At 58.6% G+C, this 64,806-nt stretch overlaps 7 protein-coding genes, 1 long non-coding RNA gene and 1 other non-coding gene across 16 annotated transcripts in view; 7 read left to right on the top strand and 2 right to left on the bottom strand.

The window, feature by feature from the left end:
* EMD (emerin) overlaps window positions 1–1,279 on the top strand; it is a 2,349-nt gene extending 1,070 nt beyond the window's left edge. Inside the window, exons 5-6 of the mRNA XM_067724575.1 lie at window positions 419–465; window positions 548–1,279. Coding sequence (XP_067580676.1) covers window positions 419–465; window positions 548–848 — 348 coding nt within the window. The 3' untranslated portion in view covers window positions 849–1,279. The remainder of the gene's footprint in view (window positions 1–418; window positions 466–547) is intronic.
* Window positions 1,280–17,027: 15,748 nt separating this feature from the next.
* RPL10 (ribosomal protein L10) lies at window positions 17,028–19,684 on the top strand. 2 transcript variants are annotated; one of them, XM_067724576.1, is made up of 6 exons: window positions 17,029–17,207; window positions 18,055–18,113; window positions 18,201–18,308; window positions 18,530–18,668; window positions 19,223–19,385; window positions 19,470–19,684. In XM_067724576.1, the coding sequence occupies exons 1-6, from the start codon at window positions 17,185–17,187 to the stop codon at window positions 19,620–19,622; spliced, it is 645 nt and encodes a 214-aa protein (XP_067580677.1). In that variant the 5' UTR covers window positions 17,029–17,184; the 3' UTR covers window positions 19,623–19,684. The 2 variants fall into 2 exon arrangements, with proteins under 2 accessions (XP_067580678.1, XP_067580677.1); XM_067724577.1 differs by lacking the exon at window positions 19,470–19,684 and having other exon boundaries at window positions 17,028–17,207; window positions 19,234–19,372.
* LOC137217671 (small nucleolar RNA SNORA70) lies at window positions 19,044–19,178 on the top strand. Its single transcript, XR_010940176.1, has one exon. It is a non-coding gene; the product is annotated as a small nucleolar RNA SNORA70 (small nucleolar RNA).
* Window positions 19,685–20,945: 1,261 nt separating the features above from the next.
* On the bottom strand, window positions 20,946–28,004 carry DNASE1L1 (deoxyribonuclease 1 like 1). The gene is made up of 11 exons (XM_067723949.1): window positions 28,001–28,004; window positions 27,646–27,878; window positions 26,274–26,439; window positions 25,588–25,667; window positions 23,868–23,921; window positions 23,419–23,507; window positions 23,251–23,337; window positions 22,072–22,172; window positions 21,825–21,937; window positions 21,496–21,744; window positions 20,946–21,413 (listed from the first exon to the last, which is right to left on the bottom strand). The coding sequence occupies exons 1-11, from the start codon at window positions 28,002–28,004 to the stop codon at window positions 21,276–21,278; spliced, it is 1,314 nt and encodes a 437-aa protein (XP_067580050.1). The 3' UTR covers window positions 20,946–21,275.
* On the top strand, window positions 27,745–35,238 carry TAFAZZIN (tafazzin, phospholipid-lysophospholipid transacylase). 6 transcript variants are annotated; one of them, XM_067724572.1, is made up of 10 exons: window positions 27,745–28,223; window positions 28,391–28,519; window positions 29,543–29,588; window positions 29,833–29,918; window positions 33,146–33,226; window positions 33,337–33,378; window positions 33,573–33,635; window positions 33,781–33,833; window positions 34,169–34,288; window positions 34,410–34,657. In XM_067724572.1, exons 1-10 carry the CDS (start codon window positions 28,115–28,117, stop codon window positions 34,509–34,511), a joined length of 831 nt encoding a protein of 276 aa, XP_067580673.1. In that variant the 5' UTR covers window positions 27,745–28,114; the 3' UTR covers window positions 34,512–34,657. The 6 variants fall into 6 exon arrangements, with proteins under 6 accessions (XP_067580673.1, XP_067580675.1, XP_067580672.1 ...); XM_067724573.1 differs by having other exon boundaries at window positions 27,746–28,223; window positions 34,211–34,288; XM_067724574.1 differs by lacking the exon at window positions 34,169–34,288.
* Window positions 35,239–35,692: 454 nt separating this feature from the next.
* Window positions 35,693–42,633, bottom strand: LOC137217212 (uncharacterized). The gene is made up of 4 exons (XR_010940056.1): window positions 42,104–42,633; window positions 38,301–38,425; window positions 37,663–37,789; window positions 35,693–36,013 (listed from the first exon to the last, which is right to left on the bottom strand). It is a non-coding gene; the product is annotated as an uncharacterized lncRNA (long non-coding RNA).
* Window positions 42,634–42,655: 22 nt separating this feature from the next.
* ATP6AP1 (ATPase H+ transporting accessory protein 1) lies at window positions 42,656–50,073 on the top strand. The gene is made up of 10 exons (XM_067723821.1): window positions 42,656–42,862; window positions 43,110–43,236; window positions 45,618–45,692; window positions 45,962–46,155; window positions 46,584–46,624; window positions 47,424–47,509; window positions 47,913–48,154; window positions 48,640–48,687; window positions 48,769–49,000; window positions 49,219–50,073. The coding sequence occupies exons 1-10, from the start codon at window positions 42,708–42,710 to the stop codon at window positions 49,426–49,428; spliced, it is 1,410 nt and encodes a 469-aa protein (XP_067579922.1). The 5' UTR covers window positions 42,656–42,707; the 3' UTR covers window positions 49,429–50,073.
* A 622-nt stretch (window positions 50,074–50,695) lies between these two features.
* Window positions 50,696–56,611, top strand: GDI1 (GDP dissociation inhibitor 1). The gene is made up of 11 exons (XM_067723822.1): window positions 50,696–50,849; window positions 52,036–52,143; window positions 52,288–52,387; window positions 52,529–52,663; window positions 53,133–53,331; window positions 53,592–53,723; window positions 54,275–54,374; window positions 54,709–54,880; window positions 55,161–55,305; window positions 55,430–55,484; window positions 55,575–56,611. The coding sequence occupies exons 1-11, from the start codon at window positions 50,805–50,807 to the stop codon at window positions 55,725–55,727; spliced, it is 1,344 nt and encodes a 447-aa protein (XP_067579923.1). The 5' UTR covers window positions 50,696–50,804; the 3' UTR covers window positions 55,728–56,611.
* A 620-nt stretch (window positions 56,612–57,231) lies between these two features.
* FAM50A (family with sequence similarity 50 member A) lies at window positions 57,232–63,612 on the top strand. Of its 2 annotated transcripts, XM_067722205.1 has the most exons (13): window positions 57,233–57,451; window positions 58,655–58,739; window positions 58,838–58,937; window positions 59,209–59,354; window positions 61,411–61,487; window positions 61,598–61,664; window positions 61,820–61,881; window positions 62,105–62,181; window positions 62,409–62,463; window positions 62,638–62,686; window positions 62,779–62,849; window positions 62,944–63,054; window positions 63,165–63,612. In XM_067722205.1, the coding sequence occupies exons 1-13, from the start codon at window positions 57,341–57,343 to the stop codon at window positions 63,171–63,173; spliced, it is 1,020 nt and encodes a 339-aa protein (XP_067578306.1). In that variant the 5' UTR covers window positions 57,233–57,340; the 3' UTR covers window positions 63,174–63,612. The 2 variants fall into 2 exon arrangements, with proteins under 2 accessions (XP_067578307.1, XP_067578306.1); XM_067722206.1 differs by lacking the exon at window positions 63,165–63,612 and having other exon boundaries at window positions 57,232–57,451; window positions 62,944–63,060.
* Window positions 63,613–64,806: the final 1,194 nt, after the last annotated feature.

The raw sequence follows: 64,806 nt of genomic DNA, 5'->3' as shown, positions 1-64,806 counted from the left end.
TGTGGGGTTTGGATAAATCAGGGGGGCCACTGGGTGCAAATGGTGGCTCCGAGAGCCTCCAGGGAGAGGTGGGGTCAGCAGACACCTGCCAGGTCAGGGCCTTTCTGTGGGGGGCTGTCAGAACTGCTTGACTAGAGTGCCCGGTACGTGCCCTGCACCCTTGCCTGGGACCTAGGTTTGAGCTCTCTCTGAGAATCCTGGGGCAGAAAGTAGGGTGTAGGCAGCTGGCACAGTCACTTAGCAAGTGGCAAGGCCCCACGGACATAAGGCCGGGAACCAAGAAGGGTGCTGGAGGGTGGCGAGGCCCAGGCCTTGAAGCAGTGTTCAGAGTAGGCTGGCAGGGAAGTTGGGCTGAGGGGCATGACGGGGCCACGCTGCCCCTGCCAGCCAGTATCCTTACCCTGATTCACTTCTATAGGTTCACGATGACAATCTTTTCTCTTCTGAAGAGGAGGGCAAGGATAGGTGAGTAGTAGGGAGGGCCAGGGACTGGGGCTGATTCTGGGCGCAGGCCTTCCCGGCCTATCTGCTCCCCTCTTTGCCTCAGGGAACGCCCCGTGTATGGCCGGGACAGTGCCTACCAGAGCATCGCACACTACCGCCCTGTTTCCAACGTCTCCAGAAGCTCCCTGGGCCTGTCCTATTACCCCACCTCCTCCTCCACCTCTGCCGTGTCCTCGCCTTCATCTCCTCCTTCGTGGCTCGCCCGCCGTGCCATCCGGCCAGAAAAGCGGGCCCCTGGGGCTGCTCTGGGCCAGGACCACCAGGTCCCGCTCTGGGGCCAGATGCTCCTGTTTCTCATCTTTGCTGCCTTCCTGGTTTTTGTTTACCACTGCATGCAGGCCTAGGATAGCAACCCCTTCCGGGCGGAGCCCTAACGCTCTGGCCTTGTGGCTTGGGGCCAGCTGCTCTTGGAAGTCCTGGCTGACTGCCTTAGCAGTGTTTTCTGGGGGAGGGGGGTTGGGGCTTTTCTGCGTGTTCTAGCTTGGGGGTACTGGGACAGGGGCAGTGTTTGCTTCCCCTGCCTTGTCCTGTCGGGGAGGCAGCAGGCCTGGGCCTCTGCAGCATGGTGGGCCTGGACAGGTGTTCCTCTGGAGCCTCCTGGCCCCACTTGCCTCTGACCCTTAGGGCCTAGGAGGGCAAGAGCCTTCTCCTGGAGAGGAGAACATGGGTGTCATCATTGCATGCCTCCTGTTCATTGTCACCTCATTGGGGGGGATTGACCAAAGGACACCCTGACTTTGTTTTCGTGGACAATAAAAAGACCGTTTATTTTTAACGTGTGGGCTCTTCCCTTTAATGTGGGGAGGGGGTGGGCTGCCCCCTGCTAAGGCCCTCCAGGCCTTGGGCCTCCAGAATTGCCATCTGGCGTTGTTGGTTCTTCTTTTCTTCCTTTGCGCTTGGGGTAGGGATCACATGCTACCCATGGACATATTTGTGCTTTGCTTTTGGGGTCCACTCCCTGACTCGTTACCCAAAGCTCTTGTAACTACTCATAAAAATAACCGTCACACGGAGAACCCACTTGGAAATGCAGGCGAGGCTGCTTGCACGATGTCAGTTATGGGTGTTTAACTTTCCAGCAGAGGCCAATCTTGGTGTCCAAGGGTGGGGGGATGAAGAGGAAACGAGGCATCTGCTTGGTGAGCCATTTCTGCTGGAAAGCTGATTGTTTAATGCTACAGGAGAAGGCTCTTAGTACTCTGGAATGCTCCATCACCTTTCGGTAAACCAGTTCCTCACCTGGCTATATTCCTTCTTATTGCCAGGTTTTCTGCTGTGGGTATTTCATAATTTTCAGAGAAGGAAACCTAGGGTAGACTGCCACAAGAGGCCGTGCGTCCTGGCTCTGCACTGCCAGTAGAGGGCAGTAAAGCGTGGAGAGGCTGGCTCCGTGTAAACAGGCGGGAATCAGAGGCACCACAAGGGCTACCTCGTTGTGTGGGGGCCTAGCATCAGTCCCTCTCACCTCTGACCGGCTCCTTGCTACAGGTGGCAGGACTTGGCAGAGCCTGGCCTCTCACCTGCATGTACACCATGGGCTCCTGAGCCTTTCGGGGCCTCTTGGCTGTCTACGGCTGCATGGTGAGCTTTGGTCAGGGCTGGGACTGGAACCATCCTACCGAAGCTCCTGGACATTTCTTTTTGATGCATCCTAGTCTCCCCATTTTTTTTTCTTGGGCGGGTGTTTTCTTAAAAATAACACAGGGCTTCCCTGGTGGCGCAGTGGTTGAGAGTCCGCCTGCCGATGCAGGGGATGTGGGTTCGTGCCCCGGTCCGGGAAGATTCCACATGCCGCGGAGCGGCTGGGCCCGTGAGCCATGGCCGCTGAGCCTGCGTGTCCGGAGCGTGTGCTCCGCAACGGGAGAGGCCACAACAGTGAGAGGCCCGTGTACCGCAAAAAAAATAATAATACATACTTTTTTGTGCATTTAAAATAAACAAAAAAGAATGATGGGACTTCCCTGGTGGTCCAGTGGTGAAGAGTACACCTTCTGGGACTTCCCTGGTGGCGCAGTGGTTAAGAATCCGCCTGCCAATGCAGGGGACACGGGTTCGATTCCTGGTCCAGGAAGATCCCATATGCCGTGGAGCAACTAAGCCCATGCACCACAACTACTGAGCCTGCGCTCTAGAGCCTGCGAGCCACAACTACTGAGCCGGTGCGCCTAGAGCCCATGCTCCACAACAAGAGAAGCCACTGCAATGAGAAGCCCTTGCACCGCAACAAAAGAGTAGCCCCCACTCGCCACAACTAGAGAAAGCCCACATGCAGCAACGAAGACCCAACACAGCCAAAAATAAATAAATTTATTTTTTAAAAATCCACCTTTCAACGCAGGGGACACGGGTTCCATCCCTGCTGGGGGAACTAAGATCCCACATGTTGTGGGACAACTAAGCCCGCGTGCCACAGCTACTGAGCTTATGCGCCTCAACGAGACAGCCCACGCACCCTGGAGCCCACGCCACAACTAGAGAGAGAAAAACCCGCACGCCGCAATGAAGAGCCCGAACATCACAGTTAAAGATCTTCTGTACCGCAACTAAGACCTGACGCAGCCAAAATATATATATACTTTAAAAATATTTACAAAAAAGGATGAAAAAATTGCTTCTAATTTTCTTACCCCTCCCACAGGCTCAGCCTCCTTTGTTTGCTGCAAGCCCCTCCCACCTGGCTCCCCCAGCACCCAGCCAACTGTGGCATGGACTCCCCAGGTCTCCAGCTTCTGCCCCTTGCCGTCCCAGTGCAAGAGCTGAGACTTGTTTGCTTCATGGTGGGTGGTGGGCATGGGCAGGGGGTGCTGCCTTCTCATTGGTGACAATAAGGCCTGATGGTCAGATCAATGAGCCTGAATGGGGGTGGGGGTACAGAAGAGGTAGTCAGGTTGCCAGTGCACCAGAACTCCAGGGTGGCATGCTGAGACATCTTGCTTCAGCAACGGGTCCCACATCAAGTATGTTGGGAAGCGGGACCGAGCCTGTGAATACAGCTCCCCCACAGGCTCTCACTACCTGGCACTGCTGTTCAGCCGGAGCCCCACCAGGTCTTGGCGGAGAGGCAAGTGGAGCCTAGGGACGTGGTAAGGTTGACTCGCTGATACCCTGTGGAGTAGCTGGGGCGGAGGGGGACAGCATGGGAGCAAGGGGAGCTGGGCTTGGGCCCTCCCAAGGAAGGGGAGAGAGATGGCGTGGCCTCCGGGTGGAATGATCCTCTCCAGGCCTCAGGTCCTTGATCTGTTCCAGGAAAGAGGGGGAGGCTAGGTGTGCTTGGCAACCACTGTGGTGTCTGAGAGAAGAGAGGAAAGAGTCTCCACCCAGGTGACACAGTCTCCCTGTTCTCATTCATCATTCCCCAAGGGCAACCACATCCATTGATCACCATGCAGCAGAGGGAGGGTTTCTGCAGGCTCCTGAGTGGCTTCAAGCTTCCTGCCCCAGGGCTCTTAGACGCCCCCCTCCCAAAGAGTTGTAGCTCCCAAGGGCTCTGGACCGCCCCCAGCACTCCCCTTCAGGCTTGGCCCCACTTCCCAGGGCTCTGAGACTACCTCCCGCGAGGGCTCTGAGGGGCCCAGCTGCCTAAAAGTCCCCCGAGGGCTCTGGAGTTCCATCACAGGGCAACTGAGGACTTCCATTCCCCAGGGCTTAGGCCATCCTCCCTTCCCCCACCAAGGGCTCCAGTGGTGCTGGGAACACAGCAGGGGGCAGCAGCTGCCCAAGGTTAAGGGGACAGTGACTCCCCTGCTGTGTAGGTGCCAGCAGAGGGGGGAGGGAATGGTGGTGGTGGTGGTCCTGCCAGGCAGGGAGGAGCCTGGATGATGCAATGGAGCTGGTTGCAATGGACCTGGATGCGTGGCTGCTGCCAGAGGTCTGAGCCGCATCCCTAGTGGAGCACAGAAAGGAGGGCCCTGTGGGTGGGGCAGGGGCATGGAGCCAGGAATCCTAGCTCAGGATCCTCCCACCCTTGACCTCCACCCCCTTGTCAGGTCCAGGGTAAGTAGCAGACAGTGTTGGGCAGACCTAGGTCCACCCCTACCTTGACCCCCACGCTGTGCTGGAGCTAGAGATGGTGGCTACTGGGCTGGTCCCCACACTGCAGAGGACAGTCCATCCAAGAGAACAGTCCAAGGGGGGCACAGCCTGTGGATCCACGACGATGGACCACCCCAGGCCCTGAGGGTCTAAAGGACAGGAAAGTGCCACTGTTACTACCCCGGGGGCTGGCCAGTTGCCCTAGGTTCAGGGTGGCCATCGCTGGAGACTCTACCCCTCCCCCCAGGGCAGACAGCTCCAACAGGCCCCAGGCCCACGCCCGAGCCCCGCTCACCAGCAGGTGCCAGGAGCAGAGACGAGGTCCCGGCCACACGCCTTCCCCCAGGCTGGCCCCATCTCACCTACTAAGTCTAGGGACGGGGTGGCTGGTCACCCCAGTTGGGAGCAGCCCCCCATCCTGCAGGTCCAGCTGCGGGCAGGGCAGGGCAGGGCAGGGGGATGGTGGAGCTGACCACCCACACCCCACCTGGAGGCTGGCCAGCCTCCACCCCTGCTCTGGCCACACCTCTGCGCCCGACCCTCCGTGCTGCCCGCTCCCCCAGGAGGATGGGAGGGACCCGGCTGAGGAAAGGGGAGCACCGGCCCCTCAGGATGGGACTGCCGCCCACCCGACAGTGAGGGAGCCCCAGCACTTCAACAAGGGAGACAGTAGTCTGGAGACCCTTGGGATTCCCGTGCAGGCCCCCAGCACGGCGGCCTCACCCAACTCCAGGGCGCAGGGCCAGGGCGCGCCAGGGCAGCCACCTCCACACCCCCCAGGAACCCCGATGAAGCCAGTGATGGGAGTGTGTGTGTGTGTGTGTGTGTGTGTCTGGAAGGTCCCCACAAGCCCAGCGAGGCCGCAGCCAGGGGAGCAGGACTGAGGAAAGCGCTAAACGATGGGCGGGGCCGGGGGACCGCCCTGGGGTCAGAGCACCTACTGAGGACGGGCCAGGTACTGATGCCGGTACTCAGCGGGGGGGAGGCACCCAGGTCCTCGGGCGGGCGGAGAGGGTGAGGGCCAAGGATGAGCACTGCAGGTGGGTGGCGGCCGGGTGGGGACAGGGCCTGGCTGCTGCCCTGATTATGCCCATCCACAGAGCAGGCCGCTAGGAAGAGCTCCCTCGGGCAAGGGAGGACCAGCGCCCACGCAGTGCCCTGGGCCCCCGTGGGCAGGCCGCCTCAGAGGGAAGACCGCAGGGAAGCCGGGCCCGCCTTGTCGTGCCTTCTGCCCAGGGCTGAGGGACTGGAAGATGGCTCTACTTAGGGGGACAGTCAGATGGCCCAGGAGTGTGGGGCTGCAGCGGGCCCGAGCGTCTCCCGGAGCCCCAGGACCCCGCGGCCCCACATCGCGGCCGGAGGGTGTCCCCGGCAGCCACCACCACAGCCACGAGGCCGGGCCCAGCAAGCACGGCCTCGGCCTCAGCCTCTGCTCCTGGGACGGAGACAGAGAGCCCGGCTCTCCCGACACCCACGGTCCTGGGGTTCAAGAAGTGCATGGCGGCCTCGGACGGGGCCGGAGAGCTGTCGCCAAGGGCCCCGGCGTTGCCCAGCAGCGAGAGCCAACAGGAAAGGCACTCACCACCCACAGAACCTGCGTGACAAATTCAGAGCCACCAAGCGTGTCATCGGGAGTCACGTCTGACTCTCAGGCAAGAAGGATGCGGCGGGCACCTCTCCCTTGGCCACAGTGGGAGCTCCTTCTTGGGACCAAAGGGACACTCGCCTGCCACCCCGGGCTGGCGCCTGCCACTGCTGAGCCGTCACAGCCCAGCCCGGGGCTACCTGGCATGGTCACTGAGGACAGGGGCTCGCCAGCCTGCACCCTCACAATGGGGCCCACCCTTCTCTTCTCCCTGGCCCTACCCACTTCCCAGCTGCACGGTGGGAGGCTGGCGGGGTGGGGAGGGGAGCTGGGAGAGGAGGGCCTGCACCTATGGGCACAAGAGAGGCCACCCCAGCCTCAGGCAAGGTAGCTGCCCCCGCCCCCACCCCACTGAGAAGGAGAGGGGGCGGGGACCTTGGAGGTCGGGGAGCACTGGGGCCCAGGCCTGGGTGCGCACTTGCAGGGCCCTGGCAGTGGATGGGCTGCTGTGGTGAGAAAGCGCTTCTGGCCCCCGCGCCCATGGCAGCGCAACTAGCCAGGACTCCCATCAGGGCTGCAAACTCCTGGGCAGAGGGCACGCACCGCTGGCTCTGTGGGCCACGCTGGGGTCCTGTCACATGTTCTTTCTTTCCTCTGGCTTTTTTTTTTTTTTAACTTCTGTTTTTAAAATTTTATTTATTTTTGGCTGTGGTGGGTCTTCGTCGCTGCGCGCGGGCTTTCTCTAGTTGCGGTGTGCGGTCTTCTCACCGCGGTGGCTTCTCTCGTTGCGGAACACGAGCTCAGGTACGCGGGCTTCAGTAGTTCAGGCTCGTGGGCTCAGTAGCTGTGGCGCACGGGTTTCGCTGCTGCGCGGCACGTGGGATCTTCCCGGACCAGGGCTCGAACCCGTGTTCCCTGCATGGGCAGGCGGATTCTTAACCACTGCACCACCAGGGAAGGCCCTCTTTCTCTGGCTTTTTGTGTGTTTTGTCTGCAACCGTTTAAAGGTGAAAACCCACTGTGCCCTTGCAAACACAGGCCCTGCTTCTCTGGGTCCCGGGCTGGAACCTGCCACCCCCGCTCAGACAAAGGACGCATTCCCAAGGGGCCTGTGCGGACCAGGAGTCCCGCACACAGATTCTGGAGCGAGGACACTCCTCTGAGCCTTCGCATCCGCCATGAACGCGAACAAGCTACGCCCTAGCGGGTACCGTCCCCTCCTCCGCTGTTCCTGGGTTGACCCGTGTAAGCCATAAAATTACAGCAGAGGTGAGGGGGTGTCACTTCGAGGTGAAGTTCTTAGAGAAACACTGAGGCTCGATCTCGGGGCTGCTCTGTGCTAGGTCGTGGGCTCTGGCGAAGCCCCACCCTGAGCACCCCTAGGGAGAGGCCCGGTGGGGAGGCCCGAGGCCCCGCCACAGCCACGCGAGCCATCTTGGAAGCAGAGCTGCCCCCGCCCATCCCCACACCCTAGGCAGACCATGGGGCTGTGGCCCCAGCGGAGGCCTCGACTGCAGCCTGTGATGGACCCCAAGCCGGAAGCCCCCAGCCAAGCCTTCTAGAGTCCTGTCCTTCACACACGCGGGAGATGACGACGGTTGGCTGTGTTAAGGTGCTACGATTGGGGTAATCTGTTACGCAGCAATGGGTAAGTAATACACGATCATTTTAAATGGAGAAGACCACTCCAAGTCAGTCTGAAGCAAACAAACCGACGAGAAGCCCCAGAAGCCATCAGGAGAAGCCTGGAAAGTCTGATGACACAAGCACTAAAATCGTATGCCTGGCCAACACAAACCGCAAACCACAAAGTCAAGACACAAGTGACAAAGTGGGGCAAAAAAATAGTAGCAAGACGTGACTCAGGGCTCGTATCGTTAACGCATAGAGAGCTTGAACCAGTCAACAAGGAAAGCTCAACGACGCCAAGGAAAAGGGGGTGCAGGAGGGGACCGCGGAAAGTGCAAGCCAAAGGCTACCCCCCATCTGATCCCACAGCCAGAACGTGCTCGAGCGTTGGGGTCCCAGAGCTGCTGGTTCCGGGCACACATGGTGCCTGGTGACTGGCACTGCATTTGCTCTGCACCTCCAACTAGAAGGCGGGCGATCCTGGAGCCGAACAAAGACCAGCCACCGCAAAGACTGGCCAAAACGGTGGGTGGTGGCGCTGGGCGTTGGGCAGGTCTGGGCAGCATCACCCAGGAGCTGGGAGACCCTCTTGGTGAGGAACGTTTGGCAGGAAAGGCGGCGGCGGCGGCGGCGGCGGCTGGAGAGGACTGGCCACGCCCACAGACCAGACAACTGTCAGGGCAGTTCCCGGGCAGACAACCCCCTTTCTGGCCTCCACGCTCCCCCAAATCCACACTCTTGGTCTCAGGGCCCGTGTTCCTTTCCCACCTCTGAGCTCGGCGGTCAGGTCTTTTTCCTCTGCCTCATCAGAGAGTTCTTCCCATCCCCACGCCCAGGCCTCCGCCCCTCCCTCCTAAGTGTCCAGATGTTATCAGCCCCAGTCGGGGAACTGCTGAGCACGTGTACAAACCTGACACCTGATCCTGCCGGGGTGCGGGGGGGGGGCGGGGGGGCGGTGCGCTGTGGACCACATCCTCAGGCGGGGAAGGGTGAAGGCTGCTCAATGGGAAGCCCCAGATCTCGCGAGAGCCAGCATCCTCCTGGCGCTTCCCAGGCCCGTGGGGACCCTGCAGAGGAGCCAGTCTGGGGTAGGGCAGGGGGCACACACCTAGGAGTCTCAGCCCTCTAGAGCAGTGCTTCTCACAGTGGGGTCCCTGGCCAGCAGCAGCATCACCCAGGATTGCTGGACTAGCAAATTCGCAGGCCCCACCCCAGGTGTGCCAGATCAGAGCCTCTGGGGTGGGGCCCTGCAACCCAGGGTTGAACGCGCCCTCCAGGTGTTCCTACGCGCCTCTCAGCGTGAGAACCAGCACCGGGATGGACGGTTCCTCATCGCACCCTCTTCTAGAGAAGCCATGAGCTTTCTCTCTCTGCGGGGCTCACCTTGACCTCCCAGGTGAGAGGCAGGCAGGCAGGCACCCACAGGTTGTCCTGGAGAACAGGCGTGCTTGGGCAGGATTCCTTCCCAGCAGGCCACACGTGTCAAGTGACATGGGGAAGACTTTGTTACTTCGTGCCGTCCCCTCCTCCAGCAGCATGGACAGACCCCCCTGGCCGACACCAAGTTTCTGGGCACGGCCGCAGCTCTGCCCACCTCTCCCTGGATACCACGAGTGTGTGGAGGGGGGCGGATCCGTGCTTCACAGGGAACCGTCCGAATCACACTCAGGGGCGCTGGAACACAGTGGGCCAGGCAAGGGGTGGGGTGGCGGGAGGGTGCAAGCTCTCAGGATCGCGGAGCCAAAGGCCCCCGGTGACTCGGGGAACGGGGACTCTGGCCAGGCCCAGGACCCACAGGGGTGGGGGGCGGAGTCCGGGGAAGCTGGGCGGTGACCACAAGGCCGGGCCGTTGTCCCGGCGCGTCGAGCCCCGCCCTGACCGCCCCCACGCGGGTCTCCTCACTTCCCCTCAGCGCGCCCACCGTAAGCCGCGGAGCACCGCTTTCCTGCCCACCCCTTCCAGCTGGCTCCGCCAATGACCAAGCTCGACTCGTGACGAGACCCGCCCCCAGGAAACCCGGCCCTTCTGGTGTGACGGGCACCTCCTTTGCCCAATCAAAACAAGCAGACCCCCCCGCGCCCCTCTCAGCTCTGCCCCCGCGCGCCCCTCTCAGCTCTGCCCCCCCCGCGGTTTTTCTTCAGCCGGCGACCGGGTCGGCTGCGGGCCTCTAGGTGTCCCTGCCGGGAGAGCAGGGACTGTCCGTGCAGAGTGGCGCGAGTGGTCCGATGTGTACACGCTAAGCCCTGCTTGTGTGCTTTTGGTGTGAACTTGTATTCGGAAGGAATTAAGTTCACAGGAAGTTACAGAGAAACGTCCAAGAGGCCGGAGCACCTCCCGCAGTTCCCCCAGCGTCAGCCTGTTGCACAGCTGGTGGGACCGCACACCAGGAAAGGGCATTGGTGCCAGCGGAGAGCTGCTCCGGGTTTTATCCCCGTGTGTGTGTGTGTGTGTGTGTGTGTGTGTGTGTGTGTAGGGCTCAGGTGACCCCCACTGCCATCAGTATCCAGCCCGTCCCCTCACAAGGACCCCTCCTGTGGACCTTTCGTAGCCACAGCCCCCTCCCTCCTCCTCCCAACCCATGGCAACCGGGTTCTATTCTCAGCTCTGTAATTTTGTCATTTGAAGACATTACATAAGGACTTCCCTGGCGGTCCAGTGGTTAGGAGTCCCCGCTCTCACTGCCAAGGGCGGGGGTTCCATCCCTGCTCCGGGCCGGAGCTAGGATCCCGCGAGCCACCCAGGGCTTTTTTTCACTCACACACTGCTCTTGAGATCCATCCATCGGAACGGTTGCAGGTATCAATAGTTAGTTCTTCCTTTGTATTGCCAGCTGTCGTCCGTGGTTGGATCAGCCACAGTTTGTTCAGGCCTTCACCCGCTGAGGGACATGGTGCCGATTCCCACTTTAGGCTTCTACAAATAAATCTGCTATGAACATTCGTGTACAGGTTTTCCTGTGGTCAGAAGTTTCCATTTCTTTGGCATGCCTGCCCAACAGTGCAACTGCTGCGTTCTAAGGAGGTGGAAGTTTAGCCTTGGAAGAAACTGCCAATTTGCATTCCACGGTGGCTGGACCATTTTACACGTTAGCAACCCGCATATATTTAAAGCACATAATTGAAAGTTTTTACAGAACATTATCTTAAGCAAGACTGTTAACAGTTCTGTTTCTCACTTCTAAGTATGTTCTTGTATGCAATCACCAACATAGTTATACTCACACAGTTTTAAAAATCACAAACCCTGTACATACAATTGTGATTTTCTTTTAACTAGCAATAATATAGCTTCGAAATTCTTCCATGTCAGTACAGAAACATCTAGCTCATTTCTGCTCTGGCCACGCGGTATTTGATAGAGTACACGCCCTATAATTTACATAACAAATCCCCAACTGATGAACTTTTACCTTTTCCCTTCTTCTTCTCCTTTTCCTTTGTTTTTGCTACCTGCTCTGAACATGTGTCAATGTCACCCTAGAATAATTACCTCTAAGTGGCCCTGCCAGGTCAAAGCCTATGGACATTTACAGTTTTAATGGACAGCACATAATTGCCTCCCCAAAAGACCCTGCTTGTCATACACTTGGGCTGTTAGTCCTTTGTTCCATGTGTTGTAAATATTTTCCCTCAGTCTGTCTCTTGTCTTGAAAGACTAGGCTGGCTGGTTTGGGCTGTCAAGAAGCTATACAATTTATTTTTTGCGGTACGCGGGCCTCTCACTGTTGTGGCCTCTCCCGTTGCGGAGCACAGGCTCCGGACGGGCAGGCCCGGCGGCCATGGCTCACGGGCCCAGCCGCTCCATGGCATGTGGGATCTTCCCGGACCGGGGCACGAACCCGTGTCCCCTGCATCGGCAGGCGGACTCTCAACCACTGCGCCACCAGGGAAGCCCGAGAAGCTATACAATTTTATATGAGCAAATTTATTAAACTCTCAGTTGATGATTTCTGGGTTATGTATCTTGGGCACAAAGGCCTCCTCCCTCGTGTGAGGAGAGTGTTGTGACTGCGGGGGGATGGGGCGGGCGGGATTTCTGAGTTCCACAGCAAATTCCTCATTGACCCTGGCTGGCATTCGGCCTGCCGGCTGATCACTCTGTGTGTGTGTGTGTGTGTGTGTGTGTGTGTGCGCGCGCGCGCGCGCGCGCTTGCGCTTGCGCTTGTGCGCGCAGGGCGGCAGATTGGGGGAGGTGGTGTTTGTCACATGACCCCACGTTATGTAGACCGGGACTGGGGGCAGTGCCTCTCAGACACCCAGCCCCTGCCCTCCAGGGTGCCAGTCCACTTGGGGAGAAGACAAGGAAATGTGTAAGGAGAAGAGTTTAGCTATATTATTTAAGTGCATAGGTGGCCCGCAGGGGAGCGAGGGAGATCCATGGGGGAAACCGCAAATGGAATCAGTGGGGTGGCTGGGGCCGAGGCTGGGCCTGGGAGAGGAGCTGCGGGCAGGCTTTCCGAGGGGCTCAGAGTTAATGGGCCGCAGAAGGTGAGAGAGCAGAACTGAAATCCGCCTGAAAGCAGCGCTCTTGAACGGTCACCTGCACAGTGAAAAGGAAGGACAGGGCTGTACGAAGAAGTGGGTCCATCCCAGCATGGGTCTGAGTGAGCAGGAGAGGAGCCCCTGCCCCCATCATCCACAAGCTGGGGCTGCCTCTCCCCCCCCTGCCGCAGACAGAGGGGCTTCAGAGAACCGCAGGCTGAGAGAGACGATGCCCAGTGCCCCCCATCGTGGTAGTACTGCTGGGCTCCCCGAAGAGCAGTCGCTCCCTGGAAGGGGACACCTCACCCCCGGCTTCCCCCTCGGGACTCCCAGAGGCCCAGCGGAAGACGGGTCTGCCAGCTCAAATTGAAGACACCGCCCACCCTCATGGAGCATCGGACGGACGACTGGCCCTGTCAACGTCCTGTCCCCAGGGCATCCCTGTCAGAGGCCAGATAATATAGTTTTCAGTGAGGGCTGCGAGTGCCGGCTCCGTGCCTGGACTCGTCCATTCCACCCTCGCGGCGGCCCTAGGAAGTTGGGAGCATGTCATCCCCATTCTCCAGATGAGCAGATGAGGCCAACGTGGCAGAAGGGTTGAGGAGCTTGTTCTGAATCACTAGCTAGCAGGTGGCCGAGGCGAGGTGTGGATGAAGGACACTGGCCTCTAAGCCTGATGTCCTTTTGCGGGGAGGAGCTGCATCTGGATTGCTCCCTCGCAGGGAGGCTCCTGGGCGTGGTGGGTGTGGCACGTCAGCTTGTCCTGAAGGCCTCAGAGGTGAGTCCTGGTGACTATCCCCGCCCTGGCCTTGGGCCAGCCCATAAAGGAAGGAGGGTGAGAAAGAGAAACACCTTCTACTCTTGTGCTTAATCGGGGGCGGGGGGGGGGGGGCGGCCTTTGAAACACAGACTGACATTACCTTTGGATTCTCCTGAGATCAGAGCAGTTCTCATGGGTATTTACCAGTCGTTTGCATTACTGTGATAGAAGGCTACTCCAACTCCCCAAATCTTCAGCAGCCTCGAGACACAAAACAAAGATACCAAGGAAGGAATCACAAAGGTAAGACTAATTTTAAAAGCCCAGGCCGATTTGAAGAAGAAAAAGAACTTTAGGAATTAAAAACAAAGCCACAGTCATTGAAATAAAAATCTCAACAGATGAATCGAACCACAGATCGGATGCCACCGAAGAAGGAAGCAGTGCCCTGGAAGATCGGTGGTGCCTCGGAAATCACCTCCTGCCCCTCCTGTCCCGTTCCCCCTCTTAGCGATGCTGCTGCTTTCTCCTTCCCTGAGAAACTGCCGCAGCCCCTCCTCAGAGATCCAGCCTCTGTTCTTCAAGGCCCCTTATCCTGCCTTCTAGGCTTCAGATGACCTCAACCCCCTCCCTTTTCCCCAGGCTCCGGGGCTGGGGGGCAGCTTCTTCCTGTACCATCTCTGTTCCTCCAGCCCTCCGATCCCTGGGTAACCTAGTGGGGCTCGAGGCACCCATGACCTGCGGGGGCCTCACCACTCATCAAGCTCTCCCCTGCGGTTGACTGGGATGAAGGGCCAGTGCAGCAAGTGCCCGGGGGAGCCGCAGCGGCTGCTGCCCTGAACTGTCGTGGAGGGGACGCTGGGGATCAAGGCTGTGTGTGGGGTGACTCCACAGTGTCCCCGGGAGTGCACGGAGAAAAAACTGACAAGGTCCGATTCCTTACCTCTCAGCTCAAGGCACAGTATGCCAGCCAGAGCACTTCCATGGCAGCCCTAAAAATTCTCTTCCTCCTGTAACCTGCAGGGCTGACGGTACTGGAAATCAAACACTACAAACACAAACGAAACGTGCATCATTGTGCGGGTTGCAGAATCCCAAGGTCACCTGAATTCCCAGCCTCTCCATGTTTCTCGTGTGAAGGCTACGGCACTGGCTGGAGGAGTGGGACCCTGAAGCCTAGAATCGGGACATCGGGTTGCCCTCGGTGGAGGCTGACAGTCGGGAAGCCCCCGGTCCCCTGCAGCCTCCCTTGCGGGTGGAAGTAGCCTGCCCTCCCGTCCCTGGCAGGCTGCTGTTCTCTCCCTTGAGGACTGTGTCATCACCTCACCTGGCGCAGATGCCTTGCAAGGGGACACCCTCTGTCCTCCACACCTGTGCCACCACACCCTGTTGCCATTAGACCCATAACTGGGGCCTAATCACAGCATGATCCAGGGGGACAGACCAAAGCCTGACCCTAGAGGAAAGAGCTCATGCGTCAATACATATTTTCCATAAGGATATTAATTTTCCAGACTTCACTGATATCTACCAACTGAACTGTATTTGAACGTTTGTGGTAGTAGGTTCTCAGGGTGTGCGACTCAGTAGGTGAGGTGGGCCACTCGATGGGGTGGATTAACTGATAGCGTATTTACTAGAGGTTCCAGATTAAGAGTATTAGGACAGGGGCTTCCCTTCCCTGGTGGCGCAGTGGTTAAGAATCCGCCTGCCAATGCAGGGGACACGGGTTCGAGCCCTGGTTCGGGAAGATCCCACAGGCCGTGGAGCAACGAAGCCCGTGCGCCACAACTACTGAGCCTGCGCTCTAGAGCCCACGAGCCACAACTACTGAAGCCCGCGCGCCTAGAGCCCGTGCTGGGCAACGAGAAGCCACTGCAATGAGAGGCCCGCACACCGCAACGAAGAGTAGCCCCCGCTCGCCGCAACTAGAGAAAGCCCGCGCGCAGCAACGAAGACCCAATGCAGCCAAAAATAAATAAATAAATAAATTTTAAAATGAGAAAAGTATTAGGACATACAGCTGGTGTGTAGTCTAGCACCTCACATGCTTGGCTTGGACCTACTACTGACCTGCATTTCATGGGTTTTGATGCCAGAAATGCCCTGACAGGAGGTGCAGGACAGAATCCCTAGGCTTAGGGAGAGAGGAATTTGAGAGTACATTCATCATATCCAGCCTGAACACTCCATCCCCCAACTGTGTTCCAGGGATAGGTCCAGAAGCAGCTCTTTTCAGCAAGGTGCTGAGAGAGCCATTAGCGCAGGAACACGAGCGGAAGGACTAAGGACCCCAGGAACAGTCTGGCACGTTCCAGGAAAAGCAAGAATGACGGGCTGGAGCCAGGTGAGCAAGGCACAGAAAATGAGCCTCTAGGGCTTCCCTGGTGGCACAGTGGTTGAAGTCCGCCTGCCGATGCAGGGGACACGGGTTCGTGCCCCGGCCTGGGAAGATGCCACATGCCGCGGAGCGGCCGGGCCCGTGAGCCGTGGCCGCTGAGCCTGCGCGTCCGGAGCCTGTGCTCCGCTACGGGAGAGGCCACAGCAGTGAGAGGCCCGCGTACCGCAAAAAAAAAAAAAAAAAAAAAAAGAAAGAAAAGAAAATGAGCCTCTAAGAAGGAAATAGTTGGGCAGCCTGCTACAGGACTGCTTGATGCGTATAACCCTAAATCCTCTAGTTCTGGGAGCAAAAACCTGACTTGAGTTGCCCCCGTGGAGAGTCACACCTTCTCACCCAGTTTCCAGACCCAGAGCCCCCTGATGGAAGGGGAGGCTGTGTTCCCTGGGAAGGACCTAGTTGCAGCATTGCTGGAAGTGCACAGCGCAAATCTTCCCAAGTCTTCCTAAAGGACCCATTCACTAAAGTGAAAGGTCGTCCTGGAGAAGAACAGGTGTGTCACACCTGTCAAGTGACATGGGGAAGACTTTGTTACCTTCTTGCTATCCCCAGCTCTAGAAGCGTGGGCACCTCTGGCGGATACCTAGATCCCTGGTGGTATGGGTACTAGCTCTGGACACTTCTCTGGATGTATCCTTGGGCGGGCGGGGGGCGGGTCCGTGCTTTACCTTAGAAGATCTCAGAGGCACACTCAGGAGGCGCTGGAATTCAGTGGGCGGGGCAAGAACTGTGTGTGGGGGTGGGCGCCACATTCTGGGCCCCGGGAGTGTGGCAGCTCCCAGGATACAGATCAAGGCAGCTCTCAGAGGCCAGGACTGGGCCCAGCCGGACAAGGAGTGACGGTGCTCGTTTGCCATCTGGGTGGGGTCGCCACCTTCCTCTTCCCCTTCTCCAAGTCACCCTGGGGAGCACAACGTCTCTTTTCTCTGCCGGGTCAGGGCGGGCCCAACGGTGCTCACGGGCTCTCCTGAGCCCTGGATCTTGCGGGGCGGCTTTTTCTTGGCCTTTCTCGCGGGAGGGCACAGACCTCCTGGGGCCGACGCAGGCCCCGCCCCGGGTCTCCAGGAAAGGAGGACTTGGCGTACAGCTCGCAAACAAGAGGGCTCAGGACTCTTCGGTTACGGCCCGGGGGCTGCGGAGGCGGGGCGAGGGCGGGCCTCTCGCTCCGCCTCCCGGTCGACAAATGAACGTGGGCAGAGCCTCCAGCAGGGCGCCTCCCTGCTGGGCTCTGGAGCGCAGGGGGAAGGTACAGAGGGCTTGTCCCGGGCTCCGCCATGCCCAGGAACACGCGCGCGGCCGCCGTAAGCCCCATTCGGCATTTTCCTTCTTTCAACTCTAGGAACACACGTCTTTCATAGTTACGGCAAAGCCTCGGGCAAGAGTTCTACGCCCACAATGGCCAGCCGGAAGCCGGCTTCTCTCGCCGATGTGGCGAAGCCCCATTCGCCAGCTGGCCGCCTGCGGTACGGGACCTAGCCGCCTCTCCGCTCTGCGCTTGTGCCCAGCCACTCCCGCACGCAGGCGCAGAGCACCGCTGCGACTACGGTCCGGAAGTGTGACAGAGTGTCTATCCGCCCTCACCTGGACTCTATGGTTCCTACGCGTGAAGATAGACGGCCTATATAAGGCCTGCGCAGGCGTAAGAGCGTCTCTTTCCCTTCGGCGCGGTGAGTAGTCGGCGGTTGTGGCTCGTGCGGTGCCCTTGCCATTTCTCTCCTCTAGTTCAAGGCCTGTCTTCGACTGCTCTTCCGATCTTGTATGTTTTGTTGCAGCCACTGAAGATCTTGGTGTCGCCATGGGCCGCCGCCCCGCCCGCTGGTGAGTGCCTGTTTCGCTGCTGGGAAAGGGGGGGAGAATTGCATTTGGCTGCTAAAAGCAGCCGTGGGTGGGGTCTCCCTAGTGCGGCTTTCCTGTCCTGGGAACGGACCCCGCGTATTCTCCAAGAACTTGCAGGTCGCTTTAGGCCTTTGTTTGTACCATTTGGTTTTATAAATTCATGCTGGTGTTTACCGCTTCCCCCTTTTCGTTGGAGTGGCCGGTTGACCCAGGTCTGCATATGTTAGCCCCATTTTACGGCTACAAGCGACGTCCGCCTTGCATCGCGCCTTCAGAGCTGAAAAGTCGCTTGCTTTTTAGGTTCGGTGCCCTCAGGGCCTTTGTGTGCCATCCCCGTTTTATTTCCAGGCGACGTGCCGTGTGGGCTCCTTGGTCGGCAAGGGCAGTCCCAGAAAAGCGTGTTCAGCCGCCTCGTGTGCCCTTCAGGGGGCGCCCATCACGAGGCTTGGAGGCCGACTTAATGCCACGTGCCCAAAGGACTTTAGGTGGATGGCATGAAGTGTGTTACTCTTCGCAGTATTTAAATTGAGAAAGTCCGTTTCAGGATGTTAGCCTTATAGGAAGTTGAAAACACAACAGGGCATAGAGGGTGGTTTTTTTGTTTTTGTTTTTTTTACTTTTATAATCTCCTAGCATTGGTGTCCTAACTTCTGGCCACATCTTGCTTTAGCACCAATTTCTAGGAATGAAGACCAAGCTTAGAGATGACATATGTCATTCCCCCTCTCCCAACGCCCCTTTGGTCGTAGATTGAGGAAGAACTCAAAGTGCCTATTGTGGAGTTCACTTGTGAATCCCTGCTAACTTGGGTTCCTCCCCTTCCCCGCAGTTACCGGTATTGCAAGAACAAGCCATACCCAAAGTCTCGCTTCTGCCGAGGTGTCCCTGGTAAGTGGTGGGAAAGCCCCCAAACTGGTTTGGCTGCACTGACCCAGTGGCTATGGCACACACACACTCACCAGATTTTTTTTCTAGATGCTAAGATCCGCATCTTTGACCTGGGGCGGAAGAAGGCAAAAGTGGATGAGTTCCCACTCTGTGGCCACATGGTGTCGGATGAATATGAGCAGCTCTCCTCTGAAGGTGAGGCAGGTTTCCTTGTTCACCATTCCTGGTCCCTTGTATGTGGGCCCCCGGGCAGACCTAGAGCTCACTGCACTGGAATTATCAGGTCATTAATCACGAGCAGCCAATCGTGAGCCTCTTTACTAAACTCCCCCAGCCAATACAGGTGTTCCCAGAGAGCCATGGTAAGTGCTTCTGTGCCATTTTGTCTCACTCTGCTGCCTCCCCCGCCCCAATAGCCCTGGAGGCTGCCCGTATTTGTGCCAACAAGTACATGGTGAAAAGCTGCGGCAAAGATGGTTTTCACATCCGAGTGCGGCTCCACCCCTTCCACGTCATCCGCATCAACAAGATGTTGTCCTGTGCTGGAGCTGATAGGTGAGCTGGGTCCTGAGACTCCTGGCCTTTTCAGATGTTCTCCCATACCTTAAAGCCTGGGCTTGATTACTTTTTTCATCAGTCAGGGCAAAGAGGTGGCCTCACAAAGATTCAACCACCCATAGCAAAGCCAGGCCAAAGGGCTAGCAAGTGGACTTAAGTGGACAGTCCCAGAGACAAACACAAAAGGCGCCATGGCTCTGGGAAACAGGTAGAGGGAGGTGCTCCTGCCGGAGGAGCTCCTCTTTGAGCCTAATGACGTGAGCTGCAGGCAGGCAGGTTGCTGGCGTGGTCACAGGTTGGATGGCTTTCAGATGAGCCCAGTAGCACCTTGCAGGGATTCTAGCTAGTCTGTTTTAGGGTTCTCTGTGTTCTCTGCAGCCAGTTAAGCCGACTGTGCTCTTTTCCCCATGGGGGCCCGGTGCGCAACGGCTGCAAACAGCAGCCTCCTCGGTAGTGTATGCGGCCTGTTGCCTGTACGGGTTGCCCTAAGGGACCTTGGAGACAGCCCTTTCCGGTGGACATTAATGACTGGCATGCTGTTCCCAATCCAGGCTCCAGACAGGTATGCGTGGTGCCTTTGGAAAGCCCCAGGGCACAGTGGCCAGGGTCCACATTGGCCAGGTCATAATGTCCATCCGCACCAAGCTGCAGAACAAGGAGCATGTGATTGAGGCCCTCCGCAGGGCCAAGTTCAAGTTCCCTGGCCGCCAGAAGGTATGTAGTGCTACAGCCTTGGTTTCACCTTTCCCTGCTCCTGTCCCCAGGCCTCCTGACTCAGCTGTTTCTGTCTCTCTCTAGATCCACATCTCCAAGAAGTGGGGATTTACTAAGTTTAATGCAGATGAGTTTGAAAACATGGTGGCAGAAAAGCGGCTCATTCCGGATGGCTGTGGGGTCAAGTACATCCCTAATCGTGGCCCCCTGGACAAATGGCGGGCCCTGCACTCGTGAGAGCCTTGGCGCTGCCCCTCCCCACCTGTGGCCCCTAATAAACTCTACTTTCTTCTCCTGTCTTTGCATCTGGATTCATGGGGGGTGGGGAGCCTCTGGGAGTCCTAGGGTTGCTCTCTCTTCTCTTCAGAAAAAGGCTGACCACTAAGCTGGCCAGTTGGCACTTAGCAGGGCCAGCACTTGGACCTGCCTTAGATCCCAGGCAGTAGGTTCACAAGTCCCCCTGCATGTGCATGGAGCACTTCCTTAGCAAAGCACCCACCCTGGGTGATGGAAAGGGGTCTCCGGCAGCTGTGGAAGCTCTTCCCCAGGGTCCCAGACCAGGACAGGAACATTGTTGGACATGGGGAGGAAGGAAGCAGACCAGACATGGTTCTGGCTGTATTTTCACCAGTTACCCCTGGAGTAAACACTTGTCCTGGGCCTAACCACATTTCCCCGTCTACAGAGTTGAGAAATCTCGTCACCCCACCCCATCCTAAGCCTAACCCACTACCCCTTACAGGGCCTCACTCCCAGGGCCCTTTACTCCTGATATCAAGCTCCTATGGCTGAGATAGGGCTTGGCGACAAGAGACCTTTGGGCAAATAGTGTGCAGTGCCCTCTGGCCCAGGGGATCCTGGTGTGCTATCTGACACCAACTGCCAGGGCCACCCTGCTGTAAGAGCAGCCGAGTCCCAGAGCTCTGCTAGGTGGGGTGGCCTGGGGCTGTGAGCCCAGGAGAAAAGGACCCTAAAGGGACTGTTCCAGAGCCCGGCATAGTGGCTGGAGAGCCTTGCTGCAGTCTGGCTGTGACTGCGTGCAGCAGTCGGCCCCCGAGAGGCCTCTGGCATCTTGTAATCCTTAGCGACTGCCATTTCTAAAGTTTAAAACTACCTTTTAACCTAAAGTTGATGCTTCTAAATCATAAAAACATAACTTGCACTTAAACGGCTCTGCTGTCCTGCTAGCCGTCTTTAATGAGAACACTAAGTGGGGTCATTGTTGCTGCGGCTGTAGTATCCTGTATTCCTTTCCCCTGGGGGGTTGCATGCATGGTGACTTCTGTAGATACTATAAGTGGTTTATGCAGATGCTTTGTGTGCACCTGTAGGGTTGGTAACCAGCCTCCGAGGTGTCAGGGCAGCTAGCTGGGTTACAATGAACTTAAACATTTCCTGTGGACTACTTACCGCGTGTGTGTGTGAGAACTGTTTAGCTCCGTCCCTGTATCTAGTCGGGTCTTGCTTCATGTGAGTCCCACGTATGATAAAGATGACCCTTTGCCATGTCTGCTACACACATGTAATATCCCTGCAATCGAGCTTTCTGTTCTCAGCGTGTATGGTCTTGGCATACAATAAATATTTATTTATTTGGCTGCATCGGGGTCTTAGTTGTGACACGTGGGATCTCCATTGCAGCATGGGGGATTTTCGTTCCCCCACCCCAGCCCTGGAGCCTGCCTTTTGTCCTCACTCCTGACACTACCTGGGCTTAGAGTGGCGTGGTTCCAGCCTCAGGGCTCCTGCCTTCCTCTTCCACATTCTCATGCCAAGCACAGGCCAAAGCAAAGGCACATAGAGGAGTGGCAGGGCAGGATAGAACGGGGGGGGGGTTGAGTCCAGAAAACGGCATAGTCCTCGCAACTGGGCAGCTGGCATGCGGTGGCTTCAGGCCACCAGGCCCAGCTGGGGGGACAGGAGCAGCAGCAGTGACGGTAACAGAGCGGCCAGGCTGAGGGTCTGGGCCCCGTGCACCGCGCAGCTCAGCTCCACCTCCACGGGGTAGTGATCGCTGATGTTGAGGGCCTGGGGGTGGGCAGCGGGACAAAGCGTCAGTCTCGGGGCCTAGGGGCTTCTCCACGAGCCCGTTCCTGCCTCACCCCTTTACCTCCTCCTCGGTGAGCCCGAGGCTCTGGGGGAAGTCGAAGGCGGCTGCGCCGCGCAGCATGCTCTGCAGATGCTCCCCGTGTAGCACTATGCGGTCGTAGGTGCAGTGGGTGCTGGCCCGCACCGTGGTGTCCACGCCATCAGGGATGGCCCAGTGGAAGCCAGCCTGAGTCCGAAGGACTAGGTCATCCAGGCGCTTTTTGGTCAGTGAAGCACAGTCAGCGTTGAAGTCCCCAAGCAGGATCACGTCCTGGAGAGGGAAGCAGCAGTCGGGCCTGGCCACCTGGCCGTCCTGTCCCCCTCCCTCCCATACAATTGGCCCAGCCCTACCTCGCTCTGCCAGCGCTGGGAGGCGTCCAGAAACACGTGGTACAGGGCGTTGAGCTCCGTCTCTACGGCCTTCGGCGTGGTGTGCAGTGGGACCAGCACCAGGCTGGGAAGGACTGCAAGGCCCCGGGGACAGAGGGCTCCCAGCCACTCCTGGCCCTCCTCTGCCCAGTCCCCCCAGGGCCCCGTAGAACCCACCAGACCCCCATTCCTGCTCCCTCATAAGGGGCCACCCTTCATCCCTACCTACCCTTGCTGGGCAAAGAGAACCGGCACACAAAGGGCTCCCGGGCAAAGAGGTCATTCTGATCGTCGTACACGTAGGAATCCAGGACCTGCGCCCTGTGTGACCTGGTGGACCACTGGTTTCAGTTTGCAAGTGCTCACATCAGACCTGGCACCCAGGGGGCAGCCCTCCACCAGCAGCTCCATTTCACGTGAGCACAGCCTGCCCAGCCTTTCCTTCTAGAACTTCTTTTAGATTGAGATATAATTTGCACATCGTAAAACTCACCTGTGTAAACTGCACGATACAGTGGCATTCAGTACATTCACAAGGTTGTGCAACCACCCCACAACCAATTTAGAACATTCTTATCACCCCAAAGAAACCTCGCCCATGAGCAGTTCCCGTTCCCCCCCCCGCCAGCCCCTGGCAGCCCCTGATCTGTCTTGTCTCTGTACATCGCCTCTGCCGGACAGTTCATGTGAGCGGAATCCAATAATACATAGTCTTCTGCGTCTGGTTCTTTCCCTCAGCACATGTTTCAGGTTCATCCAGGCTGCAGCCTGGCTCAGACTTCCTTCCTTCTTAGGCTGAATGATATCCTACTACGTGGAGAGACCGCCTTTTGTTTATCTGTTCATCAGCTGACGGACACTCGGACCATTTCCACTTTGAGATTGTTATGAGCGGTGCTACTGTATGGGCGTGTCTCTGTTCCCCCATCATTTTGGAGTGAATTCTAGACATTATGTAATTTCATCTATATATAGGAACAGGTCTCCTTCCCTGACTGCCACCCTTGCCCTCTCAATCCTGACCCCCGCCCCAGGCTATCCTCCCAGGGACTTAGGGCTGTTTCTGGAAACTGGGTCTGCCCAGGACCCACGACAGGCCCCTGGTGAGCCTCTTCCCAGAAGCTGCAACCAGTCACTCCCAAAGAGGGAGCCAGCCTCACCCCGAGCCCCTGTGGCTTCCACAGGAGAGAGGCGGGGGGGCCCCACTTCTGTACTTGCAGAAGGAAGGCCACCCGCTGGAGGGACACGTGGGCACTAAAGCTGTCTGGGGTAGAGGACAAGAAGACCCCAGGGTAAAACCACTGAGGAGAAAAAGGGTGATGCGGAGGTGAGGGCCACCCTTGGGGCTACTGCGCCGCCGCACACCGGGCCAAGTGTCCAGACCGCCCCGGTCACCATCTGCACTCACCGGTAGATATACACGTATTTCTCCTTGTACGTGCCACGCCCCAGCAGGTGGCTGCTCAGGAAGCGGTAGGGCCCAGAGTCATCAAATCTGCCAGGAAAGGGGAACCTCGGGTCAGTGGCCCTGAGGCTCTGTGGGGCCCCCAGTTTAGACCCACAGAGCCCTCCTCACCGATTGAGTTCTCGAAGCAGGAGTGGGATGGCACTGCCAGTAGAGTCCACCACCTCCTGCAGCACTGTGATGTCACAGCGAGCCAGGATCTGCAGGACACCAGGAAGGCCAGCCCCACTCAGTGCCAGCCACCCTGGGAGAGGGGTGGTATCCCTGGGGGCCCGGCACCAGCGCGGCCAAGAGTGGCACGACACGCTGGCTGCAGGCCTAACAGAGCAGCGAGGCTAGAAGGGACCCGGGAGAAGACTGAACGCCATCTCCACCAACACCACACCCACTTTATGGAGGAGGAGACTGAGGCCAGTGACAGGGAAGGAAGGTGCTCCATGTCTCCACACCATGTCTCCTGATGTCCCCTCTTCTCTGGCACATGCCCCTGGTCAGGTAGGGCTAGGGGGCTTTGGGCCATGGTCCTTAGGGGCACAGCTTCTCTGCAGTGATGAACCTACCTGAACTAAGGTGTCCAGCACAGGCTCCCTGGCCACCTTGCTGAGCGTCAGCCGCTGGGTGTTAAAAGCACAGATGTGAAAGGTGTCAGCCCCACCAGCCAGGAGGAGGAGCAGAAGCAGTGCATGGCCGTGTATGGGCTTCTGGAACCCTCCAGAGGAATCCAGGTTGCTCCAGGTTCAGGTCCCAGTTGGGCTCAATTCTAGTTCCAGAAGGACATGGTAAAATGCGACAGAGAAAGCGATGCCGCCCTGCTGCTGCCCAGCACCAGCCTCCCAGAGCTGCCAGCATCACACATTTCCTGCCTTTCTTGTGGACACCTTCCCACATCAGCATGTATGGTTCAGTCTTGTTCTTTTTAACTGCGGTCAAATACACGTAGCATCACGTTCACCATCTTAACCATTTTGAAGTTCAGTGGCATGAAGCACCTTCACATTGTTGTGCAGCCATCCCCACCATCCATCCCCAGAACTCTTCCATCTTCCCAAACTGAAACCCTGTCCCCATTTGACACTAGCCCCCACATCCCCTCCCCCAGCCCGTGCCCCGCCCCCATCCTACTTTCTGTCTCTAGGAATCTGCCTGACTCTAAGCAGCTCATACAAGTGGAGTCATACAGTATCTGCCTGTCTGTGACCGTTTGATCTCACTGATCATAATGTGCTCATTTCATCCATGTCAGAATGTCCTTCCTTGTAAATTCTAAATAACATTCCACTGTATGGATGGACCACGTTTTGTTCATCTATTCACCTATCCATGGACACTGGGTTGCTTCCACTTTTTGGCTACTGTCAATACTGCTACTGTGAACATGAGTGTACAGATATCTCTTCAAGTTCCTGCTTTCAATCCTTTTGGTTAGATACCTAGAAGTGAAATTGCTGGAACATATGGTAATCCTATATTTAACTTTTTTGAGGAACCGCCATACTATTTTCCACAGTGGCTGCCGCATCTTACATTCCCACCAGCAGTTCACAAGGGTTCAACCTTAGAGTTGATTCCAACTTTTCACTGCCATTAGCAACTAGAAGGACCATCTTCGTGCATCTCTGTCTCCTCACTTGGCAGACATTATGCTTAAGACAAACTCCCAGCAGTATAATTGCTGGATTCAAGGGCGTATGCATTTAGAATGATCTCGGACACACCAACTCACCACACTGCAGTGTGTGATGGAGCCCCTCTCCCCATCCCCTCCACTACTGGTGAGCCCTACTTGTTCATCTTACCAGCTGGAGCACCCCTCTTCCTGAGTGTCTTTCGGGCTCAGGCCCTTGCTCAACTCCCTGTTGGTGTTGCCCTCATACAGCGACGTAAGTCCCTCTACTTCTGTCTGCCTGCTTTTCTCTGTTGCCTTGTCACCTTCCCCCTTGGTTTCACTTTCTGCCTGCCGGGGCTCCATGCCTGTTTCTCCCTAGCCACCTGCTCTGTCATTCATGCTAGTTTGGGTCCCCTGCCCTGGTATCTATTCTGGGATGTATGTAGGCCTTTAGGCAGCCCTGGGCTGGCAAGGGCAGGCTTGGAGGCTCTGGGGCCAGGGGCTCCCAGATGGGCGGAGGAAAAGAACTAGAGAGTTCCTGGCCTCAGCCCAAAGTCGGTCCGGGCTCCCAACACCAGCCCTTAGCCCCAGCCCTGGGATTCCCTTCCCCTCTCACCTTCCCTCACAGGCTGGGGGCAATTTCCTCCTTCCCTCTGGCCAGAGGGCTCCCATACCTGTGCAGAACGGGTCGTCTCCACACCACCTTCCTGTGCTGTGAGCGGATCGCGACTCCCCACGGAATCACAACGTCTGCCTGGGCAGGGACCGTAGACGAAAAAAGAGAAACAGACTCTCAACTCTCCCCACCCGTCAGGGCTGGCTCGGCAGCCCCACCCTTCCCGGTGGGCGGGCCCGGCCCTGGCTCCACCCCGGAGGCCGCCGGGAGGTTGGGCAGCTGGCCTGGCTTGGACCTGGCCGCCCACTTTCCCACCAGACCCCGCCTTCCCCGCCCGGGTGGGACAGGGCGCTAGCGGAGGCAAAGGCCGGGGAGGGTTTGAGCAGATGACCGTGCTGTGAGTCAGAGTTTTTCCTGTGCCCAGGGCGCGTAGCGAGGAGCTGCGGGCGCCCGAGCGCAGACTCTGTTCTGTGCTCTCCCAGGCCCGGCGCTCAGCCCCCGTCCCCGGCCGCCTGCAGGAAGGATACGGTGGGGAAGACTCCAGAGCTGGAGCGCGTGCCTGAAAAAGGGAAGCTCCGCGGCGAGCCTGGGCACCCCCGAGGACAAGGGCCTTATCTCCAAGTCCTCGGGCCGGGCCCGGTGTGGCTGCGCACTCCTGAGCGCTCTGAATACCCAAAGCGAGCGACAGTCGGCGCAGGAACTGGCCATGGTGGTGGAAGCCGAGGGCGGACTAAAAAACTGTACCTGAGAGATTAGAGCGCTGGCAGCTCAGTGCCCCGTGGGGGTCCTGCACTGTCGCTGCTGGGACAAGTGGGGGACTCAGGCGGTGTCTGCGGGCGGCCGATGGGTCCTTACTGAATGGTTGTAGTGCGGTCTTCGGGGCAATGTCCCCGTTGGCAGGACTTACGTGCTAATGGATTGGGGGTGGGGATGAGCCGAAGACTGGGAATTTTTTTTTTTCCGCGTCTTGCTGGATCTTAGTTCCGGAGCAGGGATTGAACCCAGGCCCTCGGCAGTGAGAGCGCCGAGTCCTAACCACTGGACCGCCAGGGAATTCCCGGGAAAAATATTTTTTAATCAATAAAATTATACTTTGCTTTAAAAATAAAAAATAGACTGCTTAACGCCTACAGGGCTTTCTTTTTGGGGTGATGAACATGTTTGGACCTAGTTAGAGGTGGTGGTTGACAACACTGTGGGTATACTAAACGATATAAAATACTGTAATATATATAGTATTTCCTATTGTATGTTATATGCTGCTATATATTACATATTGCATCACACGTTACATTATATTACATACATACATTAGTATAGTACAATTCTGTAATATTGTGATTATATAAAGTTGTAGGGCTTCCCTGGTGGCACAGTGGTTAAGAATCGCCTGCCAATGCAGGGGACACGGGTTCGTGCCCCGGTCTGGGAAGATCCCACGTGCCGCGGGGCGGCTAGGCCCGTGAGCCATGGCCGCTGAGCCTGCGCATCCGGAGCCTGTGCTCCGCAGCGGGAGAGGCCACAACAGTGAGAGGCCCGCGTACTGCAAAAAAAAAAAAAAAAAAAGTATGTAGCTAATTATGTAAAGTTACATAATGTAACATATACAATACATAACGTTTAACATTACATACGTTACATACATAAAATAATGTAATATAAAATGCTATAAAATACTATAAAATGGTTAATTCCGTGTTATATGAAATTAATGAAAACAAAGGGGGAAAGAAACTAAAGTAAAAGTGCTCCGCCAGCCCCGATCTTTTTTTAAAAATAAATTTATTTATTTATTTTTGGTTGCATTGGGTCTTCATTGCTGTGCGCAGTGCACGGTTTTCTCATTGCAGTGGCTTCTCTTGTTGCGGAGCACGGGCTCTAGGCGCGTGGGCTTCAATAGTTGTAGCACGTGGGCTTAGCTGCTAGCACCGCGGCATGTGGGGTCTTCCCTGACCAGGGCTCAAATCCGTGTCCCCTGCATTGGCAAGCAGACTCTTAACCACTGCACCACCAGGGAAGCCAGCCCCGATTTTGTGTGGTGTCAGGTAATCGTGCTGCGCAGCCCATGTTACTCTCGGAGAGTTCACCGGGGAGGAACTAATGAGACAAAACGGACCTGCAGCCGGTGGGCGGCCTCAAATCCGCGCTGCTCCGGAGCGGGGCGGGGCCACGCGGCCCGCGGGCCCGCCCCCGCTGCCGTCAAGCGGCCCGAGCGCGTTTTGCGACAGACGGCGGTAGAGCCCGGCGCCGTCGCAGGCTCGCTTTCCGGCGGGTGCGGGGGCTTCGCGGCTGCTTCTCCCGTCTGCGCTAGGTTCTCAGTGCGCACCCCATCTCCTGGCTCCAGGGCGGCTAGTGTGTGGCGAGAGATCGGGGATGGGCCCGGTTCTGGCCTGACCTACTAGGTGACCTTGGTCGAGTCCCCTGTCGCGCCGAGCCGCGGCGCCCGTCTGTGGCGCGGGCCTGTTAGGGACCCATCCCCCGAGCGGTTGAGGACACAGACCTAGAGTAGCCCCACAGCCTGCCCCAGGGCAGGGGGAGCGCCGGGCCGCCGGGGGCGGTGGGGGAAGCTCGGTCGGGGCGGGGAGATGCCCCTACATGTGAAATGGCCGTTCCCCGCGGTGCCGCCGCTCACCTGGACCCTGGCCAGCAGCGTCGTCATGGGCTTGGTGGGCACCTACAGCTGCTTCTGGACCAGTGAGTGGACCCAAAGCCGAGGCAGGGTTGGCCACGGGTCTCCACTCCCAACCAGAGTTGGGGTTCGGGGTTGGGGGCGCTGGCAGGGGCTGGCTTGGCCGGGGGGGGGGAGCTCTGGGCTCCCCGGAAAGAAAGCAAAGATCCCGACCCTCCCGCTCTCCCGCCAGAGTACATGAACCACCTCACCGTGCACAACAAGGAGGTTCTGTACGAGCTCATCGAGAACCGAGGCCCAGCCACACCCCTCATCACGGTGTCCAATCACCAGTCCTGCATGGATGACCCTCACCTCTGGGGTACACGGGCCAGTGTGCTGGGTTTGGGGAAGCAAGGAGGGAACCTGGGACAGGGCCAAACACAAGCAGAACAAACTCATTCCTCACGGGCTGCTTCGCATAGCTCTGGCACTCCTGTTGCTGGGCTGTCCTGCTCCAGGGATGGAAGTTTGATTTGTGGCCCCTTCAGCATCCTCCTAGGGAGTGTAATTTGGAGAGCGCCTCAGGTATTTGGAGGGAATGGACGTAGGGCAAGGTCTGACAGCTTCTTTACTTTGACGTATCAGGCCCAATGTGTCAGACCCTCCATTCTCTAAACTGTTGACGGTTCCAAAGAGCCTTGGGAACAAACCTGAGGACCACAGAGTGTCCTGTCAAGGAAACTCTGGGCTAGGGGCTGGAAGACCTGGGTCCTGTTTCCAGCGTTGCCCCAGGCTGGGTTTGTAGCCTTCCACCAGCCTCGCTGGGGAGCCCGCTTCCCCACCTAGAAGTTCCTGCTCTGCTGACTTCACAGGGAGTGGCTGGGCTCCAGCAACCCAGATGGCTGGGTACAGGGGTGCCCGGGGCTCCCACTGCTGGACTCAGGAGGTTATAGACTAGGAGCTAGAGCTCATGGGAAGCCATTTGGTCCAATCAGAGCCTTTCATAGCTCACCCTTGCCGCCGGGCAGAGCATGGCCTGCAGGGTGCCACAGGCAGATTCCAGGAGACCAGGAAGGAGGCTCTAGAGCCATCCAGTAACCTGGACCAAGGTGGCGGCAGTGACAGTGGGGAAATGGGTAGAAGAATAGGCAGCATCAGAATGTATCAGGGAGGTAGGCAGACCAGCTGTGGTGACTAATAAGACATACGGGGTGGGAGAGAGGGAGGGGCCCGGGAGAACTTGGGGGTCCAGCCCAAGGGTCGGGAAGATGCCACTTTGGGCCATAGGGAAATGGTAGTACTGCTGTCCATGTCCCTCATTCCCCAAAACAGGATGACAGAAATCGGCGCCCCCTAGGTACAAGGTAAGTTGGGGCATGTAGTCTTTCCTCTCCTTCTCCAGGGATCCTGAAACTCCGCCACATCTGGAACCTGAAGTTGATGCGTTGGTGAGGAGCAGTGGGCCCCTCGTGGTGGGCCGGCAGGCTTCACCCATCTCTGCCCAGGTCTGCCCTCCCCCTACTGTGCCCTGGAGGAGCCTCCAGCAGTCCAGGCAGGGCACGGGGTGGGGCTCCGCAGGCACTCCTGTGCCTCCATTCTGCACTGCCCACGATGTCAGGCCTCACGCTGGGGGCAGGGCAGAGAAGCAGGGTGCAGGGGAGGCCGCGGTGACCACGTCTGTCCCCGCTCCAGGACCCCCGCGGCCGCAGACATCTGCTTCACCAAGGAGCTGCATTCCCACTTCTTCAGCTTGGGCAAGTGCGTGCCCGTGTGCCGAGGTGAGGTGCTTCTGGGGGCTTCTCTGGCCTCCCTTGGGGCCGGGAGACTGGTGGTCCATGCCTCTGGCTTGGCAGTGCTGGGAGTAGAGGGACCCTGGTGGGCCAGGCAGCCAGGGAGCCGGGGGCCACTGCCTCACTCGCGTGAGGCCCAGCTTCATCCTGCGGCAGGAGGGGTGGCAGTGGCTTCTTGGAGCGCACTGCATTCCCTGCGACTGCCTGAGGATCGTGTGCCTCCGGCTCCGATGTTAGACGTGGACGAGGCGTTATCCACGGTTCCTTCTCTTGAGGACGTTGCTGAGAGAGACTCACTGATGGCAGTGTGGTGTCATCAGTGTGTGATGGTGGTGGCGTGTGCTGTAGGGTGAGGGGTGTGATGTTGAGTGATTAATCAGCACCTCTCAAGAGCTTCCGGAGGTAGGGCCCATTTTCATCCCCTTCTCCAGATAAGGGGACTCAGAGGGATAAAGGTGCTGGCCCAGGGTCACAGGGCAAGAGGTGGCAAAGCCAGGATTCAAATCCAGGTTGCTTTTCCCTCTGGGGAAGCAGGATTTTTCCAGGGAGAGTATGAAAGGAAAGGCATCCTAGACACGGGAAGCATGTAGCAGACACTGGAGAGGTACGTGATAAAGGTAGAAAATGTGCATTGCAGGCTGAAAGTGAAGGTTCTGGAACAATCATGTGAAGAATTTGGGCTCTGCTTTCTCATCAGGGTAGTGACAGGGCTTTCGAGTGTGGTTAGAGAGAGAGCCCCCGGCTGCAGTGTGCCTGGAGGGCAGAAGCGGGGTCGAGGATTGTAGCTGGGCCTCTGGGGGTCACCACAGAGAGCAGAGACGAGACGGCTTTGGGATACGCTCTGGAGCCGGAGTGGACAGGACTTGATAGGTTGGGTGTAGGAGGGGGCGAGGAAAAGAAAACGCAAAGATGACACTAGGTGATGTCTGGTAACGATGAGCCACTGGGAGGATGGGACTAGGGGAAGGCAGCATGGTGGTTGAGAGGAGCCTGTCACCTGAGGAGGGAACGGTCCAGAGACAGTGAGATGCGCAGCTCTGGAGCTCGAAAAAACGCTTGGGAATAAAGATACCGGGAACTCAACCGCAAACAAAGTCACAAACATAGAAGTGAGATCGTAGACGGGGAGAGCACGGAGAGAGCAGGGCCCCAGGACAGCACCTCAGCACAGAAGGAGATACGAGCCACCAAGACAGCAGAGAGCAGTGGCCAGAGAGGAAAGAAGCAAAACAGGGCCCCTCGGTACTGTGGAAGCCTCTGGTGACCCTGGAGAAGCCACTTCTCTGGACTGACGGCCACAGGAGCTTCGGGGCAGGGCGTGGGGTAGATGGGGGGGGGTTGGCCACTCCTCCCAGAGGTTGGGTTGTGAAGAGGAAGTAACCAAAGGGCGTTGGAGGTCAGGGAAATCTTATTTCTAGTAGATGGAAGTAAAACACGGTAAAATCCAATAAAGTAACCACAGATAATAAACAAGGCTCTTTAATGAAACGCTGCAGCGCCCGCCCTCCAGAGCCGCAGACCTAGTTACTCCCCAGAGATAGCCACCTGGAGCACTTTCTGTTTTTGGTGCTTTTGGAGGCGGCTTCCTTTCACTGAAACACAAGCAGAGGCTACAGTGTCATGGCAAGTGCACTGCTCTGAGAGACGGCGACTCTGCGCAGGCAGCCCATCCCTGAGTCTCAGTTCCTCCTCTCTGCAACCTCAGAGGCCTTCCGTGTCCACTTCTAGTCTCATTCTGCTTTTTGACCCGCATCTAAGTTTTATTGCACAATAAAAGCAGCAAGTGAAATCTTAATCCTAAGCACCTTCTGGTGAGAGAAAGTGGGCAGGGACAAGCTGTTTCTCAAACGCATTTGACGTGCAGCAAAGATCTAACAACACGTATTGAAGCAAAGGAAGTATCTGGCATATGTTGCTTCTGTGTTCCAGAAAATTCCCCTTGCCCCCAAGCATAGGCCTTGTGATAGGACGTGAAGTGTCAGAGTGATCTCGCACAAGCTATACAAGTGAGTAGAAGTAGCATTTGCAAAAGCTAAACATTACGAAGTGCTGCTCCCAAAGCACGGTCTTTGTAAATTTTGATTCCAAGCTGGATGGCTCGGTTGCACCAGTGGGTTTTTGTAGAGCAGGAGCCTGCGCCCCTGCAGCCCACCCCTACCGGCTAATGCGAGCCCAGGCAGGGAAACTGCTGCTCTCAGCTGCGACGCCCTGAGAGACTGCAGTGGGTGACTGCTCCCCAGCTCCAGCCCCTAAGGGAGCTGCCGGGCCGGGTTCCCATTTGGGTTGGGTTGAGGCTCCTGGATCCCTATCTAGCACCTTCCAAAGACTCCGCCTTGCAGAGAACAGGTTGAAAGTCCAATTCTTAGTGCATTGGCCCAAAGAGTCCTGGTGTCAGTCTGTCTGTCTCTCTCCCTCTTTGTGCTGCGGCTCTCTACTCCTTACTTGATAACATAAGGATATTTACCCCGCTTCTTCAACCTCCCCCCTTCTCTGTCTCTGTCCACTCTACGGACAAGGTTGACGAGTGAGGCTCCACTGTGCGTGGGTACAGATTGCCCCCACGTGCCTCCAGGTCAGGAGCCAGCACGCGGCATTGGGCATTCATGTCTGTGTTGTTGCTGACCGCCGGGCCACCTGGGTCCAGTGTCGTGGTCTCAGGGAAACTCTAAGGCGAGTGTTGCTAGCACCGGGGGCGGCTCAACCCTGCTGTTTTCCATGTAGCAGGTTTGAGTTTTCCCCAACTCTCAGTGACACTGTGTTCCGTCAAACATTCTCCCGTTCCCGAGAGGCCTGGCTGAGGGTGAGTCTAGTTTTCAGGGGGAGCCTTTCAAGGAAGGGGCCAGCAGGAGGCAGGGCCAGCAGAGGCTGAGGGCTCAGGAAGGGCTGGGGGGCCTGTGAGGAGTGGCTGCGGGAACTGGCCTGGCAGAGACCCCGGGGACAGGGTCGCTGTCCAGAATCTGGGGCCCAGGTGAGGCTGGAAATCACGCACACACTGGGCCAGAGGCAGCAAATGGTAGGCTCGCCCCAGGGGTGGCTCACCCTAAAGCTGCAGGAGCCCAATCAGGGAGGCAGCCGAGCAGGCCCGAGGGACTGGCCTTGGAAGGTGTCCGTGTGGGCCGCCCGCTGGGGGATGGGGAGCTGCTGCTTCGTGCCCAGGGAGGGCGGAGGGGGGCCCTGGAGGATGGAGACTGAAGGGAGGGACTGTCTCTTGGCAGGAGATGGCGTCTACCAGAAGGGAATGGATTTCATTTTGGAGAAGCTCAACCACGGGGACTGGGTGCACATCTTCCCAGAAGGTCAGTGGGGCTGGCAGGGTCGTGACCCTCTCAAGAACATGGGTGGGACTGCCCCCCCGCCGCCGCCGCCCGGCAGCCCCCAGCCTCACCTCCATCCTGCCTCTCAACAGGGAAAGTGAACATGAGCTCCGAGTTCCTGCGCTTCAAGTGGGGTGAGAGCCGCTGGCCGCCTCCGGCTGGGTTGGACTGTGGCAGGCGGGGCAGAGGAGCGTGTTGGGAGCGGCGGGAAGGGCAGGTGCCGGCCCAGGGCAGCTGCTTTTGACTGGGGGAAGGCAGGAGTGGCCCCGGCCGCAGGCTGGCACCGCAGCTCCACTCATGCCACCATTTCTGCCTCTCTCTGGGGTAGGAATCGGACGCCTGATCGCCGAATGTCATCTCAATCCTGTCATTCTGCCGCTGTGGCATGTCGGTGAGCCAAGGCTGCGGCCCAGGGAAAGGGGCTTCGCTCGCTCGTATTGGCGGGTGGGTCTCCTCTGGGTGGCAGAGAGGGGGTGCCCGAGCTGCCCTGCTCCACCCCACACCTGCTTCCCAGCCTTCTGTCTGCTGTGCTACAGGAATGAACGACGTCCTTCCTAACAGCCCGCCCTACTTCCCCCGCTTTGGACAGGTGGGTAGGGCTGCTGACCTTGTCCGTCTATCTGTCTGTCTGCCATCTGCCCCATGACTCCCACTCAGCACCACTGAGGCCAGATTCAGGAGGCTGCAGCAGGGGGAATGGAGTGAAGCGGGGTGGGGTGTCTTCCTGGCACCAAGGCCGGGGCCGGGGCAGGGGCAGGCCTTGGGACTGGGACAGGACAGGATGGGATGACTAGGGCATGGACCCCGGGACTGGGATGGCCCTTGGATGTCACTGAGCCCAACCACCTCGTTTTAAAGAGGTTAGAGTGGACCCGAGGGAGTACTCAGCAAGGTGGGGACAGGACTTGGCCTCTGGCTCCCCAGGGTGCTGGGGCTGTGGGCACCCCCCGCTCCTGTCGCCCACAGAAAATCACCGTGCTGATTGGGAAGCCCTTCAGTGCCCTGCCTGTGCTCGAGCGGCTCCGGGCAGAGAACAAGTCAGCTGTGAGTTTCTCCCCCAGGCCATCCCAGAGCTGTCCTAGCCCATCCCAGTGCCCTTGGCCTCCCAGGGACCCTGGGCGAAGCTCCCTGAGGGCTGCAGGCCAGCCCCAGTCCTTCCCCTCAGGTGGAGATTCGCAAAGCCCTGACAGACTTCATCCAGGAGGAATTCCAGCGCCTGAAGAGCCAGGCCGAGCAGCTCCACAACCACCTGCAGGCCGGGAGATAGGCGCCACCCTGCCCAGACCCTGCCCAGATCCTGCCCTGGCTTTCCTCTTGGACTGGGGCGGGGACAGGGAGGGGCGGCGAGGCCTGGGACAGAGGCAGCTCTGGGACCCGAGTCCCAGCTGCCGGGAGATCGGTGCTGCCTTGGGTTCTGGCCCTGCACAGAGCTGGGCTGGGGGATGGACTGATGCTTTGAGCTCAGATACGGTTTTTTAGACAGATTTGTTCAGAACCCTTAACGGGTGCCCTCTCCTAGTTGGTGTGCGTTCCAGCTCCTCTGTGGTTCTTCAGCTGAAAGAAGGGTCTCAGCTGCTCCTCCCACTTGGCCAGGCAGGGAGGAAGACATTTAGGCAGCGGCCTCCTTCCTTCTTGCCTTCAAGGTGTTCTCTCCCAGGGCCGGGCACTGGAGGGAGGGTAGTTGAAGCGGGGCAGTGGCCAGGCCTGGCTTCTACCCGCCTGCCCTGATCCAGGAGCTGCTCACCACTTCCTCAGGGATGGCCGTCAGCCACGTCTTCCTTCTGCCCGTGCTCCCCACAGGCGTGGGCCCCTCGGGCAGGGCCCGCCCTGGGCTGCAGGTAGAAGAAGTGGAGGCCAGCCAAATGGAGCCTGCAGCGAGGGCCCAAGACGCGGCCCCTGCCCTCACGCTGGGGCCTCCCTGGCAGCACCTGAACCCCTGGCGCCTGCGTTTTCATGTTTTATAAACAATAAAGCATCTGTGTTGTGCTCTTTTACATCTGGCCTCCCTGTAGGGGTGGGGGTGGGAGGTGACCCTCTGGACAGGAAGGCTGGGCCTTAGAGCTCTGGGCACATCGAGAGCACTTGACCAGATGGGCTCTCAGTCTGTACCAGTCGCCTAAGGCTTCCGTCATTGTCTATGATCCCCATACAACCTTGCAAAAGTAGGGATTAATCTCATTCTGTAAAGGACGCAGAGCGAGGTTCATGGACTTGCTTCAAAACCCAAAGATTTGTAATACACGTAACTAACGCAGGGCTCACACCCAGAATAAATAAAGAACTCCTATAAATCAGTAAAAGGATAAACAATCGGATAGAAAAACGGGAAGATTGATGTGAGCAGTCACTTCATAGAAGAGGAAACAATGGCAGAGCTGAAAATACGTGTACTGTATGAGTTTGCTGTAACTGCAGTAACAAAGCACCCTAAACTGGTAGGGTTAAAACAACAAAAGATTTATTCTCTCACAGTGCTGGAGGTCAGAAGTCCAAGGTCAAGGTAACGGCAGGGTTGGCTCCTTGTGGGGGCTCTGAGGAGGGATCTGCCCCTCTCCTAGCTTCCAGTGGTGGCCAGCAATCCTTGGTGTTCCTTGGCTTGAAGACACAAGTTCACTCCAATCTCTGCTTCCAGCTTTGTATGGCCTCTTCTTCTAAGGACACCAGTCGCTGGATTAGGGCTCGCTACTCCACTATGACCTCATCTTAACTAATTATACTCACAAAGATCCTTTTTCCAAATAAAGTCCCATTCTGAGGTTCCAGGTGGACCTGAATTTGGGGGGACACAATTCAGCCCAGTACATACACTCTATGACCTGATATATATACCCTTTGAAATGCACGTATATGTGCACATACGCAAGTATTGGCAGCACCACTAGCCGTGCTAGCTAAAGTGGGAAACCACTCAGATGTCTCTCAACACTAGAAGGGCTCGATGACTGGCAGAACATCTCCCTAGGGGAATAGCAGTCATGTTACTGTTATGCAATGACTCACATTAACCTCCCAATTTTTTTAAATATTTATTTTGGCTGCGCCAGGTCTTAGTTGCAGCACGCAGGGTCTTTGTTGCAGCATGCGGACTTCTTAGTTGTGGCCTGTGGGATCTAGTTTCCCGACCAGGGATCAAACCCGGGCCCCCTGCACTGGGAACGCGGAGTCTTACCTACTGGGCCACCATGGAAGTCCCTAACCTCCCAATTTTGAGCACAGAATCTAGACACAAAATGTAATACTGATTAATTCCATTTATATAAAGTCCGAAAACAGACAAAACAAAATCATCATATTGAGGGATGCCTGCTTATCTCGTGTGATGGCCTGGATGTTTGTGTCCCCCCACCCAATTCACTGAAACCTAATCCCCTAATGGTATTAGTAGGTGGGGCCTGTGGGAGGTGCTTAGGTCATGAGGTCATGGGGGTGAGGTCCTCATGATGGGATTAGTGCCCTTATAAAAGAAGCTCCAGAGAGTTCCCTCACCCCTTCCACCAGTGAGGATACAATGAGAAGTCTGCAACCCGGAAGAGGGCCTTCCCCTACCCTGATGGTACCCTAATTTCTGACTTCCAGCCTCGGGAACTGTGAGCAATAAATTTCTGCTGTTTATAAACGCCACAGTCTGTGGTACTTTGTCATAGCATCCTGGACGGACTGACACAATTGGTAAAATTATAAAAACCAAAGAGATTATCACAACAATCAGGTTTGTGGTCACTTTGGCGGAAGGGAGAAGGAAGTGATGGGAGGGGGATGGGGGGTTTGGGGAGGTAGACATTTGAGTTCTTGACTTTGGTGATGCCAAGGGAGTGTTTTTGTTTGCTTTGCTAAGTCATTGCGCTGTACACCTGGATTTTGCAACTTTTCTTTTTTGGGCCAGTGTAGGGGCGGGGGGCAAGGAGTGTGTGGGGAAGGCAAGCCTGGGAGGGCTGAGAGGTGGTCTGGGTGAGCAGGCTCAGGGTGTGGACTCCACCTTGCCTGGGGACACACTCGAGATGATGTGGGATGCAGGGGTGAGGCGATGGCGCCCTTCCCGCCCCTTCACCTGTCTCACGCCCAGCACAGCATGGAGTTCAGTGTTTCAGCAGCAACGTTCCAGTGCCTAGTCACTTGCTGTGCGGGTGTTGTAACACTCCCACAGGGACCCTGGTGGTCTCCTGATCCCCGGATCCCAGCTACGGTGGGGTGCCCTGGAACCTGTCTCTTCCAGTGTGTCTCCTGCCTGGAAATGGGCAAGGAGGGGTGCTCCTAAGGGAAGGGGGAGACTGAATCACTGTGAACGATGGTGCCGTCTGCCGCGGCCCCTGAGACATCTTGCGTTCGTAGGTCGTGAAAAGCCTCCCGGCAAACAGGGACGGTAGGGAGCACCGGCACCTACCAAGGAAAGAGTGAAACCAGGGTCGCGGAAGGCTTACCACCAGACTAACAAGGATGGCACGATGCTACCCGCGTCCCCCGCGCAGGATGATGCCATTTCGTCAAGCTCAAGGACGAGCAGACTGAGCACTAGACTGTTTAGGGGGACATACTGAAGTGGTCAACCTGTAAGAGAAAAAAAGAGAGAATGATAAACAACAAATTCAGGGTAGCCGTTACTTCTGGGCGTGGGGCAGGAAAAAGGGATTGGGGGAGACAGATTCTTGCCCAGGAACTGGCAGCACTCTGTGGAGTCTGGGGTGGGTGATGAGGGCTCCTTTTCTTGTATATTTCACATAAAATAACGCATCATGTGTAACGTGTGTAAGACACAGGCCACAAGTGTCTACGTAACATATGTAATCTACGTAGCACACAGATATTACACATATTTTGGAATGTGTCCAACATTATATTAAAACAATGTAAGCAGACATGGAGTTGATGGGGGCCCAGAAGGGTTTTAATGAAGCACCGGACAGAAGGTGCTCGTGGGCGCTGTCAACAGTTAGCGAGTGACTCAGCTTAGCTGTCACCTTGTGGTCAAAGCAGACTCAGGTGGTGCCCCCCTTTGTGGCTCCCTCCCAGCCCCGTGTCTCCCCCTTTGGAACATCCATCACCCTGGGCTGTGACTCACTATTCTGCATCTCCTCCGGATCAGATTGTGAACTTGAGGGGCAGGGCCCGAGTCTGACTCAGTGCCTGGCCCATAGCAACCGCTTCAGGAAGCCTCGAGGTCACCACTCCAGGGACCTCCGGGAACTGAGGGAAGAAGAAAAGTAGCCACGGGACTTTCTCCCTTAAGGATGGTGAGCAAGAGACTGCTGGCCAGCAAGGTCACACTTTTGAGAAAGTCTTTGCCTTGAAACTTTATTTAAATGGTGCCCTTTGTGTTCCTAAGTCTGCCCATGGCCATTGGCTCCTCGTTTGTTTTTTTTAATATTTATTTATTTATTTGGCTGCATCGGGTCTTAGTTGCAGCATGTGGGATCTTTAGTTGCAGCATGCGGGATCTTTAGTAGTGGCCTGTGGGATCGAGTTCCCTGACCGAGGTCGAACCCGGGCCCCCTGCATTGGGAGCACAGAGCCTTAGCTACTGGACCACCAGGGAAGTCCCATCGGCTCCTCTTGTCACCCTGTGTCACTGTTCTGATCCCTGGGGCCTCTGTCCCTTCCCTCGACAGCTTTCACTCCTGTGGCATCATTATAGAACTTTCCTCTCAAAACGTGTCCCTTGCCGGGTCTGTCCTGGGCCTGGAGGACTTTGACTTTACTGTGATGCCCCAATTGGGGGTCCTCATTTTGTTTCCCCCCCAGGTGCTGGGCCGAGAAAGATTTCTAGGACTTTGGTGAGTGACGGAATGACAGACCGAGGGGATGCAACTGACCCCCAGGGCAGCGAGTGACAGCAAGAGCAAGGCCAGGGGAGGGCTTGAGCATGAGGGGCTCTGGTTTCCCCACCCCCCGCTGGCTGCCCTGGCTTCGACCTCTCACTTCAGATGCTCCTGGGGCCCTTGCCCCACCATCATGCCACCTGGTCGAACCTCGGTCCTGCACCAACACTGAGGCAGTGACCTCTGCAGTCTCTTTTGCCTTCCCTCTCTGCCCCTCCATTACCCTGGCCAGGCCCCCATCATCTTTCTCCCAGATGATGGCAACAGCCTCCTCCTGGCTTCTGCTGGCACTCCCATCCCTATCATCCGCTCTGCTCCCACAGCCAGATCCGCCTTTTCAAATACAAATCAGATCGTGGCACTAGAACTTCCAACCTCTCCCAGGGTTTTGGGGGCACAGAAGGCTCCAGCACAAACCTCTCCCCTCAGCTGGCCCGGACATGGCCAGTTGGGGGCCCCACAAACAACCCAGACTTAACTATCCCCAACTGATCTCATCTCCCAGTCCCCAACTCAGAGACATCCAAGAGCCACCTTCAGCCACTGTCCTCCCTGACCATGCCAAGCCCACCTCCTGTCTTCAGCTCAACTGCCACTGTCTTAGTCAGAGCCACATGTGTGACAACCATGACTACAATCTCATAAGCAGTTTCTCAGACAAGTGCAGGTGACCGATGGTCTGTCAGCTCCATGGGGCTGGGTGGGAGTCATTGTGTACACGGTGCAGCGGCTCCCAGCATCGTCCCCCTTCTCGTGTGCACGCAGATTGAATCCTGCCAGGGAGATGGTGTTTGAGGGGCAGGGGCGGCAGCAGCAGTGGCGGGGCACAGTGTCCCAGTGTCTAGTCACAAGTGCCCACATCTTTGCAACTACAAACGGCGCTGCAGTGGATCTCTTTGTATGTGCATCTTGTGCTTGGCTGAGTACTTCTGTTGAATGGATCCTAAGAGGGAAACTGCTTGGTTAAAGGTCAGACACGTTTTAGTTTGTTAGACGCTGCCAAATTAGCCTCCCAAAAAGTTCTACCAATCGATACTCTCACCACTGTGTAGGTGAGACTCTATTTCCTGACATCCTTGCCAGCAATGGGCCTGATCAAACTTTCCTCTCTCTCTCTCTATATATATATATATTTAAATAAATTTATTTATTTATTTATCTTTGGCTGCGTTGGGTCTTTGTTGCTACGCGTGGGCTTTCTCTAGTTGTGGCGAGCGGGGGCTACTCTTCGTTGTGGTGCGCGGGCTTCTCATTGCAGTGGCTTCTCTTGTTGCGGAGCATGGGCTCTAGGTGTGTGGGCTTCAGTAACTGTAGCACGTGGGCTCGGTAGTTGTGGCTTGTGGGCTCTAGAGCGCAGGCTCAGTAGTTGTGGCGCACGGGCTTAGTTGTTCGGCAGCATGTAGGATCTTCCCGGACCAGGCACGAACCCATGTCCCCTACATTGGCAGACAGATTCTTAACCACTGCACCACCAGGGAAGTCCTTCCCTATATGTTTTATTATGAAAAATATCAAACATATAGCGTGTTAGTTTCCCAGGGCTGCCATAACAGATTACCACAAACTGGTAGGCTTAAACCAACGGAAATTTATTCTCTCCCAGTTCTGGAAGCTAGAAGTCCAAAGTCAACAGGGCTGTGCTCCCTCTGAAAGCTCTAGGGAAGAATCTTTCCTTGCCTCTTCCAGCTTCTGGTGGCTCCAGGAGTTCCTCAGTTGGCAGCTGCAAAACTCTGTCTCCATCATCAATTGGCCTTCTTCCCTGTGTGTCTGTGTCTAAATTTCTCTCTTCTTACAAGGACACTAGTCACTGGATTTAGGGCCCAACCTAATCCAGCATGACCTTATTTTGATCACATCTGCAAAGATCCTGTTTCCAAATAAAGTGACATTTACAAGTTCTGGATACACATGACTTTTAGGGGGATACTCTTCAACCCAGTACATGTACCAAGGTCAAAAAAAGCTTACAGTGAACACCCATATACTCACCCGCTAGATTTCAATGGTCACTAATATGAGAAATGAAAAATGGCACAGAAAGGGACTTCCCTGGTGGTGCAGTGGGTAAGAATCCATGCTCCCAATGCAGGGGGCCGGGGTTCGATCCCTGGTCAGGGAACTAGATTCCACATGCATGCCTCAACTGAGAGTTCACATGCCGCAGCTAAGGAGCGCGCCTGCCGCAGCTAAGGAGCGCGCCTGCTGCAGCTAAGGCGCCCACATGCCACAAGCAAGGAGCGCGCCTGCCGCAGCTAAGGAGCCCACATGCCGCAGCTAAGGAGCGTGCCTGCCGCAGCTAAGGAGCCCACATGCCACAAGCAAGGAGCGCGCCTGCCACAGCTAAGGAGCGCGCCTGCTGCAGCTAAGGAGCGCGCCTGCCGCAGCTAAGGAGCCCACATGCCACAAGCAAGGAGCGCACCTGCCGCAGCTAAGGAGCGCGCCTGCTGCAGCTAAGGCGCCCACATGCCACAAGCAAGGAGCGCGCCTGCTGCAGCTAAGGAGCGCGCCTGCCGCAGCTAAGGAGCGCGCCTGCCGCAGCTAAGGCGCCCACATGCCACAAGCAAGGAGCGCGCCTGCTGCAGCTAAGGAGCGCGCCTGCCGCAGCTAAGGAGCGCGCCTGCCGCAGCTAAGGCGCCCACATGCCACAAGCAAGGAGCGCGCCTGCTGCAGCTAAGGAGCGCGCCTGCCGCAGCTAAGGAGCGCGCCTGCCGCAGCTAAGGCGCCCACATGCCACAAGCAAGGAGCGCGCCTGCCGCAGCTAAGGAGCGCGCCTGCCGCAGCTAAGGCGCCCACATGCCACAAGCAAGGAGCTGGCGCAACTAAACATGTATTTTTGTAATGGCACAGAAAAAGATGAAAGTCTCCCAATTTATTTGAGGTGGTGTCTCTCATCTTCTGACTCTAGCTGTCACTCTGTCTCTTTCCTCTCTTTAAGGCAAACTTCGAGAAAGGACAATCTATACCGTGTCTCCACTTCCTCACACTGACATCGCTCTCACCAAACTGGTGTTGCGAAGTACAAGAAAGTTTTCTGTCCTCATCCTACCTGCTTCCTGGCAGCAGTCGAGAATGACGTTGTTAACCATGGTGTGCTTGAAACTTCCCTGCGTTTCCCCCTCCTCTTTGATGCTCCTTCTCCGATCTCTCTTCTGGATCCTCCTCCCTGCCCATAGTAAGTGCTGGCGTTCCTCTGGACGCTATCCTGGGCGTCCTCTTCTCTCCCTACCTGTATAAAGGAGGGTCCATCTGCAGGAAAAAGAAACCACTCTTGCTACTTTAAGCACTAAGAAGATTAAAACAGGGAAGGGGGAAGCTGTGCGTGTGGGAACCAGCGGAGCCCGCTCCGCCCCGCTCCTTCTGCAGGGTTGGAACCCGCGGCGTCCGCAGAGGGGCAGGAGGCTGTGGGAGCCGGCGGAGCTCGGTTCCGCCCCCTTTCCTACTTGGAGCTTGCGCGCCTGGAGACACGTACAGCCAACCAGTGAAAAGGAGCGGCTGTGAGTGGCATCCACTTCGTCCAATAACCTGAGGGTCTGGAAAGCGGTCTTGCGCCCGGGCCAATGGCGGCTCGAGGCGGAGCTCGGGCGGGGGCGACGGTCACCTGATCTGCGGCGGCCGCGGTGGGTCCAGGCAGTGGAGGCCGAGAGGTTTTGATGGCGGCGACGGCGGTGGATCGAGTGCGGGCGGGGATGCGGCGGTCCCTGGCGCTCTGGCAGATGCCATGGCTGCCGCTGGTGATGGTGGCGGCAGCGGCGGTGGCGGTGGCGTCGGAGCAGCAGGTGCCGCTGGTGCTGTGGTCGAGTGACCGGTGAGCGGGGCGGGCCGGGGCGGGCTGCGCTGCGCGCCGCGTCGGCTGAGGTGCCCTCGCCCGACTCCGGGGCTGTCCTTGGCGAGGGGCGGCGGGGCCCAGAGGGGGACTGTCCCTTACTCGGCGGCTCCATAGCGAGTGGGCTGGGTCTAAGCTCTGGGCCCCACGCATCAAGCTGCGAGCCCGTGGGTTTCCGATCTCAAGCCATGAGCCTCCGCTTGACAGCACGTCTTCTGTCCCCTGCCAGAGACCTCTGGGCTCCTGCGGCCGACACCCACGAGGGCCATATCACCAGCGACATGCAGCTCTCTACCTACTTAGACCCCGCCCTGGAGCTGGGCCCCCGCAACGTGCTGCTTTTCCTTCAGGACAAGGTGCGCCTGCCACAGCCCTCTCTCCCTCGGTCATCAGGAGGCAGGCAGGCCCCCTCCCCCCCCCGCCCCAGGACACTGAGGCCCATTCCTCAAGGGAAGCTTCAGTGACCTTGTCCCAACTCTAGGGAGGTGTGGTTCCTCCCTTGGGAAGGCATGTAGGAGAACGTTCAGTGGGAATGGTGAGGGCCTTGAAATGGCACCCACTTGATTGGGGGAAATAAAGGGTCAGAGGCCAGATGCCCAGTGAGTGCCAGACCCTTATCTGATCTACTCTACATGGTGGGGATGATGAACCCTGTTTACAGATCAGAAGAGTGATGCCCAAGGATGGCAAATGACTTGCCCAAGGTCACACAGCTAATGGGTGGCAGAGTCGTGATTCTAACTGTAATCATCGTAAGAGAGAGAATCGAAGAATGATCACTTACTGAGTGCTTCATTCGCACTATGCTGAGCTGATGTCATTATCTCGGTTTTACTGCCAAAGAAGGATTGGCTGAAGTTGTGTGGCTTGTGCAAGCCACAGCTGGTTCCAGCCTGAGTCTGTTGGACACCCCTCCACCCCAGGTTTGTGCTCATATCCAGCACACTGTTTACCCTCCCATCTGGGTCTTTCTGCTCCTAAAGCAGGCACGTAGACCACAAGAAGGTTCTAGGGCAGTGTAGGACTGTCGTTTGGGTTATCGAGCTTCTGCTTGTCCGTTCCTCATTGATGGCCTGTATGGCTCATTCCCCTTTTGGTCTTGCTCTGTCGTTCTGTGGGCAGGTGGTGGTGGCTGTGCTGGCCTGTAGTCTTTCCAGGAGGTGGTAAATAATGTAGTCAGACTGGAACTCAGTTCTAGTTCTACTACTTACTGGCCTTTGGACATGTGAAATACTCTGCAAGTGCCCCTTTCCGCATCTGTAAAATGAAGACACCACTGACATCAGAGGGCTGTGAGGAACATTTCTCACAGTCCGTGTGAAACATGTAGCTGGCATCCCCACCCTGTCTTATGGCATTCCTTCAATTCATTCATTTGTCAAATATGGACTCTGCCTACTGTGTACCAGGTACTAGGTGTTGGGGACACAGCAGTGAGCAGAATAACCCAAGCCCCCCCGGAGATGCTGACATTGTCGTGAGGGTGACAGGTAAATGCTAAGTTGGTGTATGCTATAATGTCAGTTCTGTAGTCCTTAGAGAAGAAGGAAGCAGACTAAGGGGACAGAGTGACTGGCAATGCCGTTTAAGGTAAGGGTGACCAGGCAAGCGCTCGCTGTGGAGGTGGTATCTGAGCAGAGACCTAAGTGGAGGGAGAGATGGAGCCGTGTGGCTGTAGGGGAAGGGCATTCCTGACAGAGGTAACAGCAGGTGCAAAGGCCCTGGGCAAGGAGCGCTCCTGGTGAGCCCGTGGAAGAGCTGGTGTGGCTGGAGTATAGTGAGCGAGAGAAAGGGGTAGGAGATGGTCAGCCAAGGAACTGGGAGACAACGGGGGAAGACGTTGGTTGCAGTTCTAAATGTGGCAGGAAGCCTTGGGTGATTTCGAGCAGGGAGTGCCATGAGGACACAGCGGTGGTTCCTGCGCTTTCAGAATGAGAGCTTAGGTGGCCAGACAGGGTCAACATTCCTGCCCAGAAGGGAGAGGAGGCCGGGCAAGTATGTATACTAAACAGGAGGAGGTTAGGGAAGCTGATTAAGATCTCCTCTGGGCCTAACCGGGAAAAGCCAGAGGAAGCTGGGAGTTGGGATGGAGGGGCAGAAGCTGAAGGACATCTCTAGGTTGCAGAGGAAAAGGGATGGGGTTGGGGCTACTGTGGCCCAGAGAGCTCAGAAGCCTTCAGTGCTTTCTCCAGCATGTTCTGAGATCCTCACCTCTCTCTCCCCTTCCACCAAAACCAGGCAGGGAGGGGCACTTCTCCCCCTCCTTTGCAAAGGGTCCCATCCAGACCGGACGGACGCGGCTCTACCTGTCGCAGCTGGCGCGCAGGCTCTCCTTGTCTCTGACTTCTGCCCTGGGGGACGTGCAACCAGTGCTCCTGGCTGCCCCCCAGCTCCTCCCCACAGCTTCCCTCTTCCCTCCGCAGCTCCTCCCGTCTGCTCGCGGGGGGTGGCTGACTCTTACTCCCGAGGTTACCATGAATCAGCTGCCCACAGACTTCCTTCCAACCCCATGACCACCTTCCTTGTTCCCTCACCCTGCCAAGAGGGTGCTGGAGAAGACAGAACCTTCCACCGCCCCACCCCACCCCTAAAATACACCGTTGCTCACTCTTCGGACCAGATCAAATTTGACTCTAAATGAGATTCTGCTGGCCCTGCAAACGCACAGGGAAGGTGTCTGCCCCCTGCCCTGGCCCTAGTCCAGCGTTCTGAGGCCATCTCCCTGCTTCCCTACTAGCTGAGCATCGAGGACTTCACAGCGTATGGTGGCGTGTTTGGAAACAAGCAGGACAGTGCCTTCTCTAACCTGGAGGTAAGGGTCCTCTCCCAGCTGCAGGCCCTGGAGGCCATCCTGCGCCCCCTCTCCCAGCACAGTAAGAACTGTCCCCTCAGGAGCCAGAGATGCTGGCTGAAGGTAGAAAGGCCTTAGTGTCAGGGCCAGGGGTGTGGCGTGTTTTTTTTGTCACCTGGAATGAGAGCCGGTGTGGGTGTGGGCGTGGCTTTCCAGAGAGGTCTGGGAGGCTGGCCCGGGTCCACTGGCCCCTTGCTAACTCATCCTCTCGCCTGCCGCTCTGTCCCCAGAATGCCCTGGACCTGGCCCCCTCCTCTCTGGTGCTTCCTGCCGTCGACTGGTACGCGGTCAGCACTCTGACCACTTACCTGCAGGAGAAGCTCGGGGCCAGCCCCCTGCACGTGGACTTGGCCACCCTCCGGGAGCTGAAGCTCAACGCCAGCCTCCCGGCCCTGCTGCTCATCCGCCTGCCCTACACAGCCAGGTACGGCCCGGCCTCTAGCCTCAGGGCCCAGGCCCCGGTGGCGCAGCTCAGCCAAGGAGAACAGCCCTCCCGTTAGCACCTTGAGGCCCTCCCAGAAGGTGCCTGTGTGGCCAGAAGAGGCGGGAAGGACCTCAGCCCGTCGGGCCTCCTGAGACAAGGCAGACGTGGGCCTTGCTGGCGGGGAGCTGGCCCGCCTAGCGGGGACCATACACGGAGCAGGTGGCAGGGACTTGAGCTGGACTCCGGAGCTGGGGGAGGAGGGCCGGGGGATTCCAGGCGGGGCTGTGAGGTGAGCAAAGGTACCGGTGGCGGGAGTGGGCCCGCAGCTCGAGTGTGCTAGGTGGCGGGGCTACCAGGCAAGGACGGCGGCCCAGGGCAGCGGAGGCCGTTTGGATTTGGGCGTCTCTAACGTTCTGTCTCTTCCCCAGCTCGGGTCTGATGGCACCGAAGGAAGTGCTCACAGGCAACGGTGAGTGGGGTCGGGGCGGTGCACGGTTTCTGTCCTCATCCCACCCTTGGCCGCAAGGAGCTGGCCCGCGCTGCTCAGCCCCTCCGCCCTCCCAGGGCAGCAACTGGCCAGCTGAGCAGGGCCCCGCCGGTCCCCAGGCCTCGGCCGTCTCTGGCTGGGCCCAGCCTGGCAGAGCTGTTGGGTGTCCAGGGGCCTTCCGTGTGCAGCCTGGAGCCAGTTTCCACTCAGGCGGCCTGAATCCTCGGGTTTGGGCTTGAATATACCAGCAACGTTTCAAAAAACAGTTCCAAGGACTGGTCTTCCTTTGGCTGTAAAGGACAGTCATTCCTCCTGGCAAGGTCACTGGACACTTTCCAGGTGTAGAGTTGGAGTTTTCTGTGTCTGTCTGTCTTTCCTCCCTCCACTGAGTTAGGATGTGGCATTAGGGATTCAGTGACTGGGGCCACGGTGGCCGGGGGGAGGCTGGGGCTGGGGGGATGATGAGAAGCAGCTGCTGGAAACAGCAAACACCAGTGAAGGTTGCTGGGACCCGGCTCTGCGAGGGTCTCGGCGTCCCACCAGAGGACGTGCCGGTTGCCGGCGACGGGGACCGCACAGGGCAGACATCCGGCGCTCCCCAGCTCAACACGGCGATCCCGCTGAGCACCGTCAAGAGAAGCCTCCGAGAGGGTGCATGGAAGGCCCCAGCCTCGCCCCTGCCGTGTGACAGTCGGGCGGGTTCTCACGGGCAGTGGCAAGCGTGGCCGCGAGCGGCCGCCTGTGACTTGCTTCTCTGCCCCCCCCCCCCGTTGCTCCTCAGATGAGGTCATCGGGCAGGTGCTGAGCGTGCTCAAGTCGGAAGACGTTCCGTACACGGCGGCCCTCACGGCAGTCCGCCCTCCTAGGGTACGTGCCCTTGCCCAGGGCTCCGGGATGTGTGGCCAGGGGCCTGGAGGGGGGCCGGCTTCTCCTCCGGGCAGATGTCGGGGCGGGGGGCGTGGGTGAGCCGTGAAGTCCTGCTTCCTCCTTCCAGGCGGCCGCTGCCCATCTCACCCCAACAGCCTTACTGGCTGGCGTATTCGGACAGTAAGTCCAAGTGTTCCTAAGGTGCAGAGACGAGAAACATCACAAAGGCTTAGGGGCCACCAGGGGAAGGCTTCCCAAAGGAAGCTTTGAGTATGAGCGTGACTGGTGGGACTTGAGATGGTGGAGAGAGTGCCCAGCGGGACCGCAAGGGCAGGCCGCTTGTTTCAGGGCCTGCTGAGAGAACCAGGGCTGTTGAGAGAAGGCTTGTGGGCTCTTTCTGCAGGTGGCCCGCGATGTAGCCTTGGTGGCTGGGGGTCTGGGTCGCCAGCTGCTGCAAAGACAGTCGGCATCGCCTATGATCTTTTCCCCTGTGAGTTACAACGACACTGCCCCCCGGATCCTGTTCTGGGCCCAAAACTTCTCGGTGGCATATAGGGACCACTGGAAGGACCTGACCTCCCTCACCTTTGGGGATGAAGACCGCCTCAACCTGACCGGCTCCTTCTGGAACGAGTCCGTTGCCAGGTAAGGGCGAAGTACGTGCCACTGAGGGAGTATGTGTTGGGGGCTGTCCGCCGTGGGGATGCAGGTGGCATTGTGGCGGGGGGGAGGCTGGCAGAGGGCTCCTGAGTGGGCGTTGCTCAGAGCTCTGCCTCCTCACGCCTTCTCGTCCTCGGCCCGACCTCGGTGGTTAATACCTTGGGTCCTGCTACTTCCCCCTTGGGCAGCCTCCACAATCCCCAGGGGGAGCTGAAGGAGTGGCCATGGGTTCAGGTGAACCAGAGGGAGGAGCTCTCAGCTGGAGGTGGGGAACCTGTGTGCTGGCTGGTTCCTGACTTAGGGTGTGATGGGGCCTCAGTTTTCCTGTCTGTCAAGTGGGGGGCACTGCCTCTTCAGGTGGCTGTGAGGACCCCGTACAGCTTAGGTAGAAGGATACCTGAGGAACTTGCTCTAAGATGCTCAAGGCCATCCCAGAACCTGAAAACTCACCTCTTCCTCTGACTCTGCAGGCTTGTGCTGACCTACGAACAGCTCTTTGGTACCACGGTGACATTCAGGTGAGTCCGAGAGGCAGGTGCGGGTGGGCTCGTGCGGCTCCGGCCTCTCCAGCTGCCTGACACCTCCACGGCCTCCCCCAGGTTCATTCTGGCTAACCGCTTCTACCCGGTGTCTGCCCGACACTGGTTTACCCTGGAGCGCCTTGAAATCCACAGCAATGGCTCCGTCGCCTACTTCAATGCCTCCCAGGTCACGGGGCCCAGCATCTATTCCTTCCACTGCGAGTATGTCAGCAGTCTGAACAAGAATGGCAATCTCCTCGTGCCCGGCACACAGCCCTCTCTCTGGCAGATGACTTTTCAGGACTTCCAGGTAGGAAGGGGGAGGGACCGTGCCCGGAGGTGGGGAGCCCAGGGTGGAGGTAGCCCAGTACTGGGAGGGGCTGGGGGAGCAGAGGCCTGAAGAGTCTCAGTGTGCTTTGAGTTGGGGTTAGGGCTTGGGAATGGAGTTGAGAGTCCTGTCGCCTTGGTGCTCCCACGCCCTTACTGGGCCTCCCTGTGCGGGGCCACTCGGTGCTTTCTGTCCCACAGATCCAGGCCTTCAACGTGACGGGTGAGCAGTTCTCCTACGCCAGTGACTGTGCAGGCTTCTTCTCCCCGGGCATCTGGATGGGGCTGCTCACCTCCCTGTTCATGCTCTTCATCTTCACCTACGGCCTGCACATGATCCTCAGCCTCAAGACCATGGACCGCTTTGACGACCACAAGGGCCCCGCCATAGCTCTGACGCAGATCGTGTGACCCTGCGTCTGCGGGGGGGTGAGGGCGTGCTGGTGTCCAGGTCGTCGCGTTCCCACCAGAGGCATGCTGGACGGGAGGGCTTCCCCTCTGCCTACGGTAGCATGACTCCTGGCTCCTCTTAGCCTGTCTGGCTCTCTGTTCAACCTGCTGAGGGTCTTCCCTGGGCTGCCCACTCCCCACCTCTATCACCAAGGTGTATGTATTCTGCGTAGACAGTAGGCAAATTTCCCAGGCTTGGTCATTGTGAAGGAAGGGGCCATGAGTTCTAGGGCCCGTCCTCCTCCCCCTTTCTCCTTATTTATTCTCATTTCTCCACCTTCGCCCCTTGCTGTTTATAAGTGCTTTAGTGTAGCCACTGCTCCCTCCCCAGGCTCTGTGGGGCTCCTTGTAGCAGCCAGGAGCTGGAAGTTCCCTGAGTTTGGGGGGTGTGGAAGTACTATTTAACTGTCTGTCCTGCTTGGCTGGTGTTATTGTTTTTTGGTGATGTTGTGCTAAGGATAAGCAGTGCACTGGGTTTTTTTTTTTTTTGGCCTGAGAAGGAAGGGACCTCCATGGCAGGAGGGCTGGGTGTGATCTCTGGGTGCCTGGCAGGAGCCTGGGGGGCTCGTGGTTTCCTTCCTAATAAAATAAAGACGGGTCGCCATGCTTGGGCCTCTTGTTACTCATTTCTGCGCTGGGCACAAGGGAGGATGCGCTTGGCTGAGGGCTGCCGGAGGAGGCGTGCGAAGGTACCCGTAGCCTAGCGCGACCAAGAGGGAGGCGGGAGGGTCTCGCACGGGTCCGTCCTGCGGGCTGCTTTTCCGGCGGCCAGGGGAGGCCGAGAGGGTTGTTAGCAAGCTGCGTCCCTAACCGACTAAAGGAGGGCGGGGGCGGTCAGCGCCCGGGAAGGGGGTGGAGACGGCCGCGACAATGGCCGCCCCTACGTCCCTAGGGGGCCGCCTCGGGCTGCCGCAGCGGCGCGCACCCAACCCGCGGGGCCGCGCTGAGCTTCCCGGGGGGCGGGGCGCGTGCGGCTCCCGCGCACGGATCCCTCGCGGACCTCAGCACCGGCTGCCGAGCCGCCCCGCCCGTCCCGCCCCGCCCGCTCTCCCCTCAGGGCCGTTGGCGAGCGGACGCTGCCCGCAGAGCCGCGCTGGTGCTGGGGCCCGGACCCCAGCAACCCTCACGGGAGCCAACCCGGGGAGGCGGTGGCCCCGGTCGGCGCGGCGGGGGCGGGGAGGGGCCGGGACTCTTTGACGCGGCGGAGGGGTCGGGCTGCGGCCGAAGCGCCGCCATCTTTGGTCCAGTGCGGCGGCGGCGGCGGCGGCGGCGGCGGCGGCGGTGGTGAAGGAGGAGGAGGAGGAGGAGCCGACGGGCGCTGACACCGAGGCCTGACCATGGACGAGGAATATGATGTGATCGTGCTGGGGACCGGCCTCACCGTAAGTGCGGCCTCTGGCGTCCGGGGCTCCGCCTCGCCCTCTTCTCCCCGGGGTGCTGCAGCCCTCGGCCCCATCCTCCCATCATTGCCATCGTGGCGCTGCCGCCCCCGGCGTTCGTGTCCCCGAAAAGACAGCCCCATGCCCATCCCCCCTCGACGTTGCTTCTACCCACTGTCTTGGCCCATCTCCAAGAAGCGGCCCCTCTTCTGGCCGCCCCCCCCAACTCCCCGGGCCCCGACCCCTGGCCCCTCCCGCCCTCCCTATTCCGGCCGGCAGGGCCGGAAAACGCACCTCCGCTCGCCCCGATGTCTCCCGTTGCTCCTGACCCCGCCCACCCGGCCCCCACCCAAGGCCAGCCCAGCATCACCTACCATCTTGCGCTAATTCTGGTGGGGATGTAGTAGTACAAGGACCGCCGGTCAGGTCGGGGGACCTGGCCAGGATGGGCCCTCATCCCGCCTCCCCGGGTTCTTATGGGGCCCGGGGACCCATGGAATGTTCCAGAAGGAGCAGCAGTGGGGGCAGTGACCACATTCCCGTTACCCCACCCCGGTTTCCCGTGGAGACCTCAGGCTGAGTCGTATTTGCAGCCTTTGTCCTTGGGCTGATGACAGTGACTGGTGAGGGTGTTTACCCTCCCCCAAACCCCCTCGGACTGCTGCCTTGAGAGATGCATCCCCTTCAGTCGGGTGCAGAAGCTCCTTCCGTGGCTGGGAAGGCTCACGGTCAGGAGCTCCTCTCTGAGGAAAGAGTAGTCCAGGGTGGGGCCTGGGATTTCAGTCCCATGCTAACTAAGCCTTTTTTTGCTTCCCGCTTGGGTCCCTTTGGCTGTGCAGCTAGGTCGTCCCTGAGGTTCATTGTGTTTTATCTGCTTTTCTGTGGGGCTCTACGTAGGTAGATGACTTTCTTGGTATCTGGGTTGCTGGAAGACCCTGCGTGTGTCTGCTGGATACGATCTTCCTTGTTCACCTTTTTGCCTAGCAAGGTTATGAAAGGAAGCCGTGGTCAAATGAAGCACCACCCCCAATTTTAGGCAAGGCGACCAGCCACGGATTGAAGGAGCTGTCCGTTGGGGCACAGTCCTTCCAGCTTTGCTCTCCTCTCAGGGTTGGGGTGGGGAATACATCAGGGCTCCTGGTGGGAATGTGGGCAGGTAGGAGTGCAGTGAACATCGCCCCTCGCCCAGGAATGTATCCTGTCGGGTATCATGTCCGTGAACGGGAAGAAGGTGCTGCATATGGACCGGAACCCCTACTATGGGGGCGAGAGCTCCTCCATCACCCCCCTGGAGGAGGTAGGGTGCTTGGGGCCCAGGCCCATCCCTTGTTAACCTCTCGTGTGGGGTGCGGAACGAAGCAGCTCCCCAGGTTTTCTGGGCGGGGGGTGGGGGCGGGGGGGGTCCTTGAGGTGCATCTCGGTCTCTCTCTTCTGCCTGCAGCTGTATAAGCGTTTCCAGTTGCTGGAGGGGCCCCCTGAGACGATGGGCCGGGGCCGAGACTGGAACGTTGACTTGATCCCCAAATTCCTCATGGCCAACGGTGAGGGAGATGAAGGAGGTATTATGGGGGGGTGATTGGGATGACCAGAGGAGGGTCAGACTCCAGAGAAAGGCAGCCAGACCAGGTGGAGCTTCTGGAGTGAGCCACGCTGACTCTTGCCTTGCCCACACCACCCCGCAGGACAGCTGGTGAAGATGCTGCTGTATACAGAGGTGACGCGCTACCTGGACTTCAAGGTGGTGGAGGGCAGCTTTGTCTACAAGGGGGGCAAGATCTACAAAGTACCATCCACCGAGACTGAAGCCTTGGCTTCTAGTGAGTGTGGGTCCCCTGAGCCGGGGAATCGTGGGGCGGGGCAGCTGTCCAGAGCAGGGCGCCCCTTGCCCAAGGTCACGTTCCTCACACCGCACCGGAAGCCCCTTGCTCTGTCACCCCTCTGTGCCCTGGGCCATGCCTCCCGCTGGTTGCCAGGAGGGGAGTCCGCGTGCGGAAGGGATGTGGAGTCCTTGACAGACTTCAGGTTTTGACAGGGGCTTCACCTGATTAGTGAAACGTCCCCAAGTGTCGGAGCCGGGAGGGCCCTCAGAGCCGTCCAGCCCGACTCACTCTTCGTACATATGGGGAAACTGAGGCCAAGAAGCACAGAGGGGTTCATCTGAGGTCACGTGGGGGTCAGCAAGAGAACTCAGCTGGGAGCCAGGGTGCGCGCTTGCTCCGCCTCCTTGGTGGGATGGAGAGTTTCATTGTCTGTGGTGCAATGATTGTTTTCACGTTGCCCGTGCAGATCTGATGGGCATGTTTGAGAAACGGCGCTTCCGTAAGTTCCTGGTGTTTGTGGCAAACTTTGATGAGAATGACGCCAAGACCTTCGAGGGCGTTGACCCCCAGAACACCAGCATGCGTGACGTCTACCGGAAGTTTGACTTGGGCCAGGATGTCATCGACTTCACTGGCCATGCCCTGGCGCTCTACCGCACCGATGAGTGAGGGGAAACTGGCATGGCAGACCACCCCTCATCCGGCCCTCACCCTGCCCTACCTGCTCCTGCCTGCTGTTCTCTTGGCCCACGCCTCTCGTACTCAGCCTCGTGCTCGCTTGCCTGTCGCCTTTTCTGTCCCTTCCCTACAGTTGACCCGTGGGCTTCCCCAGGCCATTGAGGGTGGTGGGAAGGCTGGCCTGGTGCCTGGGTGGGGTGAACTGGGGGTCCTGCTGTTGGAGCCTCTTCTGACCCCATCCCCCCAGCTACCTGGACCAGCCCTGTCTTGAGACCATCAACCGCATCAAGTTGTACAGCGAGTCCCTGGCCCGGTATGGCAAGAGCCCGTATCTGTACCCACTCTATGGCCTTGGCGAGCTGCCCCAGGGCTTTGCAAGGTAAGGGCGCCGCTTCGGTCGGCTGGCGGCCCCAAGAAGGACTGAGGCCGGCGATGGAAACGGCCCCCTTGGGTACCTCCACAGCATTTTGTACTTTCCCACTGTGGTCCTAGTTCATTTCACTCCATCCTTGGGTGGTGACACCACAGTGGGGTATTGACGTTCAGAGTTGAAGAACCACAGATGGGGGCTTGCTTGGCTCCTGGCCTGAGTCAGGCAGCACTAGGACTGGGCACGGGGCCTGGAAACCTCGAGTCGGATTCTCCAGAGCCCTTCGTTCTGTTTCCCAGAACATTTCCGTGAGGAGCCACCCTCACGCTAGCCCTTCGCCGAGCATTCTGGCGATAAGCTCCGGAGAGGAAGGAGCACTCCAGGTTCAGTCCTGAGTGTGTGGCTGCGACAGAGTTGGGAAGGGCCGCCAGGTCTCCTGAGCTCTGCCTGCCTGGGGCCGCCTTCTCTGCACCCTCGTGCTGGTAGGGGCAGGTGGCGCAGTATCACTGGTCCCCGTTTGTCCTGGGAGGGCGCCCTCACCATCACTCTCCCCACCACAGGTTGAGTGCCATCTACGGGGGGACCTACATGCTGAACAAACCCGTGGATGACATCATCATGGAGGACGGCAAGGTGGTGGGCGTGAAGTCCGAGGGAGAGGTGAGCCGTCCCCGCCGCGCAGGCACGCTGGTCTGGGCGGGGTTCGCCCCCTCCTTAGAGGTGCTCTTCCCAGTGACCCTGGCTCTGCTGGGTCCGCTGCTGCTCGGCTCTGAGGGCCTCGGGCTGGGGACCGGGGCTCCAGAAGAAGACTATGTAGCCGATCTTGTTGGCAGACGTCTGTGTATCAGGGCCCCCCTCCCCGAGGTACAGGAGGAAGCTGCATGTTGTGGGAGTGTCCTGCCTGCCGGAGCTGCCAGCCCTCGTCGTGAGTCCAGGCCCTGAAACCCCGAGGGGTGTGATTAGATAGGGACAAGGCCTTTTGGTGTTTTCACAGGTGGCCCGCTGCAAGCAGCTGATCTGTGACCCCAGCTACGTCCCAGACCGCGTGCGGAAGGCTGGCCAGGTTATCCGTATCATCTGTATCCTCAGCCACCCCATCAAGAACACCAATGATGCCAACTCCTGCCAAATCATCATCCCCCAGAACCAGGTCAACAGGAAGTCAGGTAGGACTGGAGGAAGTCACGTGTTCTCTCCGGTGTGGCTCATGCCTTTCCCCTCAGCCTGGGGGCTGGCTCCCTGCCAGACCCCTCCATGGGAGAACAGGGACCCACACTGCAGTCCCCATGACCTGAGGTCCAAGGCATTGGCTGGCTTGGTCTCTTCTCCTCCGTGAGGGTGGCAGCTTGGATGCTGCCCGCTCTGCAGGGCTGGGGAGGGTGGGCGGGCCAAAATTGAGCTTGGCCCCCCACATGCCCGTGTTAACCGAGCCCTTCCTGCGGACAGACATCTACGTGTGCATGATCTCCTATGCACACAATGTGGCCGCGCAGGGCAAGTACATTGCCATCGCCAGCACCACGGTGGAGACCGCAGAGCCCGAAAAGGAGGTTGAGCCGGCCCTGGAGCTGCTGGAGCCCATTGACCAGAAGTGAGGGGCTGGGGGGCTGGGGCGGAAGCTGGGGGGGGAAGGGAGCCAAGGAGCCGGAGGGTGGGCATCAGGGAGGGCAAGGCTGGTTGTGAGACCTGTCTCGTCCCTTCCATCTGCCCATCAGGTTTGTGGCCATCAGTGACTTGTACGAGCCCATCGACGATGGTTCTGAGAGCCAGGTAAGCAGCCTGTCCCGGCCCCGGCTCCTGGCTGCCCGCCCAGGGCCCCTGCCCAGCTCACCTCGGGCCCCGGGCGCTGGCTGTTTCCAGGTGTTCTGTTCCTGCTCCTATGATGCCACTACACACTTTGAGACAACCTGCAACGACATCAAAGACATCTACAAGCGCATGGCAGGCTCCGCTTTTGACTTTGAGAACATGAAGCGCAAACAGAACGATGTCTTTGGAGAAGCTGACCAGTGATTGCCGACCCCGGCCCCAGCCCCTGGTACCCTCTGCCCCAACCTGAGCCTGTTCTCCTCAAGGGCTGGGGAGATGGGCGTGGCTGGGCACCCCCGTTTCCAGCATCTTCTGCTTCCCCCACCACATTCCTGTCATCCACCTCATTGATTCACTGACCAAATCCTTAACCTTAGTGATGGTTTGGGAGACGGGGCGGGGGGGGGGGTTGGTTAGTATCCTCTTTCTTGGCCCTTCCTTATCCTGGGAGAAGGGGGTTCCTCTCCTTGTGTGTGTCTCTCCCCCCACCCCTAATTCTTCTGCTCTGTTCGGGAGGAACGTGGAGGAAAAGCTGACTTCTGCCCCCACCGCTCTTACCCCTGCTCTAGTGGCCTTTGGAGATGCCCCCTGCCTCCCCCCACCAGCTCTTGTGTGTTGGAGAGAAGGGGCCCTCCCAGCACAAAGTTGCAGTCCTTTCCCTACCCCACCCCCGTAATTTATTCTAATTTATTAACTTCGGCCCACCCTGTGTGAGAAGGGAGCACTGTGCCCTGCAGCCTCACGGTGCGGCCTGGGGCTGCGGAGCAGCTACCCTGGCCTGGCCTTCCTAACCCTGGCGACCCTGGTGCAGCCTGGGAAGGAAGAGGGCTTGGGTGTGGCCCCATTGGAGGTTGATTTGGTTTTTGTTTCTTGTCTTTGTGTCTGCTGGTACTTGCTGAGAGAGAAAAGACATGTGAGCAAAGCAGAAGGAGGTGGGAAAATGGATCCAAACCCCGTGTGCCCTGCCCTATTCCTTCCCCTTAGTGGTGGGAAACCCTTATCTTGCAAAGTGAATGTGTCCCCTTCCCCAACCTCTAGTGTATTTCACAGAAAACAAAACCTCCCAATAAAACTGTGTTGAAACCTGAGCCCAGATCGTTCGTTTTATTTCCCCAAAGCTGCATCTGGAGAGGGCCTTGGCTCCCTGGGCTGTCCTCCTTTCCTACCCAGGCTTGGGACTGCGTGGGGTTTAGCTTTGCTCCTGATGGCTGTAAGAGGTGACTCCATCAGGAAGGAAACAGGTCACATCACGCTGCCCAAGGGGTCAATGTGAGAGGAATCGAGGGAGAGGGGTCTGGCCTGGGGTGGGGGCTGAGGTGGAGGAAGCAGAAGCGCAGGCCCAGCCTCATGGCCTGGGGAACCGCGGGGCTGGGGCCCAGTCTTGGGAGGGGAGTCAAAGCCAAGGAAGCAGGGGGAACCAGAACGCTCTCAGGCAGGGAGTCAGCGAGGGGATGGGGATCTGCCCTTAGACTGAGATCAACATCGAGGAAGTGAGGGGCCCGGGGGCCCAGCCTTGGGGTCAACAGAGGGAAGCAGGACTGGGAACCCAGCCTCGTACCGGCGGTTATTGTTGAGGAACTGATGGGGAACCTATAAAGAGAGGGACCGCGGCGTCCAGCTTCCGGCGGCCGGCGGGGCGGGGCCGCTAGCGGGGCGGAGCTGGGCGGCACGCAGTCACGTGCCGGGGGCGGGGCGCGGTGGCAGGGAGTTCCCCGGTAGCGACGTCACGGCGCTGGGGTCAGTTGACTGCACGGCCGACTCCACAGCCGTTGCAGCCCGTGAGACTCGGCCGGACCGCTGTCGCTGTCGCCGCCGCCATGGCTCAGTACAAGGGTGCCGCGAGCGAGGCGGGCCGCGCCATGCACCTGATGAAGAAGCGGGAGAAGCAGCGCGAGCAGATGGAGCAGATGAAGCAGAGAATCGCGGAGGTGCGGGCTGGGCCGGGGCGCCTCGGCGCATGCGCGCGGCCCGCCGCCCGTGCTCTGCTCCCGCCGCCCGGGGTCGTGCGGGGCCCCGGGGAGCGGGAGCAGAGCGCGGGCGGCGAGTGGGGGTGGGACCCTTGCTCGCCGATCTCTAGCAAGGGGCGGAAATGAGCCGGCGACAGTCTGTTCATGTGTAAAATGGGCGCAGAAGGCTGAGAGGAGGTGGGCTGTGACAAGCCTCCAGCAGGAAGGAGCCACACTCAATGGTTACATTTTTGGCATTGGGGCGATCCTCGAGGGCACAGAGCATTCTTTCTCTGGCCCTTCAGCCCTGAGAGTCAGGCCCAGATCCAATGGATATCAGGAAGGGTGGGCCCCAGCCAATCCACCGGACTCATTCTGGAGCCCTTTTCATGGGACAGAGGCAGGCAGGAAGGTCTGGGGTGCTCGCGGTTCACTAAGGGCTTCAGTGAGTGGCCAATGGCAGTGGGCCGTCAGGAAGGAAGGAGCCCTCCACTTAGGCCTTTGGGGGAGAGTCAAGAGCAGGGCCTCGGCGCAAGGGGAGGGCAGGCCTTAGGTACTGTGGCAGCCGGGCCCAAGGAAGTGGCTGCATGCTGAGGCCCGGTGCTGCCTCGGTTTACACTTGTGCCCCAGCCCCACTGTCGCAGTGCGGACTCAGTGGCGGGACGGAGGTACATTTCTCTGCTGGCCGCCACCTGTGGAGGCTGCTGGCCAGAGAGGGACCTACTTGGTACCAAGTGGGATGGGACTGGGCTGGAGTGAGGAGGCCTCGTGGGAAGCTGTTGGCAACATCTGGGGCAGGAGGGAGCAGCATTGCTCGGTGAGGGACCGGGCCGCCAGCCACTCTCTGCCCCCTCCTGGCACTCCTGGCCTTGGGTCTCCAGAGCTTCAGCCTAAGAGCTGGGCGTGAAGAACACCAACCACTGAGTGAGCTCTGGTTCCCAGTGGGACCTGTGGAGGGGCCGGAGCAGCACAGATGGCACGGGGAAACGACCCCACTTGGTTCCCTCGGCACTGGAAGAGCCTCTCACAGCCCCGTGGAACCTTCCATCTGTCAAGGGAAGGGGACATGTCTTTCCCAAGGTCACATCATAGTGAGTCTAGGGACACACCTGGGACTAGAACCCAGGTCCCCGCTTGCATGGTGGGGTGGCAGGTGCCCTCACTGCTGCTTTCCCTCCCGGACAGGAGAACATAATGAAATCCAACATTGACAAGAAGTTCTCTGCGCACTATGACGCCGTGGAGGCGGAGCTCAAGTCCAGCACTGTGGGTGAGCAAAGTGCTTGTGTCCCCACTCCCGGGCTGAGGCCGGCTGCATGGCTGACTCTGGGTGACCGCCTCTTGCCCCCGCGTCTCCTCACCTCGCAGGTCTTGTGACCCTGAACGACATGAAGGCTAAGCAGGAGGCCCTGGTTAAGGAGCGGGAGAAGCAGCTGGCCAAGAAGGAGCAGTCGAAGGAGCTGCAGCTGTGGGTCGTCTCCTCCCAGCCAGCGGCCTTCCCCTCTGGATGGAGCTCGTGCTTGGGGGCGGGTCAGGCTGGTCCTGCACGTGGAAGGGGAGGAGGGACCCTTTTTCATCATCAGAGCCCTGCCTGCCCGTGAACTTGAAGTGCCCCGGGCCAGTAGGACTCCTCTGGGCCTGCGCTGAGTGGGACCCGCACTGAGCACACAGGTGGCTCTGGGTTGGGGAAGGGGCCTCGGGGGTGGGAACATGCGTGACGGCCACCCATGCCTCGGCAGGAAGCTGGAGAAGCTGCGAGAGAAGGAGCGCAAGAAGGAGGCCAAGCGGAAGATCTCCAGCCTGTCCTTCACCCTGGAGGAAGAGGACGAGGCAGGCGACGAGGAGGAGGAGGCGACCATGGACGACGACGAGCTGGAGAGGGAAGGTGGGGGCAGGTCCCGCTGGCAGAGCTCTGTCCTGGCATCCAGCTCGCAAGTGAAGAAGCACCTCTGCCAACAGCCTTGACTGCCCGCCGCATTCGGGGTCCCGGACCTCACAAGTTGGGGCAGGAGGGAAAGGGCCAAGCCTTCACCGTGGCAAAGTTGAGTGGGGGGCTCGCTTTTGGTGGCCGATTGAGTGGGAACCAGCTGTGTGGTCCCTGGGCAGCTGTGTGGGGCTCGTGTGGCTGGGCACCAAACTTAATTCTGTTTGAATAATTTCAGTGTAAATTGACCCAACTGCAGAAACTAAGCGGCTGCTCACTGGACAGTGCAGGACTTGCCCAAGGGAACAAGGGGCCACAGGAATGACTCGGGAAGGCTGAGGTCACCATGGGGCCCCTGTGTGCTGGGCACCCGCTCACGGCCGGGCCAGGGCCGAGGCAGACGGACAGAAGCCGGGTGCCGTCCCTGTCCTGGTGGGAGACACACAGGGAAGCGTGTGTCTCGCTGGGGCCAAGGGAGGGGGAGAAAATTGAGTTGGGCCTTCAGGGTGAGGGGAATCTCATTAGCACCCAGAGAGAGGCGGGTGAGAAGCATGCAGAGTCAAGAGATGAGTGTGCCCAGAAGCAGAGCGGGCAGAAGTGGACGCATTTGAGGACCGGGGAGGATGCAGCACAGGCCTGGCCTGGGTTAGAAAGCGTGACGGCCAGGATGTGGTGGCCTGGGATCAGTGTTGGGGAACCACGGCAGGGGATGGCACTGGGACAGCTTTGAGGGGAGCGGCCAGTGCTGTCAGGAGGAAGAGGCTGCCAGCCCCCCGGGGGGGAAACCCCTGGGGTAGTCTCACTACTGTTTAGTAACAGTAACTAGTAATATTTGGTATCTAAAATATTCCCACGGGCAGGTCAGTTCCATTTGGTGTGAGCTGCCCATCTGTGTGGCAGAGGCCACCTTTGGGACAGCACGGGTCTGGGGGGAGGCTTTCAACCTCTCTGTGTGTCACTGGGGCTTTGAGGGTGCTTCCCTCCCCCTGGAGGTTTGGTTTCCGGGGCCCGGCCATGGGTAGCTGGCGTGGAATTTTTGTAACTTGTCCAGGCGCTGGAACCCCTGCCCTGGAGTATGGGCTTGTCTTCTAGGTCGGCGGTTCTCAAAGAGTGCTCCAGGGACCCCTGGGGGTCTCCGAGACCCTTTTGAGAGGTCTGCGAGGTCAAAACCATTTTCATAATTGTGCTAAGACGTTCTTGGCCTTTTGCACTCTTGTTCTTTCATGAGCGTGCAGTGGATTTTTCCAGAGGTCACATGACATGGCATGCCGCCCTCCCTCCGACAGCTGATAGAATGCATGCTTTCGTGTTCTCGAGTCTTTGGCACTTCCCAGATTTAATTTGCAGTTTGGTGACTGTCAACGGTTACAACTCCCAGGGACAAGAGCTCTCTGGGGTCCTTGGTGACTTGTAAGACTGTCCAGGGTGCCGAGACCAGCAAGTTAAAGAATCACTGTTCTCGTTCATTTGTGTCCTAATTGGGGAAAGTGAGTTGCAGAGTCCAAGGTGTCAGGCCTGGCCTGAGCCCAAGTGGGGCCTCTCCTTCCCTCCTCCCCGCGGGTTCTGATAGTAGCAACCATAGGACTTTGGGCTTCAGTTTCGTCTCCTGGTAAAAAGGAACGTCGTAACCTTTTGAGGCTGTCGTGAAGAGTGGATGAGACGTCAGATGTGGATGTCCTGCTCCTCTGGTGCAAAGGACCTTCTCTCCCTCTGGCACCGGCACTGAGGCCTTAAGTCCCCCGAGGCACTCCAGGTCACAGCTGATGGGGCAACAATTTGGTACCAGCCTCCTGTTCAGCTGCTGGCAGTGGAGACCAAGGTGAAGGCCCCTTGGCAAGGGCACCTCTCATAAAGGTTTCCATAGGTGCTGTGAAGAGGGCTGTGCGTCCTGGCCAGGACAGTCCAAGAAGCCTCCAAGGAGGTTGCATTTGAGCTGAGGCCTGGGTGACAAAGGTCTGGGGTGCCCCGGAGGCAAGGGCCATCGTGCCACTGACCCTTGTGTTTCCTTTTGCTCCAGAGATCACCACAAAGAAGAGGAAACTGGGGAAGAACCCAGATGTGGACACGAGCTTCTTGCCTGACCGAGACCGGGAGGTAAAGGCGGCCTGACCCCGACCCTGGCAGAGGCTTTTGCTCAGGAAGTGGGGCCCTGCGTGCCCCCTGGGCAGCCCTGGGCCTCCCTCCTTTGCCTCTTTCTCTTCCAGGAGGAGGAGAATCGGCTCCGGGAGGAGCTGCGGCAGGAGTGGGAAGCCAAGCAGGAGAAGATCAAGAGTGAGGCTCCCGGAGGGGGATGTGTGTGGCCCGGGGCTGGGAGCCGCACCCGCGCTCCTGCCAGCGCTGCTCTGGGCAGCGCCCCGAGCCCCAGGGAGCTGGCAGGGAGTGGGGACACCGGGGTCTGGAGGCCAAGCGGCAATTCTGTTTTGTAGGCGAGGAGATCGAGATCACCTTCAGTTACTGGGATGGCTCTGGGCACCGGCGTACAGTCAAGGTGACGCTGCGGGGCCTGCGCCCCGTGCCCCATGCCCCTCGCCCCTCGGGCCCAGCCTCCTTTGGCCTCGGTGGGAAGGAGCTGTCAATCCCTTGGTATGGGTGGCTCCTGGGGGTTCGGGGGGAGCAGGGAGGAGGGTTCCGGGCTTCCGTCCTCCCTTCCCAACTCCTCGGTTGGTTTCCCCGCACGGTTTCCCTCTTGCCTCTTCTTGGGTCACTCACAGATGAAAAAGGGCAACACGATGCAGCAGTTCCTGCAGAAGGCCCTCGAGATCCTGCGCAAAGACTTCAGCGAGCTCAGGTGGGGCTGCGCGGGCGTGCAGCGGGGTGCACCGGAGTCTGCAGCCTCAGCCCTGGCGCTCGGGACCCCAGGTGGCGGCTGCTGCTCGCGGCATGCCGGGCGCCGTGCTCCTGAGAAGGGGGCCGTGCCCCCTTTCCCATCCCCCTTCCAGCATCGCGGGCCTCTGCCTCCTAGCTCTGGTGCCCCGGTGTCCTTGGCCACCTGCTATCTGGTCCTTTCTCCCTCAGGTCGGCAGGGGTGGAGCAGCTCATGTACATCAAGGAGGACCTAATCATACCCCACGTGAGTCCCTTCTCTGGGGGCTGCGGGGAGGGTCTCGGGCCGTGGCACACCTGGGGGCTTCGAGGGGGGCCCCGCCTGCCCTGGGTCTTCGGCTCGGGTGGGCAGGGCTGGAACCCGGCTTGCAGGCGGCCGAGGTGGCTCACCTGCCGTCACCTTCCTGCCCTCTGCTCGTAGCACCACAGCTTCTATGACTTCATCGTCACCAAGGCACGAGGGAAGAGCGGTGAGTGTGCCTGGCCCCGCCCCCCGGCCACTTGCCCGTGTCACGGGGCGGCAGCTGACGGGGCCTGGCCTCTTGTCTCCTTGTCCCTGCAGGGCCCCTCTTCAATTTCGACGTTCACGATGACGTGCGGCTGCTCAGTGATGCCACCGTGGAGAAGGATGAGGTACGGTGGGCAGGGGCACTGCGCGGGTAGGAGGGGTCCAGACACGTGGCCCTGAGCCCTGAGCCGCAGCGCCCGGCCCTTCTCCCGTCCTCAGTCGCACGCGGGCAAGGTGGTGCTGCGGAGCTGGTACGAGAAGAACAAGCACATCTTCCCCGCCAGCCGCTGGGAGCCCTACGACCCTGAGAAGAAGTGGGACAAGTACACGGTATAGAAGCCCTCGAGCACTGGGTGGGAGCTGGCCTGGCTGCCCGGCGGGAGGCCCGCCCGGCCCTGCTCAGCTCACCTTTCCTTCTCTGTCCCCTCGTCCTGCACCAGATCCGGTGATGTGGCAGCAGCGCAGCCCCAGCCCCTCCGGCTCCCTGCGGCGCCCTCCCTGCGGCCCCAGGATTCCAGGCGCCCGGCTCCCTGCTCCCGAGACGTGACGGGGCCTGCTCAGCCCCTGCCCCTGGTGCTGTGTTTACCGCCTTTTTCTTTTACGACAGAGATACACACGTCAGAGCTAGAGCACCTGTTGTGCATTTTATTTTAAAGATTTTTTTGTTTATTGAGCTAAAATTCACATAGCATAAAATTCACCGTTGTGACCATTTGAAAGTGTACCATCCAGGGGTACTTAGTACATTCATAGTGTTGTGAATCACCCCGAAAGGAGGCCCCACGTCCATTAGCAGCTGACCCCCAGCCCCTCACATCCCCTAGTTTACTTTCTGTCTGTGTGGATCTGTCTGTTCTGGAAGTTCCACATAAATGGGATTATACCGTATCTCTGCTCTGTGTCTTGCAAGAAAGCGTGTGTTTGGCAGGGGTGGGAGGGTGGGAGGGATCCACTGGGTCCTCAGCAGGCCCAGCTCGTCCCCACTGCGGCACCTACATGGGGAGGAAGGGCGTTCCTCCCCGTGCTTCCCGCCCGGGACTTTGGGCTCCTTTGTGTCTCCTAGCTGCCCGTTCCATGAGGGACACGGCTGGCCTGTGGCTCCCAGCCACCCTGTATCCCTGTCACAGCATCTCTCCCCAGACTGGACACGGGAAGGCCGCTGTGGATGCCCTGTACTCACTGCTTGCCCACCCGACCCACGGCCAGCTCTGCTCAGGCTGCCCTGGGGCTGGTCGCTGTCACGGCCCCAAGGGGGGAACTTGTCTTGGGGATGTGTGCTCCTGCTTCCTGCCCCGCCTTGGCGGCCAGCTCCCCTGGTTCCCCTGGGCCCAGCTCCAGGAGGCTGAGGAAGGTAAGCCCACCACCCCTGCTCCCCCCTTATTCCCCTTGCCTGAGACTTGGCAGAGGGGACAGGGGACAGACCCCAGCCGGCAGGGAACGTCTCCGCTCTGGGTCCGGCCCCACCTCCCTGGCCAGTGTGCAGATCTGACGCTGGTGGTGGGCTTTGCTGGGTGCACAGGCTCTTGTGCCCTTCTCTGTGGCAGGGCCCTCTGTCCTGTTCAGCTGTGGCCTGGGGAGGCCCATCTGGCAGCTAGGAGCTGTCACTTGGGCTTCCTTACCCTGTGTCTGGGGCGGGGCCATCCAGGGTCACTTGGAGGAGGGAGGAGGGTAGAATAGGCCTGGATGTGGGGAACAACTCTGAGGAAGTCGATGGGGCTTTCTGTTGGGTTCCGGGAACCCTGCGGGGGGATCCTCTGGCCTGCGCCAACGCCCTCCTGCCCCCTTTGAGAAGCCACCAGAAGACTGCATGATTTGAGGGAGCCGCCTTTGGCCCGGCAGCTTCTGGAAAACAAGCCCCTTGAGGCCCAATCTTGGGTCCTGTCAGGGAAACAGCCCTAAGTTGCTGGGAAGAAGGGAGACGTCTGGGGTCAGGGTCAAGGGGGCAGGGAGGCTGTCAGGGGAGGAGACCCCCTTCCCTGTGGCCATTGGAGGGATGGAAAAGACACCATGGTTGGTGGGGCCCAAGGGAGGAGCCCCTTATCCTGAGAAAGGGCCAGCTTTCTGCTTGGCAGTCTTGGGCTC

Source organism: Pseudorca crassidens, chromosome X (assembly GCF_039906515.1).
Source record: "Pseudorca crassidens isolate mPseCra1 chromosome X, mPseCra1.hap1, whole genome shotgun sequence".
In the NCBI taxonomy this organism is placed as follows: domain Eukaryota; kingdom Metazoa; phylum Chordata; class Mammalia; order Artiodactyla; family Delphinidae; genus Pseudorca; species Pseudorca crassidens.
This window is presented reverse-complemented; position numbering and strand designations above follow the sequence as displayed.

Coding starts and splice junctions, on each gene's coding strand:
- RPL10 (XM_067724576.1), top strand. CDS start 17,185: ATGGGCCGCCGCCCCGCCCGCTG. Junction 18,309..18,529: donor TGAGCAGCTCTCCTCTGAAG/GTGAGGCAGGTT, acceptor CCGCCCCAATAG/CCCTGGAGGCTGCCCGTATT. Junction 19,386..19,469: donor AGTTCCCTGGCCGCCAGAAG/GTATGTAGTGCT, acceptor GTCTCTCTCTAG/ATCCACATCTCCAAGAAGTG.
- DNASE1L1 (XM_067723949.1), bottom strand. Junction 23,508..23,867: donor TGCTGGACACCTTAGTTCAG/GTAGGTTCATCA, acceptor GGTGTCCTGCAG/ATCCTGGCTCGCTGTGACAT. Junction 21,414..21,495: donor TCGGGCTCACCGAGGAGGAG/GTAAAGGGGTGA, acceptor GCCCACCCCCAG/GCCCTCAACATCAGCGATCA.
- GDI1 (XM_067723822.1), top strand. CDS start 50,805: ATGGACGAGGAATATGATGTGATCGTGCTGGGGACCGGCCTCACC. Junction 53,332..53,591: donor GCGCTCTACCGCACCGATGA/GTGAGGGGAAAC, acceptor CCATCCCCCCAG/CTACCTGGACCAGCCCTGTC. Junction 53,724..54,274: donor CTGCCCCAGGGCTTTGCAAG/GTAAGGGCGCCG, acceptor TCCCCACCACAG/GTTGAGTGCCATCTACGGGG.
- TAFAZZIN (XM_067724569.1), top strand. CDS start 28,115: ATGCCCCTACATGTGAAATGGCCGTTCCCCGCGGTGCCGCCGCTCACC. Junction 29,589..29,832: donor AACCTGAAGTTGATGCGTTG/GTGAGGAGCAGT, acceptor TCCCCGCTCCAG/GACCCCCGCGGCCGCAGACA. Junction 33,379..33,572: donor GTTCCTGCGCTTCAAGTGGG/GTGAGAGCCGCT, acceptor TCTCTGGGGTAG/GAATCGGACGCCTGATCGCC.
- ATP6AP1 (XM_067723821.1), top strand. CDS start 42,708: ATGGCGGCGACGGCGGTGGATCGAGTGCGGGCGGGGATGCGGCGGTCC. Junction 43,237..45,617: donor TGCTTTTCCTTCAGGACAAG/GTGCGCCTGCCA, acceptor CTTCCCTACTAG/CTGAGCATCGAGGACTTCAC. Junction 48,688..48,768: donor GGTACCACGGTGACATTCAG/GTGAGTCCGAGA, acceptor GGCCTCCCCCAG/GTTCATTCTGGCTAACCGCT.
- FAM50A (XM_067722205.1), top strand. CDS start 57,341: ATGGCTCAGTACAAGGGTGCCGCGAGCGAGGCGGGCCGCGCCATGCAC. Junction 57,452..58,654: donor TGAAGCAGAGAATCGCGGAG/GTGCGGGCTGGG, acceptor CCTCCCGGACAG/GAGAACATAATGAAATCCAA. Junction 61,488..61,597: donor TGCCTGACCGAGACCGGGAG/GTAAAGGCGGCC, acceptor TTTCTCTTCCAG/GAGGAGGAGAATCGGCTCCG.